Source organism: Miscanthus floridulus, chromosome 15 (genome assembly GCF_019320115.1).
Source record: "Miscanthus floridulus cultivar M001 chromosome 15, ASM1932011v1, whole genome shotgun sequence".
In the NCBI taxonomy this organism is placed as follows: Eukaryota; Viridiplantae; Streptophyta; class Magnoliopsida; order Poales; family Poaceae; genus Miscanthus; species Miscanthus floridulus.
In genome coordinates this window covers 51759837-51831925 of record NC_089594.1, presented here as the reverse complement: position 1 = coordinate 51831925, position 72089 = coordinate 51759837, and the positions used below count along the sequence as shown (strand labels likewise).

At 43.9% G+C, this 72089-nt stretch overlaps 1 protein-coding gene across 2 annotated transcripts; it reads left to right on the top strand.

Moving 5' to 3' along the window:
• Positions 1–29415: 29415 nt before the first annotated feature.
• LOC136507936 (quinolinate synthase, chloroplastic-like) lies at positions 29416–53358 on the top strand. 2 transcript variants are annotated; one of them, XR_010771793.1, is made up of 8 exons: positions 29416–30187; positions 31622–31906; positions 33923–34141; positions 34247–34426; positions 48361–48870; positions 49372–49533; positions 51340–51514; positions 53124–53358. XR_010771793.1 is itself a non-coding variant. In XM_066502528.1 (7 exons), the coding sequence occupies exons 1-7, from the start codon at positions 29471–29473 to the stop codon at positions 51406–51408; spliced, it is 2142 nt and encodes a 713-aa protein (XP_066358625.1). In that variant the 5' UTR covers positions 29416–29470; the 3' UTR covers positions 51409–51629. The 2 variants fall into 2 exon arrangements, 1 of the variants encoding a protein (XP_066358625.1); XM_066502528.1 differs by lacking the exon at positions 53124–53358 and having other exon boundaries at positions 51340–51629.
• The last annotated feature ends 18731 nt before the right edge of the window (positions 53359–72089 follow it).

Genomic DNA, 72089 nt, shown 5'->3' with positions numbered 1-72089 from the left:
TAAGTTTGAACACAACTAGTTTGTAACTATGTTATCTTAAGACTTCCGCTATCTTTTACTCTGGTATATATTTGAATAAACTATTGTAATCTATAATGTCTGTGATTGGGATCCTATTTGAAAAGAGAATCGTGGATGATTCGGGTCTCTCGAGGACACCCGATAGACCTGTTGAGTTGTTGGGAACTCGTGTATGCTATCCGAGGTCTATTAAGACAATAATAGATGCACGTGGGCCTGATTCCTTAGGAGGTTCTGCCATAGCTGGTATCAGAGTAGTTCCCATCTAAGATCATTGTAGGTTACTTTGGAAAACCTTTAAAATGATTTGGATCAAAGAAAGTAAACTTGATATTTTAAAGTTCAAATTTCTTTCTTCTTACCTTTGATCTAGCCTCAATCCTGTCTTATTTGAAAGTTTGTGGCGGATAATATGATTAGGTTTGTCCTATGTATTAAAAATATAGTACTTATGATTATATAAATCTTTTGTACTTAGATTCAGTAAGATCGATTCATGCATCATGCTTGAGCACTTTGCATAAATAATTCCCCTTAATAGTGGTTGTGTAAGTAATATCAATCCCATTCTTGCTAACCTCCGTTATCCTCAAGCTATTCTTATAGTCCTACCCTAAATTCTACAGGCTATGGCAAAGACCAAGAAAACCGCACGCAAGTCCATCGGACCTCATGGAGTTCCTCATCACCAGTTGGCACCTCGTAATCATGAGCTTGGTGAAGGAAGTGCCAAGACCCTTAGAGATGAAGGATCTTCAAGCAACCCTGCCAACATCGAGAACCTTAACAAGGAGCTCAACACTCTTTGTCGAGCTCATGCCAAAGATCAAGAAGAGCTGGCAGAAATGCAAAGGGGTATCACCATGACCATGGAGCTGCAGAATGAAGCCTAGACACGAGAGGATGCGGCCAATGAACATGTCCATGAGTTGGAGTTCTACATAGAAGACCTGGAGATGGACAATGCCATTCTTCATGAGAATGTCCACCTATTGTACGCTCAACTTCATCCTCCTCATGGGGATAGTGAAGTTACAGATGAAGAAATGATTGTAGCTCCAGGAGAAGTTGAGAATGAAGAAGAGGAGGAGGATCCTGAGGAGTTAGTGTACTTCTTAGATGAAGATGAGGTTTTGTTCGATATGGGCACGGATGTCGAAGAATGAAAGCTCGGAGTAGAAATAGTTCCTTTACTGCTTTCCTAGAAAACCAGGGTTGTCTTATGGGATACAAGACATGTAATATAAATAAGGACCCTTTGTAGCATGAAACCTTTTTAAATGCTTTTAATAAAGAATAATGTAAGTAAACGTGTTTCTCTAATAGATGCCTCAGTCCTATCACCCAAACTGGTGCTAGTGGCTCTCATGACGATGATGAGTGCCCAAATCCTCCACCAATGCCTTCGACTATGGCAGATGCCATAGCCGCACTCATCAACGCAATGGCAGAGAATGCTAGGCTATTAAGGGAATTAGCGCAGAACTAGCAGGCACCATACCCTAATCATGGCCGTCGTAATAATGGAAATGATGAGTCAACCTATGTGGATTTTACTGACACCCGTCCACCTATGTTCTCTAAGGCAGAAGAACCTTTAGAAGATGATGATTGGCTTAGGACAATAGAGCAAAAGTTTGAGCTGATTCACTGTACCGAGATTCAGAAACCAAGGTTTGCGGCACAGCAACTCCAAGGAGCTGCTGGTGCTTGGTGGGCAAATTTGGTAGCAGTACAGCCTGCTGGTCACCAAATTAACTAGAGGGAGTTCAAGGATGCCTTTAGGGCACACTATATTCTAGACGATGTGATGACCATGAAGTTAGAAGAGTTTTTGGCTCTTAAGCAAGGAGAGCACCCGGTGATGCATTATGTTGGGTGTTTCAATCACCTGTCGTAGTATGCTATTGAGTATGTGAATACTGACAGGAAGAAAAAGAATCATTTTCTTAGAGGCCTAAACACTAAACTTCAGACCATGATGGCAACCTATGGTAACTGCAACTTACCATGAGACAATCAACATTGCTATCGCTTTGGAGGAGAATTACCGCCAACACAAGAAGGCAAAGAAAAAGAAAATATTTGCTTCCGGATCATCAAGTGGCAAGCGTCAAAAGATAGTATACCATCCTCAGAATCATGGTCGTGCACCATTCCACCCACAACAAGGCCAAAGCAGGCAGCAGATCTTCATTCGCCCTGCAACTAATATGCCTTATACTCATCAAGCACCGCAGCAGCAAAATAATACAAATAATGCAAACCGCAATGCTACTTCCCTAGAATCACAATTTTCCATGCTATAATTGTGGTAAACCCGGACACTTTTCCCAAGAATGTCTGTATCCTAGGAAGAACAATCCTGATGCACCCAAAGCCCCTATTACTCAAGCTCAGAATCAGTACAAGGGCAATGCTCAGAACAATCAGAAGGGTCAAGCTGAGAAGAAAACTGGAAGGGTCTTCTATACTCAAGTGGAATCTATTCTAGAAGGAGAACCAGTAATGATGGGTATGTTTCCCATTACTAAGCATCCTTCTATTACCTTATTTGATTCTGGTGCATCCCATACATTCATCAATCGTACATTTGTTGTGAAGCATGGGATAGCTATTGGGGAAACAAAAGAACCATATCATATACAGTCGCCCGGGGGATGAATCTGTATAAGGGAGGTAGTTCAACATGTACCTATTGATTTGGGAGGATATGAGTTCCCTACCAATATGCTGATATTAAAGGATCAAGATATAGATGTGATCCTTGGTATGAACTATTAACCCAACATGGGGCTATCATAGATGTCCTATGTAGAACCATAAGGGTAAATGCACCTAGCAGCAAAACCCAACTTCTCATCCAACTTCCCTTTCCTAAGAGTACAGTGGAAATAGTCTATGCAACTATTGTTGAAGGAGCCGAGAAAATTTCAGTGGTATGTGAGTTTACGGATGTCTTTCTCGATGATCTGCCTGGTCTACCACCAGACCGAGACGTAGAGTTCAGAATTGATCTGAAACCAGGGACTAGCACTAGTGTCCAGAAGAGCATATAGGATGCCACCCAAAGAACTAGCAGAATTAAAAATGCAACTACAAGAGTTGTTAGACAAGGGTTTCATTCAACCCAGTTCATCACCTTGGGGATGCCCTGCTATCTTCGTGAAGAAGGACCAAACCTTAAGGTTATGTATTCACTATCGGCCATTAAATGAAGTCACCATAAAGAACAAATACCCCTTATCCTGAATTGATTTGCTTTTTGATCAACTTGCGAGAGCTAAGGTATTCTTAAAGATAGACTTAAGATCAGGCTATCACCAGATTAAGATCAGACGTGAAGATGTGCCAAAGACTAGCGTTTACTACCCGATATGGTCTATATGAGTATCTAGTCATGTCTTTTGGGCTGACCAATGCCCCATCTCATTTCATGTACCTAATGAACTCAGTTTTCATGCCTGAGTTGGATAAGTTTGTTGTGGTGTTTATTGATGACATTCTTATCTACTCTAAGAGCAAAGAGGAACATGCGGAACATCTCTGTATTGTTCTACAAAGATTAAGAGATCACCTATTATATGCCAAATTCAGCAAATGTGCATTTTGGTTGGAGGAAGTACAATTTTTAGGTCATGTACTATCTGCTGAAGGTATAGCTATTGATCTGAGCAAGGTAGAAGAAGTCCTTAATTGGAAAGCACCTACAACTATTCATCAAGTTCGTAGTTTCCTGGGGTTGGCAGGGTATTACCAGTCGGTTTATCCCTAACTTCTCTAGAATTGCAAAACCAATTACTGGGTTGCTGAAAAATTAAACTAGGTTTGTATGGTCAACAGAATGTGAAGAGGCCTTTTAGACATTGAAGAAGTTGTTGACAACCGCACCAGTATTAGCACAACCTGATATCGAGAGGCCATTTGATATCTATTGTGATGCATTTGGAATTGGTATTGGCTGTGTTCTGATGCAAGAAGGCAGAGTCATAGCATACGCTTCCAGACAACTCAAGAAGCATGAAGAATATTATCCCACCCATGATCTTGAATTAGCTGCTATTGTTCATTCACTCAAGATTTGGCGACATTATTTATTGGGCAATATATGTCATATCTATTCGGATCACAAAAGTTTGAAATACATCTTCACCTAGTCAGAATTGAATATGAGGCAAAGAAGATGGTTGGAACTTATTAAAGATTATGATTTAGAAGTGCACTAACATCCAGGCAAGGCTAATGTGGTTGCCGATGCCCTGAGTCGCAAGAGTCATTGTCATGGCCTAATTGTAGAACCTATGCAGCGAACATTATGTCAAGAGATGGAGCATCTGGATTTACAAATCATAGAACAAGGTTCCCTGTCCAATATTATAGTTGAGTCCACTATCAAAGATCAAATCATTGTTGCTCAATAGAAAAGTAAGGGCATAGCCCATATTAAGGATAAAGTCAGATCTAGGAGACCAACATGTTTCAAGATTGATGAATCAGATGTCGTATGGTTCAAGGATAGATTGGTAGTACCCAAAAATCCAAAGCTGCGAAAGTAGATTCTTGATGAAGCTCATTCTATAAGATACTCCATTCATCCGGATAGCAACAAAATGTATCATGACCTGAGAAAGAGATATTGGTGGACCAAAATGAAAATAGAAATAGCTCAATATGTAGCCTAAGTGTGATATTTGTCAGAGAGTCAAAGCGGTTCATATTAAGACTGTAGGTCCATTACATTTGTTGCCAGTTCCATCTTGGAAGTGGGAAGGTATTTGTATGGACTTCATCGTGGGATTGCCTAGGACATCTGCAGGCTACAATTCAATATGGGTTATTATGGATCGTCTAACCAAGATAGCTCATTTCCTACTAGTTAGAGATAAATATCGAGCGGAATAGTATGCTAAGCTGTATCTTGATAGAATCTTCAGTCCGCATGGAGCACCCAAGACCATTATCTCTGACAGAGGGTCATTGTTCATATCCAAGTTCTAGAAAAGTCTACATGAGTCTTTGGGAACTAAACTTATCCGTAGTTCTGCTTATCATCCGCAAACCGATGGACAGACTAAGAGGGTAAATCAAATTCTTGAAGATATGTTAAGAGCATGTGTCCTTTCCTTTGGTGCTAAATGGGATGAATGTCTTCCCTTAGCTGAATTCTCGTATAACAATAGCCATCAAGAGAGCATTAAAATGTCACCATTCGAAGCACTGTATGGTCGTAGGTGCCAAACACCTTTAAATTGGTTAGAAGCTGGAGAACATTGGTTCTATGGACCGGATGTGGTCAAGGAAGCTGAAGAGAAAGTCAAACTCATACAAGCCAATATGAAGGTAGCTCAATCCCGATAGAAAAGCTATGCTGATAAGAGGAGACGACCGCTAGAATTCAAAGTGGGAGATTATGTCTACCTCAAGGTCTCACCAATGAAAGGAGTTCATCGTTTTGGGGTTTGGGGAAAGTTGGCACCCCGTTATGTAGGTCCTTTTCAAATCCAACAATGATGTGGACCAGTTGCCTATCGCATCAAGCTACCAGATCGCATGTCAGCTGTGCATGATATCTTTCATGTATCTCAGTTAAAGAAGTGTCTTCAAGTACCTGACCAAGAGATCGACTTTGGTGATGTAGAACTAGAACCTGATTTGACTTATGTCGAGTACCCCATTAGAGTCTTAGATCAGAAAGATCGAGTTACTCAAAGACGTGCAATCAAGTTCTACAAAGTACAATGGAATCAACACACTGAAGATGAAGCTACTTGGGAGTCCGAGGATTACTTAGAAGAGAACTTTCCTGACTTCTTTGCTTCTATCTAGTTGCAATATCTTATCTATATTGTAACTTGTCTCGTTTGTCAACCGAATGGAAAACCCCCTCACTAGCCTTTTGAATAAAGTTATGATGTGTTAGCTTGACACATTTCCTTTTCCATTACTTAGCCTTGAGTTTTAAATCTCAGGATGAGATTTCTTTAAGGGGGAAGGGTTGTAACACCTCTAGGTGTTTTGACCTAGCACTAAAAATTGACATGTCATTATATGCATTGCAAAGCATTCATAAAGTAGAAAATTTTGAATGCATTCATTAAATAAGGTTTATTTCATAATGTTGTTATTTCATGTGGTGTGATTCAAATCCCTAAATAAAGATCATGGCTACAATGGTCAAAATTCATGTGATTATGTGAGGTCATGTGTCTTTTGACTCAAATAACCCTAATGGGCCATGTTACTGGTCAAAAATCAAAATTTAAGTAAAAGGAAGACAAATCAAATTTGAATTCAAATTCAAACCACAAAAGTTTTTTTTGCCCCTTTTGACTAATTCAAAATCCATGTGGAATTTGGGGTTGAGGCAAAAAGCAAAGTTGGAGATTATTTTATGTAGACCAACTTTGGTATTCAAAGTTTTTCAAGTTTACATATAAAATTTGGAGTAATTTTGAAATGATTCAAATGCTCAAATGCACCCCAAATTCAAATTTCAAAATGGAGGCAGAATTTGAAAATGTTCCTAGAAGCAAAGTTATAGAGTTTGAAAAATTGAACAACTTTCATTTTTGGAGATTTTCAACTTCTTTAGAAAATTTGAGAGTAATTTGAAAAATGGACTAGTGGTAGTTCTGTAAATATTTCAAAAATCACAATCCACCTCTCTGCTTGCCGCCGGCGCCACGCGGATGTCGTCGCTGATCGGATTTCGCCACTTTCACGCGTGGTGACACGCCGATGCCCCTGTGGTGAGCTCGCCCGTGTGCTGTCGACACCGCACGCCTTCCTTCTTTCTATAAATAGGAGCACGCCGTCGTCATTTCACAGTTTCCCATCGACTGCTCGCCGCCGGTGTCCTACCCGCACTCGTGTAATTCATCCTCACCGTAGTACCTAGGGCCAATTGCGTTGGCCAGAAGTGCCATCTCGCCCTGCCGCTCATTCCCGACCTGCTCAGCCTCACCTCTAGCCGGTCAGTGCACCACCGCGTGACTTTGTCTTCTTCAGAGCCGGCCGGAGCTCCACCATCATCGGTCTCACCATGGTCCCGTCGATCCAGTACATCTCCGTCTTCACTGAGTCTACCTACGTGATCACGGTGAGCTCCTGAGCGTGAAGATTGTTTTGCTTTAGTCCCTACTGCAACGTCGCCATGGCTACGCCGTACACCATCATGCCCAGGCCACCACGCCCGGCGTGGAGGTGTCTCCGGTGCACCTTTTTCCTTTCTGATAGCTGAGATCGGTTTAGGGGAAAGAGCAGGTCATGTAGATGCGGTCTGCTTCGCCGGAGCTTCACCACCGGTGCGTTTTTCCGATTAGAGCAGACAGGGTCGCCGTGCATCCTCTTTGGGTCACTAACAAGCGGGGCCTGGCTGTCAGTGCGAGAGAGGAAGAAGAACAGTGCAATTTTTTTGTATTTTCTAAAATTGTGAATAGTGTTGAATCTTTGGAAATTTGTAGAAAAATAATCATAGCTCCAAAAATTCTAAAAATTTTTGTGTAGCTTCTGTACACGCTATAGTATGGTTTAAAAATTTGAAACTTGAAATTTGAATAAATTTTTAATGTTCAAATATTTAGTTCATTAATTAATAAATGCAATTTCCATGATTTTTGTAGGTCACTGTATAGTTCCAAAAATTATGAAATTTGTTTTGGTACACTAATTTGTCTTGAGGAAGCTTACATAAAATTTTCAGGTCATTTGGAACAAGTTCATTTTTGGGCTTATTTCCAAATTAATTCAAAAATAAATAAAGGCAAACCCTAAGTGTTTGATTAGTGTTGGATCTTGTTTTGGTCATGTTTTGTGACTAGTAGGGTTTCAAGATCCATTTGGTCAAGTTACATGTGTGTCTCTTGATGGTAGGATTACAAGTTGGTTTTGTTGGCTTGCAATTGTACCGTGAAGGAAAATCATTTGCGGGGTGTTTTTACATTTCATGTACCATGAAAGCATCATGTTTATATTATCATCATGTTAAAACATATATTATCATTTTGTGTAGAATCTGAAGAGTGAAACGATTCTAGTTGAGCAAGTTCTGGAAGAGTCCCCGGTTATCACGGGATTCGATAATTGTGGTACTGATCCGGAACCCGAGATCGTCAATGAAGGCAAGCCCCGGTTTATGCATTAAACCCTTACCTTGTTTACTTTGAAAAGTTTATCACCTATGTTACTTATTGCATTAAGTTGATATGTCAAATGTTACCTACTTGATGCATTGCCTACCTTGTTAATTGTTTACCATCCTTAAAGATGTTTTCATTTTATAAAGGCGTAGAATGCTTAGTATGCTTATGATAGGTTTTCAAAGTAAAAGTTTCAATACAATCAAAGATGGCATACTAGCCAAAGAAAGAAAGAAGGTAGAATGAACTAGAGACTAGTCGGGTGACTTATCTTGAATATTGGGTAATGTTGCCGACTATGTCGCTTAAAGGTCACTCATTATGGATCTTCTAAACGAGACACTTTGTAGTACTGGTCACATACTCCGGTAAGCCTACTTCAGCTAATCCGATACTAAGATAAATGCCCACACACTGGGAGTGGAGAGATGGCGGGAGTAGCATGTACCCTCATGGCTGGAATGTGACCAGATTTGAGGTGTGCTATGCTCTCGGGTGGCGTGGAGATGGCTTAGTATAGGAGGATCCGGTAGCGAGGTTGATATATGTAAGATTAAGTTCTACATATATGTGTGATAAGGAATCCCTAGCTGGGACTTGAATCAATTTGAATTGTCGGTGCTCCGCGGATATGGAAACTTGATTTATTACAGAAGCAATGCAGGACTGGTGAATTACTAAAATATGAGAAAAGAATGGAATGAGAAGGAATGGAATATGGGAAATGTACATTAGTTGAGATAATGAACTAAAAGGACTTAGGGGTAAAATTTGAGAATAGGATAAATATAGTAAGCTTTTGGCAAAGGACTTTGAATTTTGCTACATCCTTACCTTATCCTAAACCCCTGCATCTCTAAAGTCTTACACCCGTTACGTCGGGTTAGTCTTGTTGAGTACCTTTGTACTCAGGGTTTGTTAACCCTTGTTGTAGGTGAGTTGTATGCGTAGGCTTGTTTTGGTCCCTACTACATGACTATGTTTGAAGTCAATAACAATGAGGAGTGATGAATGGTCTTTGGACAAGGCACTAGTTTGTATGATAAATAAAGTTAATGTAATATTATCCCGCTACTATGATTGTATGACACTTATGGTATTGTAAGTTTGAAAACAACTGGTTTGTAACTATGTTATCTTAAGACTTCTGCTATCTTTTACTCTGGTATATATTTGAATAAACTATTGTAATCTGCAATGTCTATGATTGGGATCCTGTTTAAAAAGAGAATCGTGGATGATTTGGGTCTCCCGAGGACACCCGACAGACCTGTTGAGTTGTTGGGAACTCGTGTACGCTATCCGAGGTTTGTTAAGACAATGATAGATGCACGTGGGCCCGATTCCTTAGGAGGTTCTGCCACACTCTACATAGTCAACACTTGTCTTATGATGCTGGGTGACAAAATCTGTTATTACTTGCCCTTTGACTGCTTTAGCATATTCATATCTCAAGTCAAATTCCAACAACGCAAGAATCCACTTCCCCATTCTTCCATTCAATATTGGCATTGATAGCATGTGCTTGATCACATCAATCTTGGAGACAACCATACACTCAACCGATAACAAGTAATGTTGTAACTTAGTGCAAGAGAAATATAAGCACAAGTATAACTTTTCGACGGGAGAATATCTTGTCTCTAGATCCAAAAGCCTTCTACTGAGATAGAAAACAACTTGTTCTTCCCTTTGAACTCTTGCTTGCATCAAGGCCGATCCAATTGTTTGGTCATCGGACAATATGTACAACTTAAAAGGCTTACCTTGCTGAGGAGGAACCAGCACAGGTGGACATTTCATGTATTCTTTTATCTCCTCAAACTGCTTTTGTTGTGCGTCACCCTACTTAAATTCTTGATCATTTTTTAACTTCAATATGGGAGAAAATGATAGAACTCTTTCATGCAAATTTGAAATAAACCTTCTAAAAAAATTAATCTTACCAAGCAAAGATTGTAATTCTATTTTAGTAGTCGAGGGCACTGCTTCATCAATTGTTTTCATACTTTTTTTACCAATTTTGATTCCTCTCTTGTGGACCATGAAACCCAAAAATTGTTCAGCTGGTACTCCAAAGGCACACTTATTAGGATTCATCTTTAGACCATGTTTTCTTGTGCATTCCAGAGTCTCCCGCAAATAAGCTAGATGTTCCTTGTATCCCTTAGATTTCACCATCACATCGTCTATGTAGATTTCAACAATCCTGCCTATCAATTTATGAAAAATATAATTCATTGTCCTTTGATAAGTTGCACCAGTATTTTTTAAACCAAAGGTCATCACAACCCATTCAAATAAACTGATTGTGCCACGGCATCTAAAAGCTATTTTTGCTATATCTTCCTCAGCCATAAAATTTTGATTATATCCTGCATTGTTGTCCATAAAACTAATAACCTTGTGCCCGGCTGCTGCATCTACCAACATATCAACTATCGGCATCGAATAACCATCCATGGGTGTAGCCTTGTTCAGATCTCTGAAATCAATGTAAACTCTTAACTTCCCATTCTTCTTATACATGGGAATAACATTCGATATCCACTCTACATATCGGCACGGTCAGATAAATTTCGCTTCTAGTAATCTTTTAGTCTCCTTTTTTATATCATCAAGTATGTTTGGATTGAACCTCCTCAGAGCTTATTTAAATGGTCGATATCCAGGTTTGATTGGCAATCGATGTTCAACAATCGATCGGTCTAGACCAGGCATCTCATAGTATTCCTAAGCAAAATAATCTTTAAATTCCTTTAATAGATTTACTAACTCTTGCTTATACTCAGGATCCAACTTGGTACTTATATACGTCGGCCTAGGCCTATCTCTAGAACCAATATCTATCTCTTCTAATTCATCGGCCGATGTAAAGCCATGTCCTAATTTACCATCCGTACCATCTATTAGATTATCCATTAAAACATATTTTCAAAGTCGACTGCTTGGATCGGCTATTGGCTCTCATCATTGAATCTAATGAAACCTCCTTCCCATAGCTTGCCAAAAAACACTCGAAGTCTTCTAGCTCCCAATACACTAGATCGGCTATTGCGATACTCATAGATTCATCAGCACGAACCAGCTCAACATCATCTCCATGCCATTGAATCAAACATTGATGCACGGTTGATGGCACACAATAGTTTGCATGAATCTAATCATGACCAAGGAGTAAACTATATGACCCTTTTCCATTAATGACAAAGAATGTGGTGAGCAAAGTTTTACTTCTGATTATCAATTCAACATTCATTGCCCCCTTGGTCTTGGATGCATTACTCCTAGTCTCTTGCCAAGTTTTTGAAAAGTAGTGTAAGGCATAAGATTGACAGAAGCACCTCCATCCACCAACATCTTGCTCATCAGCTTCTCATCAATAAAACCTTTTACATATAAAGCCTTTAAGTGTCGATGCTTGACTGGCTTATCGAATATAGCCTATTGTATCACTGCAACTTAGCAACTATTTCTTCATACTCCAATTCATTGAAATCTGAAAAACTTCTTGATATGCTGGAGCTCTAAATTCTGATGGCAACAGAAAGCCATCTGAATATTAGCCGATGGCTGACTCCTATTGGTTGTCTGTTTAGCATGCCACACCTGAGGTCTACTAGATGCTTGAACCTGTTCTAACTCTCTATTTCTTAGGCATTGCACCCTTCTTTTCTGGCTTCTTGTCAAGCCTCCGGGACACCATTGGCCTTCCTGCCAAACATATTCTTCCTCATTACTTTCTTCTTTATAATCAACCCAATTTTGATCAACAACTCGCTTCCCCAGCCTGATCATGAACACTTCTATTTTTTAAGCGCCGATCCATGTTATTATGATGATACTCATCTCGAGCATGGATAGACCGGTGGTTGGCTTGAGATTGCCTAAACTCCCAATATTACTCACTGCACTCTAGGCAGTTATTTCTGGTAGGCAATTTCAAACCTTTGTTCCATTAATGTCTAAAGAAAGGACAATTCCAATATGATTTAGCTTTCTTTCTTTCATACCTCTCTTTTTCCTGTTGACGTAGGTATTCTTGCTCTTCTAACCAACACTGATAGTCCTTTTCCTTTTGTCGCTGCCAATTATTCAACAAAATTCGAGTTGTAACATGTGGCCTTGTCGCCCCATCCCTTGATGTCTCTCCTTGCTCATATCGGCTCTTATGTTAGGTCACGACGCCTTCTAATCTATCTGTATTCATCAACCGATATTTGCATCTCAAGATCGACTGTTCTAGTTTCTCTTAATCTTAATGAGGACATTCCTAGCATTCACTCATCTCCAAATGAAACTACATTTGATATAGCTGGTCCAATTACAAGGAGTAGATCAAAATAATTGGAGAAGGAAATTCATTCTCAGATGAACGCTAACCTTATGCTTAATAATCAGATTATGTTGAATGGGCCTATGCTTTTGAGTACTTGTTTCAATGTTCTTAGGAATGATGGAGTGCATGAACAAGCATGGGATGGTGATGGATTCTGCCCGCCAAATATAAGCAAGGAACCTAGACGTACAAGAGAGAGAGAAAAGAACATTCAGCTGGAGTGCAAGCAAATATTTCAGAAATTAGGAATGCATGCAGCCAGCAACTAGGTTGCTATTCCACACATGTTCCAGCATGCATGCAGAAGAATGCCAACCATCCATGCGTCCCACTAGGCCTGGCTATTAATAAAAGTAGTGTTACAACTTTCCACTACATGTTCTCATTTATTTCTTCCAAACTAAAACTCAACTAGTATTATATATCCCTATAATGGGTGACGTGAACTAGTAACTTGGAGATTGCAAATTCAAAAATACAAACTCTTTGAGTTCTTGTTCCAGCGTGAGTCTTGAGAGGCTTGCAAACTTGTTCTTTCGATTCCTGAGGGAGTTGTAGAACACCGAACTATGGTTCACCTAGTTTGTGCCTTCACATCTATACGGTGTGATTGCAGTGGGCTGTTTCGTCGGTATGTGGAAGGGTGATTGTCTCGATAGTTCGTCACATGGGCAGCCTTCGCGGTGCATTGCCTCATCACCAGGTCATGCAGCGAAAAGTTATCAAGTTCGTAGATCCTTCGAGAAGATCGGGACACAACTACTCGTCACACATGATCCATAGATGTGTGCCCATCATCTAGTACTAGAGCCTCCATTTACTCATTAGGATCATTCTTATTTTGGCAGGATAGTTTTTTATATACCTACAGTCCACACATAGATAAATAGAAAACCTACAGCCTCTCATTTGTGCCTGATTTGTAGTTTGCATTATCGAGTTTTCAATCCTTTGAGACTTGTCTAGTTGCTGAAAATTTTCTTTTCCACGTCATTCTAACTTTCATCCTTGATAAGCTGAATATATATATTAAAAAACCCCACCTGTCCCACCCTTGATTGCTTTTTAACCGCCACAAATTCCCACCCTTTCCACCTGAGTTTTCTTGTTCTTTGGGATGCGCCACCCCTCTATGTTGTCTTTGTTGTGCCCCCTTAGTTGAAAGTTGTGCTGCATTTGTCTCAAAAGATATAAAAAAAAATTGAGTGAGGCCCCCAACACTAGTAAGGGAGAGACTCCTAACCCATCCAGCCACATAAAGCCTCATTCCACTTCAAAACAGCTACGCCAAAATGAGTGCTTATATGTGAGCAGGAGTGATTTGAGAGAAGTGAAGAACACCACAGCCCCATTCTTTGTGCTCTTGCACAAGGAGGTCCTACTTTCAACTACCGATTTACCTTCATCGCTGCCTAGTGTTGTTCTTGATCTCTTACAGGACTTCGAAGATGTTTTTCCCGATGAGATGCCAGCTGGACTTCCTCCACTCCGCGGAATTGAGCATCAAATTGAGTTGGTACCAGGTGCTTCTCTTCCAAATCATCTAGCCTACCGCACCAATCCTGAAGAGACAAAGGAAATTTAGTGACAGGTAAAAGAGCTTTTGGACAAAGGGTATGTTCGTGAATCCTTATCACCATGTGATTGTTCCCTGTTCTTTTAGTCCTGAAGAAAGATGGCTCTTGGCGCATGTGTGTTGATTGTCAGTGCTATCAATGCTATAACTGTTAGATATTGCCATCCCTATTCCACTGGCTTGATGACATGTTAGATGAATTGAGTGGCTCAACTATTTTCACCAAGATTGATTTACGCAGCGGCTATCACCAAATTCGCATAAAAATTGGTGATGAATGGAAGATAGCATTTAAGACCAAATTTGGCTTATATGAATGGCTTGTGATGCCCTTTGGTTTGACGAATGCTCCTTCAACTTTTATGCGTTTAATGAATCATGTTTTAAGAGCTTTCATTGGCAAATTCGTGGTTGTATATTTTGATGATATCTAGATCTATAGTAAATCATTTGATGAGCATCTTGATCATATTCCGTGCAGTCCTTGCATGTTTTGAGAGTAGAGAAATTGTATGAAAATATTTCTAAGTGCACCTTTTGCACAGATCATGTTGTTTTCCATGGTTTTGTTGTGACTGCAGATGGCATCTAGGTTGATGAAGAGAAGATTAAAGCGATAAAGGATTGGCCTACTCCTAAAAATGTGAGCCAAGTTCAAAGTTTCCACTGGTCTTGCAGGTTTCTACCAGCACTTTGTTAAAGATTTTAGTGCAATCACTGCACCCCTTAACAATTTGACAAAGAAGGATGTTCCATTCAAGTGGGGAGATGAACAGGACCAAGCCTTCAAAGAGTTGAAAAGAAAGCTTTGTGAAGCACCGCTGCTACAACTACCAGACTTTGGTAAGACCTTTGAGATCGAATGTGATGCAAGTGGTATTGGCATTGGAGGTGTGCTACTTCAGGAATGTAAACCTGTTGCCTACTTTTTTGAAAAGTTAAATGGTCCACATCTGAATTACTCTGTCTATGACAAAGAGCTTTATGCCTTAGTTCGAGTTTTGGCAGTTTGGCAACATTATTTGTTATCTAAAGAATTTGTCATACACTCTGATCATGAAGCTTTAAAATATCTCAAAAGCCAAGGCAAGCTAAACTGTCAACATGCTAAATGGATTGAGTTCATTGAAACATTTTCCTATGTTGTAAAACATAAGTGCAGGGAAAGATAACATTGTTGCTGATGCTTTATCACTGGAGATGTGGCTTGGTAACACAATTAGATACAAAAGTGCTTAGTTTGGAATCCATTAAAACACTTTACGCTGATGACTTTGATTTTAAAGAACCTTTCTCTCATTGCATTGCTGGAAAAGGCTAGGGACAAGTATTATGTGCATGATGGTTTCTTATTTCGGACTAACAAACTATGTATTCCAGCCTGTTTGATTCATCAAGTTCTTTTGTAGGAAGCACATGTTGGTGGCTTAGCTAGTCATTTTGGCATCAAAAATACATTGGACATGCTCTCTGATCATTTCTTTTGGCCACATATGCGACATGATGTCCAGCGACATGTTGAGCGCTGCATAATCTACTTGAAAGCTAAGTCCTGCCTTAATCCCCATGATCTTTATACTCCATTACCAATCCCAACTGTACCTTGGGAAGATATATCCATGGATTTTATTCTGGGGTTACCTAGGTCTCAGAGGGGGGGGGGATTCTATCTTTGTTGTTGTTGATCGCTTCTCGAAAATGGCATATTTATTCCATGTCATAAGAGCGATGATGCTTCACACGTTGCTGATTTGTTTTTTAGGGAGATCGTTCGTCTACATGGAGTGCCAAAGACTATTGTTTCAGACCGAGATACAAAATTTCTAAGCTATTTTTGGAAGATCTTATGGGCTAAACTTGGCACAAAGTTGTTATTTTCCACCACTTGTCATCCACAAACGGATGGGCAAACTGATGTTGTCAACCGTACCCTATCCACCATGCTGCGTGCTGTGCTGAAAAGAATTTGAAGCTTTGGGAAGACTGCCTTCCACATGTTGAATTTGCTTATAACTGGGCAGTCCATTCCACAATAAATTTTTGTCCATTTGAAATTGTTTATGGTTTTAAGCCGCATACTCCCATGGATCTTTTGCCTTTACCATTATAGGAACAAGTTAAATTGGATGCAACAAAGAGATCAGACTTTCTCAAGAAGCTACGTGATGATACAAGAAGGAATATCAAGAAGAAATCAGCACAATATGCAAAGCAAGCGAACAAAGGTAAGAAGAAGGTTACATTCTAGCCCGGAGACCTCATGTGGTTGCATCTACACAAGGATCGATTTCCCCAACAGCGCAAGAGTAAGTTATCTCCATGGTCCATTCAAGGTTTTACACAAGATAAATGATAATGCTTACAAAATTGAGCTACCACCTGAATATTCCAATATGAGTACAACATTCAATGTCAAAGACTTGCTTCCATTTGTTAGTGAGCCTGAGTCGAGGATGACCCCTTCTCAAGAGGGGGAGGCTAATGAGGATATTCCTAGCATTCACTTATCTCCAAATGAAACTACATTTGATATAGCTGGTCCTGATTACAAGGAGTAGAGCAAAACAATTGGAGAAGGAAATTCATTCTTAGGTGAACGCTAACCTTATGCTTAATAATCAGATTATATTGAATGGGCCTATGCTTTTGAGTACTTGTTTCAATGTTCTTAGGAATGATGGAGTGCACGAACAAGCATGGGATGATGATGGATTCTGCCCACCAAATATAAGCAAGGAACTTGGACGTGCAAGAGAGAGAGAAAAGAACATTCAGCTACCATGAATAACAGTCGTTGGAGTGCAAGCAAATATTTTGGAAGTTAGGAATGCATGCAGCCAGCAACCGGGTTGCTATCCACACACGTTCCAGCATGCATGCAGAAGAATGCCAACCATCCATGCGTCCCACTAGGCCTGGCTATTAATAAAAGTAGTGTTACAACTTTCCACTACATGTTCTCATTTATTTCTTCCAAACTAAAACTCAACTAGTATTATATATCCCTGTAATGGGTGACATGAATAGTAACTTGGAGATTGCAAATTCAAAAATACAGACTTTTTGAGTTCTTGTTCCAGCGTGAGTCTTGAGAGGCTTGCAAACTTGTTCTTTCGATTCCTGAGGAAGTTGTAGAACGCTGAACTACGGTTCACCTAGTTTGTGCCTTCACATCTATACGGCATGATTGCGTGGGCTGTTTCATCAGTACGTGGAAGGGTGATTGTCTCGGTAGTTCGTCGTGTGGGCAGCCTTCGTGGTGCATTGCCTCTTCACCAGGTCACGCAGTGAAAAGTTATCAAGTTCACGGATCCTTTGAGAAGATTGGGACACAACTACTCGTCACACGTGATCCATAGACGTGTGCCCATCAAATCTAGTTGATGTTAGGACTTTAGTCTTTCCTTTGAGCAACCTAGCATTAACCATGTATTGATCTCTTGGGAAAGGATTATCATCGACTTTTATTTTTCAAGGTGTATCAAATTTGACCCTTCCTTACTAAATAGCCCTCTATATATGTTGCCGGAAAACTCTACACTCATTAGTGGAATGAGAAGTGACATTATGAAATTTGCAGAACTTCTTGTTCTTCAATTGATTAGGAGACAACATAACATGATTGTCGGGCAACTTGATCTGTCTCTTCTCAAGCAAGAAATCGAAGAGTTTATCTGATTTTGTGATATTGAAATCATAGCTCTCTTTGACTCCTCTTCCCCAAAGATTTGGCACCATTACTGTCTTTGTACCCCAATTCTATTCAGCCACAGCAACCTCTTCTTCTTCATTGTCCTTATAGTCATTATCGACTGAATATGGATTATAGGCTTCAACCATTGTGGTACTTTTCTGGAATCAGGGTATCACTGTGCATATTCTGGAATTGGCTATTGAGCGCTGCCACTCATTGAGCCAACTGACCCAAGTTGTCAAATTCTTGTCCTAGAAGCTTCTCTCTCCATGTTGGCAACATTCCTTGAACGACCAAAGTAGCTAGCTGATCATCAGTCAAGTTTAATGAGAAACACAAATTTCTAGTCTCTCGGAACCTCTAAAGAAATCTGGTGCCTGATTCATTAGTTCTCTAACTTATAGTTGTCAAATCGATAATATTCGTTTCTTCTGTCCTAGTGTAAAAATATGTATAAAACTTCTTCTCTAGGTAAGCCCAATTAGCAATATAGTTAACTAGCAGCGATGAAAACCAACTAAAGGCTGGTCCTGACAAGGACATGGAGAAGAAACAAACTCTATGGGCCTCTTCAATGGATGTTTCGCCCAACTGTGTAAGATATAGACTGGCATATTCTATTGTGTTTGTGCTATCTTGGTCAGTGAAATTAGCAAACTCTAGAAGCCTATAATTTATAGAAAGAGCGACCAAATCATACCATTCTGGATATGGGCATGTATGAGAAGGTCTACCCTTTTGGCTTCAAACCAAACTAATTCTTCATCATCTCGGTCACTCTCAGCAACAACTCATCAGCATTTGAATTTGGATTTCTCTGCAACTGCTGACCCATCTATGGATTAAAATCTCGTGTACCTTGATACCCTGGATTTAGAATCATGTGAAGGGTGTTGTCATCTGTGTCATAATGATATCCTTAGTGGAATCTCTATTTGTTGGGTCCTTTGCTTGTTTGCTGCTTGAAGTCTCTCGTTATAGATATTAGAATCTATATCTCTATGAATCTTGTGAACTGATGGCACTATTTTTTGAGCCGACGACGGTATTTGGCCTGATGTGCCAAAATTGATCATCTAGTTCTGACATTGCCCCATTGGCTGTTGCACATGTTGCACCGATGATCCAGGATTATACTATATCTGATTAGCAGTAATACCTTGAACTTGCTTAGATGAACTTTGAACTACATGGACATCATGATTACCAGCTGGTGCAGCTTCTTAATGGCTAATACCAGGCTTGATTAGTCCCCTGAGTTGATGAATATGGAATGTTGTAATAAGCCGGCCCAACCTAATCAATTGGAAACCCATGAAACACCTCTTGAATGGTGTTGTGGAACATGTTCAAGAAAACTTTATTATAGTTCAATATGGCATCATGAACAGACTTGTTTACAGCCTCTACGAAGAAACGCCTGTCTTTAGCTTCATCTGCATCTGTCTGCCCCATATAACAGAACTCTTGGTAGTGGATATTTCTTAATAACTTTATTGTCATGTGTTTTGGTGTAGGACAACAAATATTTGTTCTAAAATTCTTCTATTGCTTTGCTAATGACATCTTTATCTACATCAGGTAGGTCTTCAAAAGTCACCATAAGGATGTCATTGTTGTTGTATGTCGCCATGATGATTGTGGTGTCCCATTGGTCATGCCACAATGTGTGTCAGCACGAAAATGTGACAGCACACAGTAAGCCAGAAGGATCTGCTTAGGATGAGCCCAGAGATCCGCTTGGCTTCAATGCAGGGTTAGTCGATTCTATGTATTCCTCCCGAGGCGTGCTAGTCAATTTGACCTGCTTTATAAGGAGAGAAAGTTTATCAGTAATTTAAGGTGGAACATGCCGATCTTACCCAAACAATTCCAAATGTGCTGCTTCAGGAACAGCCAGACGGGAAAATCGACTAAAACAGCCGATACGCGAAGAAATTGGCTATTACAGACTATGAAGCTTGCGGGTCGTGATTGATTTTATGTTGACTAGGTATAATGCATGCAGATATAAGTAAAATCATCAGCTAGATAAATATAATCAGTGTAAAGCATTGAGCCGATAGATTTAATGATAAAGGATATAACATGCGAACAAATAGACTGTTTAGTACAAATAAATCTATAAACGCTCTGAATCTAATATGTTACCATCAACAGTGATGTTCGACCGGATCAATGGTAGCTATGATGATAATAACAAACTAAAACCAAAGAATCCATAAAACCATCTATACATTGATAGGCTTTCTAAAAGGCATGCTATATGTATGAAGGCTCAGGCGGATCGGCTGAAATATCCGATTCAGGTGAAAAGGGACTACAACACTGTGAACAATCGACTATTTAACATAAATAAATCTATGAACTCATCAGACTTAACCTGCTATGTCTAACAGTGGGGTTTGACCGGATCGATGGCAGCCTGATAAAGATAACAAATCAAATCTTTAAAGTAAACAGATCTATCCACGTTTAACAGAATTATAGAGACATATTGTAGGTGTTATAGCATAGGTGATCGGCTATTTAGCCAATGCAGACATAGCAAACTAGTTAAAGTCATGCCTAACCGAGAATAAATCCACCAACTAGCATCCTCCAATCTAAAGTGCTATCAGTGGGGATCGATTGGATTGTTACAACCATAACAATGAACTATAGACTAGATTTAACTAGTCAACAAACCTCTTTAAGATTATACGTGCATTAACTGTGTACTATGCTCAATCAAGATCGAAGTAGAACAGCCAATGAAACATAACCCGTCGCTCAGAGTAAGAAACATCGTATTATAACAAAGTAAACGATGAACTAAAAGGATATGAGGCCGATCTAAATTGATCTTGATCGGACAGATTGATATTGCTAACAAATTAATGACAATAAGAACATCAGCAAGATCGGTAACTTAATAAATCTACCCAAAGGATGCCACCCTTAGGTAGAGACGATAACTTGACCTTAATCTAATTTGAGCAGTGGAGGTCGACCGGATCGATACATCCGTACTTGAAATAGATAAGAGTTGATAACTAGCTTACACTAGAGTTCGCAGTGATGGTTGAACTTAACCGATGCAGCCATACAAACAGAAGTATAAGCCATGACAGTACTTACAGACAAGACGGAGGTTGGTCAGACCGATACAGCCCTGCTTATTGAAGAACTCACTAAGATCTACTCTACTCCTACTCCTAAGGGTTGGCACGGAGCCAAAAAAAAAGTAACATGTATTGATTGATTGGATGCCTTTTACAATAGCTAGGGTCCAATATTTATACTCGAAACCTAAGCATGAATTCTACTTAAGCACAACTCATTATAATCTTTGGCATAAGAGAAAACATTCCTAATTTAAGATAACTTGGACCCTAATCTTTCCCTTTTTTGTGGAGTCCGATATATTTTTTTCGATGCCATTCATAGCTTTTTGTCGTTATCTGCTTGCGTCATCTGAAGAGAGCTGATTCTAGTGCTGCATTTGAATCAGCTAATATCAACCCTTATGCAATCGATTCCTTGATGATGTGATCTTGGAAGCTTCGAGTTCCCGCGCTCTTCTTCCCAATTTTTGGTGTAAACAGTGCTAACACATCATGAAATTTGTTATTTGTGATTTGTGTCAACACAGACCCCACAAACTCATCTCCTTCTACCTTTAAATATTCTCTTGTGTGTTGGTTAGGCCACTACTATCCTGGTCCTAGATCGCTGGCATGTTTTATATTCTGTAAGTCTGTATGGTGGAGTAGGTAAGTGGAAGGAAACTGGTAGTATTAGCTATCTATAGAAGTTGAAATTGCCAGGTTATAGGCCGGCTAAGTATTTTGTCACCTGTCAGTGTGGGTTTCCCCATTTCTATTTGTGTAGTAGTACCTATTTTATTCTGATATAATTAAATAAAACTATCATTACATCAGTTTCCAAGGGATCGAGAGCAAAAGGCTTTTGCAAGCATGTTATCTTTGACTGGCAATGAAAATATATCTACTGGAACTGGTTATCTGCCTCCCCCATCATCATACATGTGAGTTTCACCCCTCATTTCTTTGTGTATGTTGTTATCAACTTTACCTTTGCATGATAACTTAGTTGCTTAGCTTATAATCTCTAGAGTGGTTCACCTGTTTTCTGGATTGGACTTATAAGATACATTTTCATACAAATTATCTAATGAAGTTAAGCATTCAAAACTATATAAGACGGTAGAAATACTTTCCTACTAGTTTGTGATGACTCCTTACTATCTGTGTGTATCTATGTGAGTCTGTAAGATATATAATTTTCTAGATACATGGATCGCCACATTTGTCTACAGACCACATGGATCCTTACTAGTCTGTGTAACTAGTTTATGAGTATATAAGTGGTGATTCATCTGTGGTGAGGACATAATCAATGCATAGTCTATGTGTATATAACTATTGTTGGTGAACATTGCTCGTGAGAGGATAATTTTGTCTCATTAGTTTCAGTCAGACTGTCACATACTTATGGCCTAGTCAATTTGTAGCACATTCTTATATGTGGAGTGTCTTCATTTTAATGTTTGGCTGATAGATGCCAGTAGGCAGTAGCACACATGTCCTCTCCCTATCCAGTAGTAGATGGATCTTTTCCAAGAGTTCATTGTACTTTGAGAAACAGTTTGAGTTCATTTGAGCAATAAAACTGCTAGAGTTTTTTGGAGATTAGAGCAAACAATGAAATAATTTAATTTCGACCATGATCATAGTAGTTTCCTCCCTCTCAACTTAGTTGAATGTAGACTGTGTTTAGTTTAGATTGGTAACTAGTTTTTGATTTTCATATCTAACATATCCAATTATCAGAGATCAAGAACCAATCTAAATATTTCTTGTAGAGATTTTAGCTCATCATTCAAGCACTACATCCAAAATTACTGTGATTTGTGTTAACAAATCTTTGAACCTTGTGATTTGTGTTAGTATGCTACTGCTGTCAGTGACTATCAGAGAGAAGCAATTTGTTATATATGTGAGTATGCTGCTGCTCTTTTTTACTGTATATTATTTGTAGTGAAGTATGTATATAGGTCATCTAAAGAATTATAATGTGTCAGTGTAGTAACCTTTGATAGCGAAGACAAGGACAAGCTTGAGGGTTGTGGAGGTCCCTCTTGTTCTTATAACGATGATGGTCTGATCCGATTAGTGATCTTACATGCATTACAATTTTTTAGTTTGAGCATGATATACTTTACAGAATGTGTTGTATGTTGTATTGACACATGTTTTCTCCCATTACTTGTTGTAAATATTTGGTTGTTTTCAGTTACCAATGGAGGAAGTTCTCCCTCAGACGTGGAACTCTTATTAGGAGCAGCAACCTGTTTGAGGAAGTTGATTTTTCCTGAAGTTTTATAGTTTGGTATGTGTTCTTCCATTTACTTGTTCTGTTGACTGTGTATTTAGTAGCTGATTTTTGGGTTTTTAGTAGATCTGCATTTTTGACCTGCTGCTGCCTATTTTTCTGCTTTTTGGAGCTGCTGCTCCCTTTTTCTGTTTTTTGGTGCTGCTTGCTGCTTTTGCCTGCTGCTACTGATGCTTGCTGCTACTGATGTTTGTTGATGCCTCTGTGTGTGTGTGTGTGGTTGTGTATTTGACTACTGCTGCTTGATGCTACTACTGATTAAGCCTGATAATACTTATTGCTGTTGTAGCTGCATGCTGCTTGCTGCTGAATAAGCTTCTTATTTTTTGGACTTTTGAGTGCCTTTGTGTGTGTTGCTTTTATTATAAAGAGAGAGTGTGTGTGTTTCTCTCTCTTTCTCTGTGATGCCAGGCTAGTTTAAGTTGTTGGTTCATGTGGTGATTGGTTTTTGAGTGATTTTTTATTATCCTTTTATAGAAAAAAATTGTCTCTTGTAATCTGTGCTAACAGATATTGAAGTTTGTTTATTGTGATTTGTGCCAGCATATACCAATTTTTTGTCCTCTGAGATAAATAAAATATTCGGTTACACAATTGCAATCACCAATAATATAATTTACAGGCACTGCATTTTAGTTCTCAGCATATGCAATTTTAGTTCTATGCATAATTTAATTTAAGAATGTAACATCATGTTCATTAAACAAATTACATAAATTAATTGGCCATTGAATTTGACTGCATCCCTCCTTCTGATTGATAAATTTTGCTTTCCTTCTATTGATCATCTATGATTATCATGTCCTCAGTGTTCTGTTGCTTGGTGATCAATGCTACCATTTAATGTTTCCTTCCTCTTCTTTCTTTTTGGCTTCACTAAGGAGCCTACAAAACATTATTAGTTCACATAAATAAGAATTTTTGCATTTGGATTCAAATTCTATTTGTATATATTGAAATTCTATTTGTATGTCCTAAAATTTTTTACCTGCACTGTCTATGTCATTTGTTTTCTTTTTCTTCTTTTCTGCTGCCACCAGTTTCTTCTTTATTTCTTCTATATGTGTCTTTATTCTGACAAGTTTAGGTGGCCTTCCCTTTCTCTAAATTATTTCTAGATCATCTATTTCAGTCTGTGGATCTCTAGCTTGTGCTGCTATAGTTTCTCCTTACTGGTCATTTTGTGCTTCACCTATTTGCTGAACAGATAACATTCTATCTAAATTGATTTCTATCTTATCGAATTCTGTCATAAGGTATTGTATGGCTTCCTTATTTTTTGCTGCTTTTGAATTCAATATTGTTGACTTCCTAGATAATATGTTGAATCTCAACAATGAGCTTGTTGCAAGTGTTTTTTCTTCTTATCTTTCAACATGTATTTTCATATCCCTTTTTCTCTACCTATCTAAGAAGTATTTGTCTGAAATTGTGTTAATTTCCTTTTCAATGACTATTTTCAAGATATGAGAGCAGAGTATCCCATCTTTGCTGAATTTTGCACATATGTAGGTAAATTCTTCTTCTCCTTCTGTTAGGTCAGTGTTTACTGTATATCTCCTGAACCTATGAACCTATGAACCTCCTGAATCTGGTTACTTTTTTGCCACACCTCAAATGTTTTCTCATCTTTGGTTTCCCTATAGTTTTGCCTTGATGTTGCCTTCAGTTGTAGCTAGAAATTTTTTAATATGTTTCTATTGTATAGCTGTTATGCCTACTGCTCTATTCTATAGCCTAATATAAATTCCTTTGGCCTTTTCTACTTGCTATAGTTGTCCTCTAGCCTTTCTACTCGATTTATGGTATCAACAATCCGATTGTACTCTTTTAGAAAGCTAATGATACTATAGGTTGGCCCTATATTGTCTTTGAACCTCGCATTTATTGCCTCACTTCTAGATGTGGTCTGTATGAAAGGGAAGAAGTTATTTTTGTAGTAGACCGGGATAAACCTTTTCCTTATTTTCCACATTTTGGAAAAGTAGTGATTCCCTTGAAAGTTTCTTTCCTCAATCATTCTCTTCCAAAGTCACTCAAATTCTTCCACTGTTAGACTATTGTTCACTATATCTTCGAAGTCTTCATATAGTCCTTCGTTTGCTGCAAAGACCTTTATATTCTTATTGTAGCATTTGGTCTTTATGTGGAACAAGCAATTTCTGTGCTTTGTGTTTATGAAGACTTGCTCTATTGCTGATTTCATCGTCATGTCTTGGTCTGTGATGATTGTTTGAGGGTGTTTTTCCTCCCATTGCTTCAAGGAAAGCTTGAAATACCCACTTAAAAGTGTCCACTGTCTCATCATGTAGGAAAGCACATCCAAAAATGCAACTTTGCCCATGTTCTGTGGTTCCAACAAATAGTGCAAAAGGTAAGTTATATCGGTTGGTCATATATGTTGTGTCAAAACTTATATATTTTCCATAATCTGCATAATATTTTATAGAAGAGCAGTCTGTCCAGAACAAGTTTCTCACTCTCTTGTCCTCATCTAAATCAAACTTGTAAAAGAAAGACGGATCTTCAGTTTGTTTCTTTCTAAAAATAATCGAGTACTTGTGTCATATCTGATCCTTTAACTTCTTTGTTCAGCTTCGTCCTGTAGTTGTCGATATTTTTCTTTTTCATCAGTAGAGCTGTAAGCCCCCCTCTCAGATATGATAGAATATAAACCATCTTTCTAGTCGGGATATTGTTATCATTCAGAGTCTTGATAAGTTCTTTTTCCATTTCTGTCATATACTTGTGACCAGAAAATAGCTAATCCCTGTCTTCAGGGCATAGCTCATGATTATGCTCCAAATCAAGAGTTTTAATCTTCCATACACCTTCTTCTTTCACCATCATAACACAAGGACAATCTGACTTCTAGCTGAATATTTGTTTTTCTTCTCCTTACCGGTTTCTTTCCAACATCCTTGTCTACTTCAGCTTCTTCTTGCTCTAAAGACTTTGGTTCCTTTTCTTTTCCTTGATGAGTGCATCTCATTGTTACTTTGACTATCTTATTATTTCTCTTCTTACTTTGAGTTCTTGTCATATGTGTTATGGCAACTTGAAATCCGGCTAGGAATGCATAGAAGTTGAAGAAATGGTGAGCATCATCCCTAGTCTTAAATTCCATCGATAGCTATGGGGTGTACTTATTGTTGATTAGTGCATTATTGCCTTCAGATGCTGCAACCTGCTCATTTTTTATGAAATTTTCAATCTCTTCCTCCATTAGTTCCTGGCTGCCATTTACATGCTCATTATCATCTATTATAGCTGATGTAATATCTGAACTTGTTAGTTCTGTTGCTATGATCCTCAAGTCATTTTCTCCCATTGTTGGTTGATCATCTTGATTTTTATGTTGCACCTGTAAATATATTAGCAACGGTCTTAGTTTCTGAGTAATGTCATTTATAATACAAATAATTTTTTCAGTGTGGACTGAAATAGTTGAAGATATCATTTTTATGTACCTCATCAATGTCTATGTTATTGAATATATCAGTTTACCAATGGTATTGTTGAATTTTAGATCTATCATCATCAGCTATGCTTGTCGTTGCTCCATCATCATCAACGACGATTGTCATTTCTCTATCCTGTTTTTACAAAGATAAGTTTTACTTTGATGCCAGTACATATTTGTATTGCTTATAAATATAATTAAATTGGCTCAGTTGTCTATATCTACCTCATATGACAACCTTGACTCTGATATTAATCAGTCAATTTGTGGTCTAAAGATTCCATCCAGATCTTCAAGTCTTATATTTTGTTTTATTTGTTTGATAATGAGAATGGTTACCATTTATAATATAACACAACTAGTTTGACAAACATACATAATATAGTTTTATCTTATTCCTATCATTTTCAAGTATCATCTTTGTTAATGATCATTGCATCTCTTTATGTTGCTGCACAATTTATAATGAAGCATTAAAATTAAAGTACTGTTATGCTGAAATTACATTGCATATATGTGTGTAATTTGCATATGTTTGAATTGTAATTTTTGTATACTGGTATTATAAATTTTACCTACGTATTCCAGTCAGTTTGATTAACTTCATAAGAGTTCTTGATCTGTTCCATCATAAGTTCAGTATAGCCTCATTGCATTGAAAAATATTTTAGTTGAAAAACAACTTTCTTATGTTGATATTTTTTTATTTTAAGCAATGATTTTGCTCATCTTTTTGTATCTATAGGTATTTGAAAGGTCACTAGAACAATTTGTGCTTGCAAATATTTGGTAAGGAGCTGACTATACTTCCTTAATTACTTCTTGTGAGTTCATTGATGTTGGATAATCATCACATCTACTTGTTGTGAACATACATATTATTCTGCTTCATAAAAAAGCAAGCAACTGAGTACTTATACAACTTTTTATTAGATTCTTCTTTTTTTCATTGCATCATTGAATTGTGTTTCTTACCTCAAGTAGTTGATCAAACTCTACTAGTGGTTGTATTAGTTGCATAAGGGAAGCAATTAAAACCTGCAAGAAAATGAAGAAGCCATTAGTTCTTATTTATTTATTGTTTGTGTCAACTGTTTTGAATTAAGAGTAATTTTACATCATTATTATTTTCTTCTCGGTGAATCATTTTCTCATAATTCTGAATCTGATATTGTGCCACTGACATTTGTTGCTGCTTTGTTCTTCTTTCTAGATTCATGTTCTGTTATAATATCCATATTTATGTTTTGACAGTTAGAAAGTTTCTCATCATTACATATTCCATACATCTAACACATACAAGAAGATTGGATTCAAATGATGGGTATACTAACCTTGGCTGTTGAGGTTTGTGGTTCCTCTTTGATCTGATTTCTGTCCTCTTTGCTCTGCTTTGCGTGTACAAGTTGCATGAGCCAGATCTTTAAATTGTATACATGTATAGTATAATTACATTAGGAGCAAGTACAAGTTATACTATGTCAAATGTGCAATTTCTTTATTTTTGTTCTATAATATATTTACAATAGGAATATAGCAAATGCATAACAGATATATTTGTAATTTTAGTTGAGGTTTACTGGGTGGTGTGACTGTAGAATTACTTTTAGAAAATTGGTACAGAAAATTTGATTTGTGTGTGTATGTGTGATTTATGCTAGCTACATGTGTGTGATCTCATGCTCTCTGTTTTTTTCACTATGCTCTCTGTGTTTCTAGCCTTTACCACATCACAACCCTCAAGTGCTGGATCTACTCCTTATGCACAATGAGCAACCAGGGCCACGCCCTGCTAATGTAGCAAGCACAAGTAGAAGGCCATCTTTATCGTTCTGAATGTCTTTTCTATGGATCTACATTCTCCTAGTCTTTAATCTGAGTTGCTATTATTTTTTATTGTTTTTTCAGAAAGTAGATTCAAAAGATTGGGATACTAACCTTTGTTGATAAGGTATGGATCAGTTTTGTAGTGTTTTTTCTTGAAATTTCCTGTTTTTCTTTGCAATTTGTTGTCCGCCCTTTTTTCTTGCTCTACGTGAGCAGAGCAGAGGCTTTCTCCACGCAACAGATCTGTTTTTTGCTTTGCTTCTCTCCCAAGTCTATCTGTTATATTCCTATGCATTCATAGTTTTGTGCTTCTCTATGGGCTGCTGCTGTTTAATGGGCCATTTTATTATTTTAGTTAATGTGCTCTTCAGTTGCACAGAAATTATAACAGATTTTCCTCTACGTGTGTCTTCTTTTAAAAATCATTATTTTAGAGGCAGGCAACAAACATGTGCTAGCTTATTTTAAAACACATAGTTTTTTCTCTGTTGGAAATTATGTGTTATGCAGGCAACCAACAATCATGTGCTAGCTTGTGCTAAAACATATGGTTTTTCCTCTGTTACAAATCGTGTATTTTACAGCCAACAAACAATCATGTGCTATCTTTTGCTGAAACACATGATTGTTGAGTATACAGACTCTTTTTTTTTGTCCTCCACTATTTAAATAGGAGATACGTAGCGTGTTTAAGCAGTCTCTATTGCCCTATTTGCTTGGATGATAAAGTATGACTGAAAGTACTATTGACTGATTTATTATGAGAAAAAAAATACTGTTCAGTTGACTTAAAAAAATATAGCTTATAAGCCAAGCGAACAGGACGTAGATATCTAGAGATGCTTTGAAGGATAAAAGTGAAAAAAGGGTCTCATGCTTTTTTTATTTTTTTATTGATTGATTGAAGGAGCCACCGTAATAAGGAGGAAAATGTTAAATATCTCGGCCGAATTGGTCCCAGCAAAACGCCCCCCGTCTCCGCACATTACAGCACGGCCCACACCAACGCAACGACATGGACACCGCCGCCGCCTCACTCTTCCCCCCCGCCGCCGCGAAGCCCCGAGGCGTCCTCTCTCCTCTCCACGTTTCCCGAAGCGGCCTGGTACCCCGTCAGCGCTCCCTCCTCGCTGTTCGCTGTGCCCACTTCCGTGCCCCTCCTCCACCTCCGCCTCTCCCGCGCGCCGATTCCGATGATGCTGCCGCCAAGGCGCACCCGCGCCTCCGTCTCCGCCTGCTTGCCGAGGAGTTCCGCGCACTCCCATCCGACGCAGACCGCGCGCGCCGGCTCCTTTCCCTCGCGGCTGCGCTCCCGAGGCTCGCGGAGCCCGACCGCGCCCAGGGCAACCGCGTCATGGGCTGCGTCGCGCGGGTGTGGCTCGTCGCCCGCTGCAACGCGGCAACGGGCTGGCGGATGCGGTTCGCGGCGGACTCCGACTCTGACCTCTCGCGTGGGTACTGCGCCTGCCTCGTTGCCGCACTGGACGGGGCCAAGCCTGAGGACGTCCTCGCCGTCGACCCCGCCGATCCCGACCTCGCCCCGCTCGGGGCGGGGATAACGGCGGCCCGGTCGCGGGCCAGCACGTGGCACAACGTGCTTGTCGGCATGCAGAAGCGGGCGCGCACGGCCATCGCGGCGCGCGAGGGTAGGCACCCCGGGAAGCCGTTTCCGTCGCTCGTCATCGCCCGCGACGGCGCCGTCCGCGCGCAGGGAAGCTACGCCGAGGCGCAGGTGAGCTCCTTTACCCGATCCTCATGCTCCGTTGATTTATCCGGTTGGTTGGCTACATGAATGTTCGTGGCACTTTTTTTTTGGATACATGTTCGTGGCACTGTTGGTCTCGAGCGACTTGCTACATGAATGTTCGTGGCACTATTGGTCTAATGAATGAAAAGACGTGTCTTGTCTCAACAAGTGGGGAATTACTAGTATAATAATAATAGCTCGATGTTTACACAATAATGTCTGAAGAAGTTGTGCTTTTCCTTCGGTAGATTCGACGTGAAGAATCTGCCAAGGATGGGGCTCCATTTCCCTTTTTCCACTAAAGTTAGCAACACCGAATAAAAGATATCTTTTCTATTAGCTCATGCATTTTTTCGTTTTTTTGATCGATCAGAAAGGAGCTGACTCTGGTCAGCCTGTGCGTAGGGAATGGACCAGCTAGTGTCAACATCAGCCTTATTTTGCCACTTTGTGTGGTCATATTAGCATCTTACTTACATGGGAATAACATTTACTAAAAAGATTGCACTCAGCCTTTTCCACAAAGGTTTTCCCATTTTATATTTTTTTTTTGCCATGGAACTTAAGGGAACTTTGTGTGGTGTCTCTACAACTGTAAATGTCGAAAATGAAGATTAGTTGCTTCTGAGGAGGCTCTATGAATTTACCACGATTGAATGATTACTCTAGCATTGTAAAAGACTAATAACCATATAGTTGTGAAAAAAATCAGATGAGCCGTAACAATCATTATATCATTGATCCACAACAATCTTTTCAAAATACCACTAACCTATCTAGTTCAATTGTCCTGTTACTGTTGCTGTTTTTAACACCATCGTACCCTCATCTATTGCAGCTCTCCTCATACTTGTCCCAATTCCCAACCGAATAAAAAATAGACTTTGTGATATGAGTCATGTCCCCTCTAACCTATTATAGTTGGTATTGCCCATTATTGGAGCTGCCTGTAGGATGAATACAGGAATGACGATAACTAAGCAGCTGGGCGATAGTTAGTCATCATAATCCACACAAGAAGTAAATATTCTAGTGTCTCAAGGGGATCAGTTGCAGCATTGTAATGTTGGATGCTTAAGAGCTGTGAAGCTTATTAGATGACTCCATCCTTCCCCAATATTGTTGATGGTGTATTCAAATTAGTGGAACTTAGAGATTAGTGGTAGCGTTGATGCTCAGTGGAACTGCAAAGATATGATTTCTTGCTTGACAACATCATGTGGCTTGAGACATCACATTCACTAGTCACCTATGTACCAACGTTTCCACTAAAGGACGTTACTTATAAAAAATGGAAATTTGGTTGTCAATCTGACAAAAAATGACAGCTTAAATTAGCTTGAACGTATCATTTTACTGTAAGTCTTCATATTGATTTCTGCATGAAGCAACTCACTACAATTTAATGTTTAATTGCAGGCGATGTTTTTATCTCCTGACGAGTCCAAGATTTCAGGCCTTGTGAATACCCTTAAAGAGAAAAAAATTGGGGTTGTTGCACACTTTTATATGGATCCTGAGGTGCAAGGCATACTTACTGCTGCAAAGAAGCAGTGGCCCCACATCCAAATATCTGATTCCTTGATTATGGCAGATAGTGCTGTTAAAATGGCTGAAGCAGGATGTGACTATATTACAGTTCTAGGTGTTGACTTCATGTCAGAAAATGTTCGGGCAATACTTGATCAAGAAGGATTTAATAAGGTATTTTTTTAATTAGTGTTTCCAGAAGTCTAATTGTCATGTCATTTGTCACTAAGAGCATACTGTGAGAATCAAGCTAAAATAAAATGAGTAGGTTTATATATACACTTGTATAATTTTTTTTTCTTGAAAACTATACACTTGTATCATGTTACTACGTTAGTGAAATAGTGAAGTAACATCATTTGGGAGCGTTGTTATGGGCTTATTCTCTTTCTAGTTCAGGCACCACTTTTATACACTAGCCTGGAGCGGCAGTTCGTATGAATACCAGAACGATCCTAGTCAGATCCAGTTTATCTGTTGTGTTAGCATGTATATCATTTGCGGACTAGCACTTTCTGAACTTTGAGCTTACTGTGGATGTGATTATGCAAAATACAGAGAAAGTTGTAGTAAAAGAAGATTTTTAACCATAATCAGACTATCGAAGCAAATGACCGGCTGTTGCCTTACTTGCATTGGTTAAGTGATATCTTGGTTATATGATGTTTAAATAAGTCTGACCAAAATAGTTGTCAACTTCAGCATATCATGTCATTCTTTGTTGTTTTCACATGGATATATATCACCCACAACCTAAGGGTATGTTTGGATACCGTGGGCTAATTGTTAGCTAGCTAATTTTAGCTCAAATTAGCTGTAGTGCATCCAAACAAGAGGGCTAATAGGTGGAATTTTTTAGCCAAGTCTCCAACTAGTTGTTAGCCAACTAGCTCCTAGTCAACCATAGCTAATTTGGGCTAATTTTTAGCCCAACTAGTAACTAGCCATGTGTATGCAAACATGCCCTAATGGTGTGTTTGTTTGGGGGCAAAGTTGGATGGGGTTTGGCCATCCATGGATTTTAGGATGGGCTTATCCATACTGCCTGTTTGGTTTGATGTATGGCGAGCTATTTTTCTGTTTGACTAATCATATCTATTATTTAATAATAATAACAACTAATTATACACTAATAAATATGCACTAACACTAACTTTGTCATGATAATCACTAATTATAGATAAAATATGTTAATTAGCACTTCTGCTACCTTAATTGGCACACAAAACATGCACTAATCAACATATTAGCACTTATCAAAACTAATCTTGTCATCAGAATTATTACTCCTTCCATCCGAGTATATACGGCATAACCACCTCTAGTTCAAAGACCAAGGAGTGTATTTAATTCTCTCTCTCTCAATACTAGTACTACTGTCATGTGGGGCGGCAGTACAGCCAGGGGAGCTCCCAAGGGCGTGCAAGAGCCCAAGGAGGCACAGGCGGCTGTAATCAATAGCAATTAGTAGATGGTTGGGGATTAGTAGTTATGGCTGCAACAATAGAGGCGCATGCAGCTGCCAGGAGCGCATCAATAGAGGTGCATGCGACTGTAGTCAATGAGAATTAGTAGCATGATTGAGCGATTAGAGTTAATGATGGGGAGAGAAACGAGGAGCTAGAGGCTGGGCTCCTCTATTTATATTTATACCCTGTAACCAGTTGAGATTGAATCAAGCAATGAACAACAAACAATCTAGTTACCCCCAAATATTATAGTCTCCCTCCACACCGACTTTGCCCGGCCTTCCTCTTGGCAATGGTTATCCTCCCTACACCCGATATGAACTAAGGTTCATATCAACTACTGCATCCATGTATGCATGTCTAGAGAGAGCACCGCTTGTATTATGGGACTTGAATAAAAAGTGGTTGCACTTATATATTTTAGGATAGAGGGAGTAAGTAATAATATAATATACTAATAATCCTTAATTTATTTACAGATGACAAAGATTAGAAAATATGGATGAGCTCATCCGCCAGTTTTTTGGTGGCCATTGTATCCGGCATCTAGTAGGGATATTTGTTGTAGTGGATATCCATGTCTAACCAATCTATCAAACCAAATACCACCTATCCATGGATGACCATCTCCCATCCATGGATATCCATCCAACCAAACACAGCCCTAATGGCTCCGTAACTCCGCAACATGCAGGCACTAATTCTTGGTGGATTTATGCAGGTTGTCGTTTATAGAATGTCTAGTGAACCGATTGGCTGTTCATTAGCAGATGCTGCTTCAAGTTGTGAATATACTCATTTTTTGAGGGAAGCTTCGAGATGTTATCCGTCTTTGCATGTTATTTACATTAATACTTCGCTGGAAACAAAAGCTCATGCTCATGAACTTGTTCCTACAATAACTTGCACCTCTTCTAATGTTGTTCCAACTATATTACAGGTACATGTTTTGCTTCTGAGAATTATATGAGTGGACATTTTATTTGTATTTCATTTTTATTTTACTTATCCTGTAATCAAGCTTTCTTAACTTTGTATGTTTTAGGCATTTGCCCAAATACCAGATCTTAATGTCTGGTATGGTCCTGATTCATATATGGGTGCAAACATAGCAGATTTATTTCAAAGAATGACTACAATGTCAGATGAAGAAATTGCAAAAATTCATCCAGACCACAACAGAAAATCTATAAGTTCATTACTGCCACGTCTACACTATTACCAGGTTGCGTGATTTTGTTCCTCACCTATACTTTAGGAAGTTTACTCCCAGTCATTTTTATTCAAGTATGAATACTGCGATCTCAATTCGAATGAATTTTGAAGAGCTAAGCTTTCCGTCTCATTTTCTTTATTTTCTATAAAGCATATTTTGTTTCTCAATTTGTCTTCCATTTTTATTTCTATAATTGTTCAAATTTGCAAAGATCAGATTTCTTCACAAAACACCAGTTTTTAGATTGATCTGTATATTTCTGAAAGAAGTGTTTCGGATATTCTCTTGTTTATCTTTAATTTATAACCAAACATTGATTGTTGTGTTTAATATCTATATCCCTACACAATACACCAATTGCATTCTTTGCTATATCCATCCAATAATGTGTCCCAAACCAAACCTTATGTAAACTTTCCTATATTTTGTCAAGGGCGTCGGGGCTAAGGCAGCAGGACCTCAGCTACGGAGCTCGTAGTCTCGGTCGGTAGTGGGGTGAGGTCTTTCCCCTCGGCTGATGTTGAAGAAGGGAGATTAGGAGTGGAGATAATTTTTATTGCTTAACCTGATGGAGTCTCAAGGCATGGCTGATAGCCTGCCTAACCAAACGCCGTGGTCCCGTTCCCTGGGCGCGGTGATCGCGCACGCCTACGTTGCGCACTCCTTGCTGCATCCCTAGCGTTGGCCCTACACGTGTACTGCTTGGCCCACATGGCATATTTGCTATGCTCACCCAATTTTTGGTGTTAAGTATATGAACACCCATCTAATATAGGCCTATATGGCCCACGAGGCTCTCTATATATAATCATCTCCACTACTGGAGTTATTACCTTCTTAATGTTGGCTAGGTAAGACACTTAGAGCGGGGAATTTGGTTCTACCAGAGGGCAGCTTGGCCATAGGCCGCTTATTCTCATTATATAGAGAAAGCAAACTTGGTTTACAAGGAATAGTTCAACTGCTACAGCATATTCTACCGCATAAAGTAGATGCTTACTTAGATGCCAAGACAACTAGCTGATAACAGCATTACTAGGAATAGTAAATAGCTAAAGTAGATAACTAGATACATTAGAGAGTAGCACTAGGCTTAACTCTCATTTCTCCCCCTAAACCTTGTGCTCAGCCTTGGCTTCAGCCCAATCCTCTCTCTCATCTCTTGGAACTTGGTCTTGCCCAGTGACTTGGTGAGGATATCAGCCAGCTGATCAGTAGTGGCAATGTGGTTGGCCTTGATGCTTCCATCTTCCAGGCAGCTTCTGATGAAGTGATACTTGATCCTGATGTGCTTGCTCCTCTCATGGAAAACTGGATTATTGGCTAGAGTTAGAGTAGACTTGCTGGCCTCCTTTAGCTCAACCACCTCGACATGCCTGCCGAGAAGCTCTCCCAGTAGCCTTGACAGCCACAATGCTTGGGTTGCTGCAGTGGTGGTGGCGATGTACTTGGCTTCACAGCTTGATAGAGCCACCACCTTCTGCTTGAGGGATTGCTAGCTGACCAAGCAATTGCCGAGGAAGAACATGGTTCCGTTCGTGCTCTTGCTTGTGTCGATGTCGTTGACGAGGTCACTGTCGTAGTAGCCGACAAAGCGTGCCATGCCGGGAGCCTTGGTGTAGTATAGACCATAGTCGAGGGTGCCCACCACGTACCGAAGGATGCGCTTGACCGCCTGCTGATGCTCCACCGTGGGCCACTCCATGAATTGGCTCACGAACCCGACAACGAACGCCATGTCCGGCCGGGTGTGCACCAGGTAGCGCAGACTGCCAATGAGCCGCCGGTAGTGTAGGATCGACCTCCTCCGCTGTGCTGTACCGACTAAGCATCAACCGCTCCTCCATTGGAGTGTAGGCTGGGTTGCAGCCAGTCATGCCGCTGAGCTCGAGGATGTGCTTGGCGTAGTGAGTCTGGCGGAGTGTGATGCCATTGGCATCTTGGCGCACCTCGACGCCGATGTAGAAGCAGAGGAGGCCGAGGTCGCTCATGTCGAAGACCTTATTCATCTGTGCCTTGAATGCCTCCACTTCTCGTTCCTCCGTGCCGGTGATGATTAGGTCGTTGACGTAGACGCCGACGAGCAGGACAGCGTGCCTGCTGCCCCGCCTGTACATCGCCGCCTCCTGTGTGCTCTGCTGGAAGCCCATCTTCTTGAGTGTGGCGTCTAGCTTCACATTCCAGGCGTGCGGGGCTTGCCGCAGGCCATAGAGTGCCGTGCGGAGGCAGTAGACCTTGCCTTCTTCTCCGGTGACAGCGAAGCCGGGTGGCTGCTGTACGTACACCTCCTTGAGGCCGCCGTTGAGAATGGCGGACTTCACATCCATGTGGTGGACATGGCAGCCTTCTTGAGCCGTCACCACGAGGACTCGAACCGATTCCATGCGCGCCATCGGGGTGAACGCCTTGTCGTAGTCGATCCCCTCTTGCTGGAAAAAGCCGCGCGCCACCAATCGCGCCTTGTGCTTGATCACTGTGCCCAACTCGTCCTTCTTGAGCTTGAACACCCATTTCAGGGTGATGGGGCAGTGGCCATTGGGCAGGGGACCATCTCCCAAGTGTGGTTCTGCTCGACGGACTTGATCTCCTGCTCCATTGTTGCCTGCCATGCTGGATCACCTTGTGCCTCAACGTAGTTAGCAGGCTCGCCGGCGTGTGTTAGGTGCGGAGGCTGTTCGCCAATGATGTTGGTCATCGTGCGGTAGCGTAGAGGCTCGTCGTCATAGTAGGCATCCAGACAGTCCTCGTCGTCCTCCAGTGGCGTGGCGTACTCGACTTGAGGTTGATCGCCATGTGCCAATGCTGCTGGTGAAGCAGCTGCCGGGGATGCCGGTGGTCGCTGGTTGGCTGTGGCGCTGGAGGAGTGTCCCTTGCTGCCGATGTGCCTCCGGGCTCCCCCGGATTTGGTGACGGCGAGCGCGGCGTTGGTGGTGGTGTAGGCGACGCTGGTGATGAAGGTCCAACCGCCACCGGAGATGCACTCTGTGCTCCCCCCGCTCCTTCAGGCCACCAGTACTCGACAGTGAAATCACTTGCCGCCGATGCCAAGCCACCAGGATCTGGCTTGGACCAGTCCTAGCCACGGCCTTCGTCGAAGACGACGTCGCACGCAACCTTCATGCGCTGAGTCACCGGGTTGAGAATGCGGTAGGCCTTCGCTCCCTCTACATACCCGATGAAGACGCCGAGCTTGCTGCGATCGTCGAGCTTACCCAACTGGTTCAGCTCCTTGGCGTAGGCGAGGCAGCCTAACGTCTTCAAGTGCCTGACCGTTGGCGTGCTTCCTTTCCAGGCCTCGTAGGGGGTCTTGCCTTGCAAGCTTCTGGTCGATGAGCGATTGAGCAGTTGAACTGCCGTCATCACCGCCTTCCCCCGATACAAGGCCGACATCCCTCTCTGCTTCAGCAGCGACCGGGCCATGGTGACCACGGTCTGATTCTGGTGCTCGACAGTGCCGTTCTGCTGTGGCGAGTAGGGGGGCCGAGAAGTGGCGTTGAATGCCCTCGTCTGCGTAGTTGGCAGCGAACTCGGCAATGGTGAACTTCCCGCCGTTGTCGGTGCGCAGCACCCGGAGCTTGGGGCCGCTCTCCTCCGCCACAGCCTGTACTTGCTTGATTGCGCCCATGGCAGCTCCCTTGGACAGCAGCAGGACAGCCCACGTGAAGAGGAACGCGTCGTCCACCAGTAGAAGGAAGTAGTGCCGCCCGCCTGGAGTCACCGGCGTCATGGGTCCGCACAGGTCGCTGAGAACGAGCTCGAGCTGCTCGTGCGTGTGGTACATGGCTTGCCGAGGGAAAGGGCGCCTCCTCTGCTTCGTGGTGATGTAGGTGTCGCAGAGCTGCTCGACGTGGTTGATCACCAGCATCCCGCGTACCATGGCCTCCTTGCCGAGCTTGTGCAGGGCCTCGAAGTGATGGTGACCAAACCGCTCATGCCAGCGCCAGGCTTCATCGTCTCGCGGTGAGGCAGAGTGGTTGGGCCGCCTCAAGATGAAGGACGTAGAGGCGGCTTGGGCCGCGGTGGACCTTGACGAGAAGCCGCTCGCGTCGATCCCAAATCCGGAGTACCCCCTTGTCGATCTCCACCTTGGACCCGTCTTCATCCAGCTGGCCGAGACTTATGATGGAGTTGCGCAGCGCGGGGATGTAGATGTCGTGCAGTATGCGGTGCTCGCCGGTCTTGCCTTCGAAGACGATCGAGCCGACGCCTTGGATCTCCACCCTTGATGCGTCACTGAACCTCACTGATCCACGAGCGCTAGTGTCGAGGTTGAAGAAGATCTCGCGACGGCTGGTCATGTGGTGGGTGGGACCACTGTCGAGGTACCACTCGTCGAGCTTGTCCTCACCGGAGCCGGTGTTGAGGAAGGCATGGGCTCGCGGTTCCTCGATGTCAAAGTTGGTGGTGGACTCGGTGCAGAAGGTTGAAGCACGCGCCTTGCCGCTGCTCTCCTCTGCATCCAGCTCCAGGAAGCCTTGGGTGACCTGCTTCCGTGACGTGCGCCGCGCCACCACGCTCGCGTTGAGGATGGGGCAGTCCTTTGCCCAGTGGCCGGCGGTTGCAGCTGAGGTAGGTGTCGTTGCGGTTCGCCTTGCGCTCGCCACCGGCGGCTCCTGCCTTCTCTGCTTGACCGCCACTGTAGCAATCTCCTTTCAGCTTCCCTTTCTTGCCACTGCGTGGACGCCGGCGGCGCTCCTTGGACGTGCTGGAGCTGTTCCCTCCCTTCTTCTCGTTCTGTCGAGCGAGCCACTGCTCCTCGGTGTACATTAGCTTGCCGCCGATGGCGATGGGCTCGGTGGGAGGTGCCTCATCGCGATCGTCCACCGTCTTCAATCTCCCCGTGACCTCCTCGATAGTGAGATCCTCGAAGTCGAGGAGTCTCTATCGCGATCACGAGCTCGGAGTACTTCTTCGGCATGACGAGTCGGAACTTCTCCACGGCGCGCGCCTCCGTTAGGTCCTCATCACTGTGGAGAGCCATCTGTTGCTTCAGAGTGGAGAGATGGACTGCAAAATCCTCAATTTGCTCATCGAGGCGAAAGGAGAGGTTCTCCCAGTCCTTGCGTAGCCACTACAACGTTGCTCAGCGGACACGATCGATGCCGATGTGCGCTACAGCGATGGAGTTCCCACGCTTCCTTGGTGGAGAGATTGTCGGCGAGGGGGGCTCCCATCTCCGGAGGAACGGCGGTGAGGATAGCCTTGAGCGCCCGCCGGTCGTCGTGGTACTCGCCGCCGCCGCCATCAACGGCCTCGCAGAGCTGGTGAGCTTGCATCTTGACCTTCATAAGCAGACTCCACTCATGGTAGTTTGTCTTGGTGAGCATCGGCCACGGTGTGCCCACTCCGGGGTCCTTGTACACCATCTGGACAGTAGGAGACCCGCGATGGCCTCCACGTCCACGACGGCACTCCGGCGAAGGTGATGGAGCGCGGCGCCGGCCAGGGCTCCGCGATCCTCTGGGCTGCCTCTCCATCTCCGCTCGCAGCGCGGCAGCGGTGGCCGCTGCGGCCTGAGCTGCTGCTGCCCGCCTGGCCGCCTTGACTGCCTGCGCAGCCACTGCCTCTGCAGCAGCAAGGCGCGTGGCGCAATCGGCGTCCGGATCGATCACGGAGCCGGCGGGCGGCGGCGGGGCGGCGCGCTCGCTCGCTGGAGGTGGACATGGCACTGCTCTCTCAAAACCTAGGCTCTAGATACTAATTGTTGGCCAGGTAAGACACTTAGAGTGGGGAATTTGGTTCTGCCAGAGGGCAGCTTGGCCATAGGCTGCTTATTCTCATTATATAGAGAAAGCAAACTTGGTTTACAAGGAATAGTTTTTAACTACCACAGCATATTCTACTGCATAAAGTAGATGCTTACTTACGTGCCAAGACAACTGGCTGATAACAGCATTACTGTAAATAGCTAAAGTAGATAACTAGATACATTAGAGAGTACCACTAGGCTTGACTCTCACTCAATTCCCCAAGGTTAGTGACATGGTATCAAGCCATGGATTAGGGATTTAGGGTCAGGATTATACTAATCTAATTCATCCATGAACCATTTTTTTACCTTGAGATCCTTGTTATCCTTTGCTCCTCTGTTTGTTCACGCTCGTCGCCGCGCCTGTCTGCCCATGCAGCTCATCACTGCGCCATTCGCTCGGTGGCCCTTCTGTGCCTGGTCGCGCATCTCCTGTCGTGGAATCTTTCGTGGCCTGCGACTCCGTCTGGCCGTCTGTGGACACGTCTGCCCACCTGTCCGCCATCTTCAAGCACTGTGAGGACGCTCGGTCGTGTGGCTTCTCCTCGGTGTGTTGTCCGCACGTCCACCTGCTCGCCGGACATCTTCAAGCACGAGGAGGACGACCATTCGTGCAGCTTCTTGTTCGCAGTCTTGACTCCATCCACTGCGACTTCGTCTATGTTTGCGGACACGTCAGCACCTGTCTCATCGTCACCTGTCCGCACGTCTCAACTCCGTCCACCATATCTGGGCACGGCCGCGCGTGGCTCGCCGTCACCTGTCAGTGAGCATGTTTGTTCGTGCTTTGGTGCTTTGTTCTGTCTTCGTATGTTCTGTTCGGCCCTGCCCCATTTGCCTGTGCCTCGGTGCTCTGTTTTGTGCATTGCTCAGCATATCACAATGGCACAACCCAATATCATTGTTTTTCCTATGAAGCTTGATGGTCCGTTTAACTATCGAAGAGTGGGTATTTTTGTTAGTCGCTGAATTCTCACTTTGATAGTAGGAGAATTCTTACTCTCATCGAGAATGGATGACACTAGGAGTTGGGGCAATTTTCTTGTCTATTTCTCATACAAACTCACACAAATGCCATACCAACTTGAGGGGTTGGGGTTACATATTTATAGGTTGCTAGCCAGCCAAGCATATGCTAAGATGCTAGTCTAAGATGCTAATATGCTGTCCTAGCTAAGATGCTGTCCTCTTAGATGCTGTCCTCTAGTCTAAGATGCTGTCCTAAAAACAGAAAAACAGCCACAAGGACCATGTGAGCAGCACAGCCCCACAAAGACCAGCCACACATGAGACTTATCCATCATTCTCTCCCTAAGTCTTGTGCGTCGTCTTGTGGGAGAGTTGAACCATCCCGGTCCTGGAGCAGAGCTCAAGGAACTTGATCCTCCCAAGGGGCTTGGTGAGCAGGTCCGCAAGCTGGTCCTTGGTGTTGATGTAGCTCGCCTTGATGCTCCCTTCCTCCAAACAGCCTCGGATGAAGTGGTACCTCACCCGGATGTGCTTGCTGCGTTCGTGGAACACGGGGTTCTTTGCTAGGGCCAGAGTGTACTTGCTGTCCACCCTGAGCTCCACCGTTCTAGTGTCTCTGCCGAGGAGATCACCAAGCAGTCGAGCGAGCCAGAGCGCCTGAGTCGAAGTGGTGGAGGCCGCTATGTACTCGGCCTCGCAGCTGGACAGGGCCACCACCTGCTGCTTGACTGACTGCCAGCTAACGAGGCACTTGCCAAGGAAGAAGAGGATTCTGCTCGTGCTCTTGCTGGTGTCGATGTCCCCGGCGTGGTCGCTGTCGCTGTACCCGACGAAGTGTGCCGCTCCAGGGCACCTCGGGTAGTAGAGGCCGTGGTCGAGAGTCCCCACAACGTAGCGGATGATCCTCTTCACAGCCTGCTGGTGCTCCGTCGTCGGTCGCTGCATGAACCGACTAACGTAGCCGACGGAGAATGCCAAGTCCGGCCGTAGTGTGGGCGAGGTAGCAAAGGCTCCCCTCAAGACGCCAGTACTGCGTAGCGTTCACCTTCTCCATCGTGCTGTCGCGGCTCAGCTTCAGCCTCTCCTCCATCGGAGTGAGAGCTGGGTTGCAGTCGGTGAGCCCAGCTAGCTCAACGACGCGCTTGGCGTAGGCGGTCTGTCGAAGCGTGATCCCAGAGTCATCCTGGTGCACCTCGATTCCCAAGTAGAAGGAGAGAGGCTCCCAGGTCACTCATCTGGAAGGTGGCCTTCATCTCTTCCTTGAATGCCGCCACCTCCGCATCCTTGGTGCCGGTGATCACCAAGTCGTCGACGTAGACACCCACCAGCAGGGCATTTCCTCCATTGCCCCGTCGGTAGATGGCCGCCTCGTGCGGGCTTTGCTCGAAGCCCATCCCCTTTAGCGTGGAATCCAACTTGGCATTCCACGCCCTCGGTGCCTACCGCAAGCCATAGAGGGCCTTGCGCAGGCGGAGCACCTTGCCCTCCTTGCCGGGGATCGCAAATCCCGGCGGCTGGTGCACGTAGACCTCCTCCTTCGAGTCGCCGTTAAGGAACGCCGACTTGACGTCCATGTGATGAACACGCCAGCCCTCCTGGGCAGCTAGCGCAAGGAGTCGCACGGACTCCATCCGTGCCACGGGAGCAAAGGCGTCGTCGAAGTCGACCCCCTCTTGCTGCACGAAACCTCGTGCCACCAAGCGGGTCTTGTGCTTGACGATGGCACCGGCTTCATCCCTCTTCAGCTTGTACACCCACTTAAGGGTGATCGCGCGGTGACCACGAGGAAGGTCAGCAAGCTCCTAGGTGCGGTTCTTCTCAACAGCATCCATCTCCAACTGCATCGCGGCGCGCCATGCCGCGTGTCTCTCGGCCTCTGCAAACGACCGAGGCTCGCCGTCGTCACACGCTAAGTGCAACTGCGCCTCTAGGTTGTGAGGCACCGGTCCCGGCACCGGCTGGTCGCCGAGAAGGTTCTCCATCGTACGGTACCGCAACGGCTCGTCGTCGTGGTACGCGTCGACGTGCTCCTCGTCGTGAGAGCGGAGTAGCGAGCTCAACCGGGCCGTGCTCGACACGAGCTGGTGGTGGAGTAGACGTGCCCGGAGTGGTGCCTGTCGGTGCTGGAGTGCGTGGCGTTGCCGGCTGTGGTGGAGCCGGCGAAGAACTCATCGCAGCTGAGGTCCTGGCTGGAGAGCGTGATGCTGTCGGAGTAGCAGGCGCTGGGGTCGGTGGAGGCTCGGGGACTGGTGTAGACGCGCTCGTCGAAGAAGAGCCGCCTACTCCCCCAGCTCCCTCGAAGTGGACGTACTCGACAGTGAAGTCGTCGTACGTCGAAGCCGAGCCGTCGTCCACCGCCTTGTCCCACGCCCATCCTCGCCTTTCGTCGAACACAACGTCGCGCGCCGTGCGCACACGCTGTGTCTTCGGGTCGAGGATGCGGTAGGCCTTCGAGCTCTCCGCGTAGCCGATGAACACTCCCGGAGTGCTCCTGTCGTCGAGCTTGCTGATGTGGCCAAGCTCCTTGGCGAACGCGAGGCAGCCGAAGACCCGCAAGTGGGAGATCGCCGGCTTGCGCCCATGCCAAGCCTCGTACGGCGTCTTGCTGTCGAGCGCCTTGGTAGGCTGAGCGGTTGAGGATGTAGACGGCCGTCACCACCACCTCTCCCCAGAAGACAGCCGGCATCCCCCTCTGCTTGAGGAGGGCCTGAGCCATCCCCACAACCGTCTGGTTGCGCCGCTCGACGACGCCGTTCTGCTGTGGGTTGTACGGCGCGGAGTAGTGGCGCTGAATGCCCTCGTCAGCGCAGTACAACGCGAATTCAGCCGCCGTGAATTCGCCGCCGTTGTCGGTGCGCAGCACGCGCAGCTTGCGGCCGCACTGCGCCTCCGCAGCAGCATGCGCGCGCCTGATGGCGTCCGCAGCCTCTCCCTTGCTGCCGAGGACCATCACCCACATGTAGCGGGAGAGGTCGTCGACGAGCAGCAGGAAGTAGCGTCGTCCTTCCCGGTGTGGCCGGTGTCACCGGGCCACACAAGTCCCCGTGCACAAGCTCGAACCTCTCCTTGGCTCGAAAGCTGGCCCGCTGTGGAAAGGGGAGTCGCATCTGCTTCGTCAACACGCAGACGTCGCAGAGCTGCTCCACATGGTCGAGGCACGGCAGGCCTCGCACCATCTCCGTGGCACTGAGCCGCTTCAGAAGGTGCCCGAAACGCTCGTGCCACTGCCACGCCTCGTCGTCCCGACGAGCAGTGAGACAGAGGGGTTGTGCCACCTGCATGTTAAGGACGTAGAGTTGATTTGCGCTTCTGGATACCTTGGCAAGAAGGCGACGACGACGATCTCAAATCCTCATGACTCCGTCCTCAACCACCACGCGCGAACCGTTCTCATCCAGCTGTCCCAAGCTGATGATGGAGTTCTTCAACGCGGGGATGTAGTAGACTCCGGTGAGCAGCCTGTGCTCACCAGACACGGTGGTGAAGATGACGGAGCTGACGCCCTTGATCTCCACGCCGGAGGCATCCCCAAACTTGATGGAGCCTCGGACGCTAGAGTCAAGCTCGGTGAAGAACTCCTGTCGACCGGTCATGTGATGGGTGGCGCCGGTGTCAAGGCACCACCCATCAGTCTTGTTGTTGCCGGAGCTGTAGCCGAGGAGGGCGTGTGCTTTTGGCTCGTCGAGGTGGAGAGCCGCTGCGGCCGGTGCCGCTGGAGGTAGCTCAATGCTTGCATGTGCCATGAACAGAGCCGGCTCCTCCTCCTCCGCCTGTGCGACGTGGGCCTGGCCGCGTCGTGGCTGTCGGCAGTCCTTGGCCCAATGGCCGAGCTGGCCGCAGTTGCGGCAGGCGTCGTCTCGTGCCAGCTTGTGCCTGCCGGCGGCGCCGCCCTGGGCGCCTCCGCGGGCATCACCCTCGGCACGTCCTCGCGCCTCGGCCTGGGCGTCTCTGCGCGCCTTGCGTGGCTTGCCACGCTTGCGGCCGCCTGTCGCGGAAGAAGGCTCCTCCTTCCGGTCACCTTGGCTGGCAAGCCACTGCTCCCGAGTGAGAAGGAGCTTCCCGCCAGTGGTGATGGGCCCCGAGAGGGACTGTGGCTCATCGCTGTCGACGACCTTGAGACGACCTATTGCCTCCTCGATCGACATCGTGGAGAGATCAAACAGAGACTCGATCGAGCGAGCCATCTGCTTGTACTTCTCGGGGACGCAGCGGAAGAGCTTTTCGACAGCTCTCTCGCCGTAGGTGTCGTCGCCGAACTGCACCATCTTCTGCAACAGAGTGTTGAGACGGAGAGCAAAGTCATCAACGTCCTCACCTGGCTTGAAGGCCAGGTTCTCCCACTCCTTGCGAAGTGCCTGCAGTGTGGACTTGCGGGCGCTGGTCGCTGCCGATGCGTGCCGCAGCGATGGCGTCCCAAGCCTCCTTGGCAGTCCGCTTGCTGGTAAGCGAGAACTGCATCTCGGGCGGGACTGCAGCGATGAGAGCATCCAGCGCCCGTCGATCTAGGTCGTAGTCGACGTCGCCGTACCGGACTGCCTCCCACATGTGCCGCACCTGGAGCTTTACCCTCATCACCGCAGCCCACTCGACGTAGTTGGTCTTGATGAGGGTAGGCCACCCACCGCTAGGACCGACGTCCCTAACAACAGCTTGGAGCCCGTGGTAACCACGGTACCGATCCGGGGAGAGAGAGCCACGCTGCCTGTGAAGGCCGCGCTCTCCATCGACCCGTACCGATCCGGGGAGAGAGAGCCACGCTGCCTGTGAAGGCCGCGCTCTCCATCGACCCGTCCGCCACCGTTGCTGTGCGCGCCTCCTCCAGGAGCGCCGCCGCCGTGCGCGCCTCCTCCAGGAGCGCCGTCAGCACGTCCGCGCCTGTCTGGGCTGCCGCCGCGCTCGTGGGCGTGCGCGGCTGCCCCAGGAGTGCCACCGCCGTGCGCGCCTCCTCCAGGAGCGCCGCCAGCGCGTCCGCGCCTGTCTGGGCTGCCGCCACGCTCGTGGGCGTGCGTGGCTGCCCACTGCGCCGCCCGCGCTCGCGCTGCCTCCCTCTCTAGCAGCTCGAGGTCCGCGTCGGCGGTGTCGTCAGCGGAAATGGAGCTGCCGATGCTGCCGCGCAGAGCCTTGACCTCCGCTGCCGCCGCACGCGCTGCATTCGCCGCCGCCGCTGCTTCCGCCTCCGCTCTGGCTGCTGCCAGCTCCGCCGCTGCCAGCCTCGACGCCCTTGCTGTCGCCGCAGCAGTCTCTGCCGCCGCTCGCTCGCGTTCCTCTGCCGCGGCAAGTTCGGCCTCCTGCCGACGCCGCGTGCTCGAGGCGACCGAGCGCTGAGACTGCCCTGCGGACATGACGCGCTATCGGGGGGCTGCTGCGTGGGGAGAGGGCTGCTTCAGACGAGCTGCTCGTCTGCGCGGGGGAGGAGTGAGCAGGAGCGGCCGGAGCTACTACTCGTAGCTGGGGCTGTTGTGTGGCTGGGAGGGGAGATGAGCAAGAGATGCTCAGGCTACAGGATAATACGGCTCCGATACCAGTTGTTAGTCGCTGAATTCTCACTTTTGGTAGTAGGAGAATTCTTACTCTCATCGAGAGAGGATGACACTAGGAGTTGGGGCAATTTTCTTGTCTATTTCTCACACAAACTCACACAAATACTATACCAACCTGAGGGGTTAGGGTTACATATTTATAGGCTGCTAGCCAGCCAAGCATATGCCAAGATGCTAGTCTAAGATGTTAATATGCTGTCCTAGCTAAGATGTTGTCCTCTAGTCTAAGATGCTGTCCTCTAAGATGCTGTTCCTAAAAACAGAAAAACAGCCACAAGGACCATGTGAGCAACACAGCCCCACAAAGACCAGCCACACATGAGACTTATCCATCAATTTTCCCTCAAAACTATTTGAGGGGTCATGGTCTTGCATCTCATTAGACACTCTCCTCCAGTGACAAGTGGAGGAATGGTTCTGGTCCTGTTGTAGTCACGGCTTGGACTAATGATGATGGCCATGTCATGAGTGCCAATGTCACTAGCATGAAGCCCTCATTGATCATGGGTTTTGAGCATCATGAGTTTGCTAAGGAGATGTGGGACCACCTGCAGGGAGATATATTCAGAACAGTGGTGCTCTTTTGCTTACCCTAACGAAGGCCTTCATGAGCTTCAGCAAAATGAGATGTCCATAGAGGACTGAAGCGCGCTGGCGAGTAAAGGCTCGGTAGGGCCTTGATGGGGATCGGGATCGCGACCTAGCAATTAGCGTGGGATGGGTGCAAGTTTTGGGTTTGTTTGAACCCGGTAGGTAGTTTGGGTGGGTTGGTGTAGAATAATATTGGGTGTAGAATATGATGTGGTGTAGAATAACATGTAACTCAATGATTCAATCAATCTAATAAGCATGAAGGGTTCCACGCTATCAGTGAGGTCATTGAACTTGGCAGCTGGCGAGCATTGTGCCCATAGACATTGAACTTGACAGTGGCGTTGAGGTTGCTAGTGGTTTGTGTGTTGTCACCCATGGACATTGTACCATATGAATCTGATGTCACAAGCAAGGCGATTGTAAGTTGGAACATGGCATGGACTGTATTTGAAGATGGTTACAGCACGTGGCCATGGGCCGCGACAGCGCGGCGGAGCAATGACATACTTGAAGAACTAGAGATAAAAAACAATGTAATACCTGCCCAAACCTAGACGAGTCTCAGCTTATGATTACCCTGATGACAAATCTCCTAACTAATCGGCTAATTTTAAGCTAAAGCAAACTAACTAAAACTAATCTCTAAGCTAATGCTGATTCCTCTGATGCTGCTTCTTCTTTTGCACCTGTTGTACTGTAATCCCCACACGACATGCACACTATTGTCTACCTGTTGGTACACTTCCTGTCCTAAATATCTGTCCGTTTGGCATTTTGGGCACCACTAAATAGACATGGTTTATAAAGTAGTAAACATGTGTCAGTTTTACTATGAACTGGCATATACAAGTATAAGATTTTTCTTAGTTCCTCAACTGTACAAAAATGTTTTGACTTTGTTAACTCTTGGGGCAATGGAATATATGAATGGATTGCCTGATGGGTTGTATTATTCTTTGGAATGGACTGGAATCTGTGTCTCATCAATCTTTTAATATCATGCTTTTTCTTCTTTTTATGATTTGCTCCAGTCTTAGTTTATCTACATTCTCTGCTTATCCCTTCTGTAACAATTGTTTGCTGGTACGCAGGGTGGTAACTGTATGGTTCATGACATGTTTGGCCATGAGGTTGTGGGGAAAATAAAGGAACAATATTGTGATGCATTTCTAACAGCTCACTTTGAGGTCCCTGGAGAAATGTTCTCTTTGGCAATGGAAGCAAAGCGGAGAGCAATGGGAGTTGTTGGATCCACTCAGAACATCTTGGATTTCATTAAGGATCATCTCATGGGAGCTCTGGACAGAAATGTAGATGAACATCTTCAGTTTGTGTTAGGAACAGAATCAGGGATGATCACTTCAATTGTTGCTGCTGTTCAGGAATTATTTGATTTGTATTCTTCTCAAGAGAGAGCAAACATTGAAGTAGAAATTGTGTTTCCGGTTTCCTCGGATGCGATTTCTAAGACATCGAATGGTTCTCATAATGTTGGTTCTTCAATGGCTACTGATTTAGATAATCTTACTATTGTTCCTGGTGTGAGTTCTGGCGAAGGCTGCTCCATTCATGGTGGTTGTGCCTCGTGTCCCTACATGAAGGTTGGTGCCACCTTTCTGTTGCCATAAATATTTTGCTACAATAGAATACCAGTACCTCACCTATTATTGCCTCGATAACAGGTCTCTACCAGAGTGTCATCTACCGTATCTTATTTCGCATGCAGTTTTTATTGCTAAGATGAAAAATCATATGTAGTATGTGTTCAAATGTAGAAGTACAATATATCTATCTGTCCATAGAAAAGAGTCTCTGACACTGAAAGCCAAGAAAAATCAATATTCACAAAGTTTTTTCTCAGTATTTAATATTAAATACTTTTGGGCACATATTGAATAATTCATGTTTCACCCTTCCTTTTTTCCTACTTTTGTTAGTTCATTTGGAATCCCCAAATATTCATATTCATACAAGTGTTGATACCATTTCCTTTCAAAAAAAAATCCATAATTATTGTTATGATCTTAGAATGCTCTATTATCAACAATATGTGCAGTAAATTATGATATGGTTCCTGATTAATGCTACTGAATTGTATGCAGATGAATACCCTGGGGTCGCTACTTAAAATTTGCCATCAGCTTCCTGATAAAAACAACAAATTATCTGTATATCAAGCTAACAGATTTAATGTTAAGACTCCTCTTGGAAAATCAGTTGCAGAGGTTGGGTGTGAGCCTATTCTGCATATGCGGCATTTCCAGGTCTCCCGTCGTATTGCTCTATATATTTACCCTTGATGTTCAATTGCCATAATTTCTCTCTTCACTGCACTAAAGTACTGCTGATTTCTTTTTTTTTCCTCGAACACATGAGATTGCCGCTGGTTTCTATTTAGTGGACATTTAATTTACAAGAGTTCCAAATCTTCCATATGCTAATGAATCTATCAAACTTTAATGTTTCATATTAACTCAGTTGTAATCAATTGCAAGAGATGCATGGATTCTCATGTAGGAAAAAATGTTAGTGGTTGTGGTGCTAATCATACTTAATTAACTCTATAACATGAAAATTAGGTTGTCCAAAAAATTCGCACAGCTCAAATGGTAAACTATTCATGAGCCAAGCTTTAGTAGATTGATTAGGTACAAGTTAAATTGAGCTAAGCTTCCATTATTGTGCTTACTCAGTCCTTTATGTTGGTGAGTCTATTCTATCCTTGTTCCATGTGATGTCTTACTCTAGAAAAATGGAAAACTAATACTTCATATTATAAAAAAATCGACCATGGGGGAGACTCCCTCAGGCATTGTTCTAATTCTAAGGTGCCGTGCTTCGAACAAGACCAGGGTCAGACAGGAGTTTCGATGACTCTTGGAGTTCAATGTTCTAACTGGTCCACCGTGGGAAGCTTGGCTTCATTTTTGTAGTGTGCAGCTTAATTTGATAAAGTCTTCATAAGCATATTTGACCTTTTTTTGAGTTAGTACAAAATCATATCATATTAACACAATTAAGTAATAATCTAATGATATAACTCTGTGTACTAAGCTTTTATTCAATTCAAATAGTTGGTAGTCAAAATTTAATAAAAGTGAATGTAGTGAATACAATTTTATTTTAAATAATCTTGGTATTTGAAAATTAGATTCTTGTTTCTTAAAATTCAAGGCTCGTGTCAAACTGACTCATTTTTGAGATGTGAAATCTTAAACGTGTACTTATATATAAAAATACACATTCATACCTCAATGAAAAAACAATCTCTGCTGCTCCCTCTATCCACAAATGTATGCATTTATAGCATAATCCACCCCTCCTCATCTCCCCTCATTAAATTAATCTAATTATGGCCTGCCATTGTAATATTGTTGTTTAAAAATTTGATAGGGCCTGCCCTTTATGGCATTAATTTCATACTATCTATATAGTCTTAGTGATTGATTGCAGGTCACAATCATTTCCTTTCTCCCTCTACTTAATATCCTAAAAATCAAACAAATACTTGCATTTGTGGATGATTGGAATAGTTTCTGTAAATGATTGTAATCATGTTCCTAAGTGATCAATAAACCACTCTCTTTCTCATAAAGAAAAAAGCGCTTAGCCAATGGTTTCCCTTGAGTTTGTAGCTATCCCAACACCACACGTTTTTTAAACCATAAAACTAAGAAAACGTTGTATCAGAAGACCACATGTTTTTCACTGTAGGAGCGAGAAATAAATATAATTTGGTCGATGGAAAAAGTGAATTAATGTCCTCTAACTTTGCTCTCGACCTCATTTTTAATAGCAGTACTAGACACTAAATAATTTTTTAGCCCTTTTTATGCTCTCCTTTTGTATTTTCCGGTGCCAATTATTTTTTCCCCACCATGGACGAACCAAATTTCATTAACAGCAAAATAAAACCGTACTGAACCTAAGTTGAGGCCAAGCTGGAACACAGAGGGTTCACCCAACTGTCGCTAAACAAATCACGAAACCGTTAAGCGTTTTCTAGTGCCAATTATACTGTGAATTTTACATTTCCTTCTTTCTGTTGTGACTTTGTGCTAATCTTTCAGGAAACAAAGAGGTTACCCCACAAGCTTGTTCACCAGGTTGTCCATGGTAATGGTGACGAACCCTCTTAATAGCTGTTCAACAATACTTATCAAGGTGGTGTAGAGGATGAATATACATTGAATGCCATGTTTAGCTGGCATACCGAAGACATCTTCCGGACAGATTATTTGCCATGTATGTTAAACATCTCGACATCTGGCGAGCAAATTAATGTTGGATAAATGGGCTTGGTCTAATTGAGAAATTTTAATTATTCTAAATAAATCTTAAATGACTATTCATGTATGTATATGATGACCGGTGGAATTTTAGGGCATGTTCGGTAGGTCTCTTTGATTTTAGGAGAAAGGGAAATGTTTCATATCCGAATTCTTTGGAGAAATGCCTCTCAGAACTGTTTGAAAAGAGGAGAATGTGGTGAAATAGTTCAAGAGCCCTTGAGGAGAATGTGGTACCTGGATTTCGACGGCGTCCTATATTAGATGGGCCTTCATATACTTAACAGGTGGCTCCATCTGCTTGGAGTTGGAGGTCATGGGACCGTTAGGGCTTGCAGGGGCAGCCCTCTCGGCGCCGGCGCCGGTGATGTTGAGGGCCGCCATCAATGGTCCTGTTGAGTTGGAGTCAGAGGTCGTGGGGTTGACGGGGCTTGCAGGGGTGGCCCTCTCAATGGCGTCGGGCGGTCACTGTTGAGGTTGGGGCACACCACTGATTGGGGGGGGGGGGGGGTGTTGGCTGGCGAGGATGTAGGCAGGAAAGAAGATGTTGCTTGCGTGGACGGGGGCGGGGGAGAAGACATCGTGGTTCGGCGTCGAGTGGTGTTTGTGGCTTTGGCTCTTGGCGACGGTTTGGTCAGTCGTGGGTTGGTCGTCCACCAGCTTAGGCTGCGAGTAGATAATGAGGCGGTGGCGTGTATTATAATTTCTACCAAAGCACATGAATGTTTTGTCTTCTCTTAGTTGCTACGCTACTATCAATAGTTTCTCTATCTTGAGGGTTTGCATGCACCGGTGATTGAGAGAGTAAAGCTCTCGAACAGTTCGCCGTTGCAATCTGACACCACAGAGGGGGAATAGTGTTTTGGGAAACAACTGAGTGTGTCTACTCGCGATCTACGTGACAATGTTGTGTATCTTTGTCTCTGTCGTCTGCTATTTCGACCTATCTGTGCTAGCGTCATCAATAACATTGTCCGATAAGAGCTCCCCTTTTGCCATCTGTCCTGAATTCGATAATGCACTCTATTGTGTCTTGACCGGCAAAATAAAATTCCTATTTATACTTTTGCCTTATCTCTATAGGGTTTTGTTTTTCTCTTTCTTCTTTTCTATGTTGGAGCACTTGATCACCATCTTTTGGCCATCTCTATCACATGAGTGCCACCTAACTCCATCACTTGGACTTGGACTAACCTATCTCATAATCACACTAAGACATAGGGTTAGTCCAATAGATTTCATCAATTAGTCAAAGCCAAACTAGGGCTCACGCCCTTAGCGCAAAAACATAGCTGATGGGTGCTTGCAACCATCGTGCTATGAGGAGAGCCTTCCATGAATTTTACTTTGATGGCTTTAGGACCTAGGGGGCAAGATTTATGTATTTTGGATTTACTTCATGGATGTGACAATATGGTTAATCAGCTTGCAAAGAAGGCCAAGGTGTTGGTACAATCAATGTTTCTCATAATGGTGCTATTTGAGATGTCAAGCCGATTAAACTACATTAGCATAACATTCAAGCCGAATGTGTTGTTTTCTAATTTGGCTTGGGAATATTGCAGTCCATGGAGGTGAAACGTGTTGAAGCCTTTGGTGATTCCTTACTGGTGGTACAAGTTGCTGGTTTGTTTCAATGTTCTAGGAAGATCAACTTTTGCATATATTGGCAAGTGCCTTGATATCATCGCATATTTTGCTGAATTCTGGATTCGGCATATTCCAAGGCATGAAATAGCGAGGCTAACATGTTGGCTCAACAAGCATCATGCTATGACGTCGGTGGGCATGATTTTCAAATCAAGGAAAAAGTCGGTGCAAAAAGACTAAGTGAAAGCATCTAGGCCCCTAGTTGGGTTTCGGTGATTAATGATAATATGAGATTACTATGACTAATATGTGTTTTGTAGAGACAATTAAGTTAAGGTCATGATAATGACAATTGATTGGGCAATCATGGTTGTCATGCCCCTATGATGAAAATCGTTTCGGTTTTCAAATGACGGACGACAAGGTTAAGGATGGACTAATTCTAAGTGTCGTTAGGTGTTGAAGAGAACTTAGAGTAGTTTAGGACTTTGTTTTTCCTTTGACCGTACTATTAAGGGGGGTATGAAGTAGTAGCTTGACCTATGTGAGTCTAGTGGATTAGGTGTGGTGCACACTTGTCTAATCTAGCACTAGGTAGCTCCAAAGTAACCCTAAGATCAATTGGAGCAAACTTCATTCACATATAATTGCGAGTTGGAAGTGAATGGAGGGTCAAATGTTGATCGAACGTTGGTTCCGGTGTGACCGGACGCTGGCAGTAGAGTCCGGTCAGTTCATTTGATCAAGCAGAAGTTGTCTGGTGGGACCGGACGTTGAGTGAAGTGTGACCGGACATTGGGTGCCAGAGTTCGGTCAACTCCAGTAAGGTTCCAGAGAGGGAGAATCCTGATCGGACGCGTTCGGTCAGTGCAGACCGGACGCTGGTCAGGTTTCGGTTATTGATCGGACGCTGAGCAGCAAAGTGACCAGATGCTTGGTCCTAGAGTCCGGTCAACATCAGTAAGGTTCTAGAGAGTAGTTTTTATGACCGAACACGTCCGGTCATAACTTAACGGTTCAGTGGCGGGGAGAACTGACCGGAGCGTCCGGTCACCCCGCAGAGGCACATAACTGGTTCGTTTTGAATAGGGGATGTATAAATACTTCCTCTATTCATTTGAGGGAGTACTCTTGCCCATTTCAATAGCTGAGAAACACCCTTGAAAGTGCTAAGGAGAGCAAGAGCCTAGTGAGATGATTGAGATTTGAGAATCTAAGATTAAGGCCTCATTAGCAAAAAAAAAAGAGTAGCAAGTGTGCATCCATCCTTCTCATTAGGCTTGTTGTGGTCAAGTGGGAGTTCTTGCTTGTTACTCTTGGTGATCACCATCACCTAGACGACTTGGTGATTGAGAGGTTGGTGATCATCCGACGGAGCTTGTGGATGACCCAATTCAAGTTGTGAGCGGTTGTGGGTGATTCACCGCGACGGGGTGTCAAAGAATCAACCCGTAGAGAGCACTTTATCCTTGCGCGGATCAAGGGGGAGCTACACACTTGCGCGGGTGCTCCAACGAGGACTAGTGGGGAGTGGCGACTCTCCGATACCTCGGCAAAATATCACCGCGTTCCTTCCTTCTCTCTTTACTTTGAGCAATTCAATTCTTGTCTTTACATTCATAGAATTGCCATGCTAGAGTAGGATTAGAACTTAGGGTCCAAAACTTTGTGCGGTAGAATATTAGAAACACTTTCTAGGCACAAGGGGTGAAGTGGGCTAAGTATAGGGTTTAATTATTACAAAGAATTTTAGAATTAGCCCAATTCACCCATGCTCTTGGGTATCTTAATCCTTTCAATTGGTATCAGAGCCTCATGCTCATGTATTTAGGCTTAACCGCCTAGAGAAAGATGTCTCACAGGGATGGACCTCCTCCTATCTTTGAGGGAGATGATTTTCTGTATTGGAAAATCCGTATGGAGGCGTATTTAGAGGCTCTAGATGTTGGAATTCTTAGAGCCGCTTCTCAAGGTTTCCTAAAACCTTGGGATCCCACGCACCTTCAAGGCGATGAAGTGAACTACAAAAAATAGAATGCAAAGGCTAGAAACATCATCTTTAGAGGCCTTTGCAAAGATGTGTTTAACCGGGTAAGGAACCACAAGGACACCCATGAACTATGATCGGACATTTATGCGCTCCATGAGGGAACTAAGAGCGAGCGTGAGGAACGATATCATCTCATAATGAAAAAGCTTAATTCTTTTGAGATGCTTCCTAAAGAGAGTGCTAATGAAATGTACTCACGCTTGAATGTTCTTGTAGAGGAAGTCAATGGGCTCAGACTTACACAAATGCAACCATCCGATATTGTAAGAAAGATCTTGAGTGTCCTCCCTATTGACAAATATGGGCACATTGTGACTGTGCTTTTATCAAGGTGATCTTTCCATCGCTACACCAACTCAAATATTAGGAAAGATCAATGCTCATGAGATGTACATGCACATCACACCATAAGATTTAGCATTCAAGGCTAGCCAAAGAGAAGGGCAAAGTAAGAATTGAGTATGAGAGCTCAAGTGATGATGAAGTTGATGATGCAAGTCTTGCTCTCATGGTGTGAAGAACCGCCAAGATGCTAAAGAAGCTCAACAAGAATGGCGTCAAGTTTGATGGCAAGGAAAAGAAGTTCTTCACTAGCACTAGAAGGAAGCTAATCTCTGAGATGGATTGCTATAATTGTAGAGAACTTGGTCATCTAGCACATCAATGCACCAAGCTCAAGAAAGACAAGTTCAAGAAGAAGTACAAGGGAAAGAAAGATGACTCAAGTGATGAAGATGAAGATGAGAAGAAGAAAAACAAGCCATACAAGAAGAAAGATGGCAAGAAGGACTTCCACAAGAAGAAGAAAAATGGCAAGGCATACATCGTCGGTGATTGGTCCATGGACATTGATTCATCAAGTTGCTCATCCAATGATGATAGTGAGAATGAGAAGGTGGCCGCAATTGTGATTGACTCTTCATCATCTTCACCGACACTACCGCTACCATCCTCTACACACCTATGCCTTATGGCCAAGGGTGAATGAAAGGTATCAAATGATGATGATAGTAGTGGTGATGAACATGCTAGCAATGATGATAGTGATAGTGATGATGATGAATTTGAATCACCTTCATATGATGATCTTGTTAAATTGCTAAATCAATACACTAAGATCATTAGAAAGACTAGAGCTAAGAATAAAAAGCTTAAAATTAAGAATGACTCTCTTTTAGCTAAATGTGACATAACAGAAAAGGCTAGTGTTGAGCTTAGAGAAACAAATGATGCTATGTCATCCAAATTCAAGGAGCTCAAATCTTCTAAGAAAGAGCTTAAAGAAAAACATGATAAACTTGAGGGGATACATAATGAGATCATCACTAGCTACAATATTCTAAAAGAAGAATACACCAATCTCAAGATCAATCATGATAATCTTGTTATCTCCAATGAGTTTTTATCCAATGAGCCACATGATGCTACTAACGATGTTGTTAAGATTGATATAGCTACATCATGTGATGATTTGATCATTGAGAGCATTGAGCAAGGTTCTAGTAGCAAAGGCAAGCAAGTGGTTGAGTTCGAAAATTATGATGAATATGTCAAGATCAAGAATGAGAATGAGAAGCTTAAGAAAGATCTTGAAGAGCTATCAACCACCAACGCTATTGTGATAGAGAACCTTGATCATGACTATGATATACAACTCAAAGAAGAGAATAAGAAAATCAAAGAGGAGAACAAGAGACTCAAGCAAGAGAAAAATCATGATGAGCTAAAAAGAAGAGAACAAGAAGCCCAAGTTGGAGAAAGAATATCTCAAGATTGGCTTGAGCAAGTTCACAAGAGACAAGCATCTTCAAAGTGAGCTACTCATGAACACCATCATGAAGATGGATAGAAGTGGAATTGGATATTTGGCAAATCAAGAGAAGAAGGCTCAAGCTCAACAACAGCACAAGTCTAAGCCAAAGCCAAAGAGGTGTTTTGAGTGTGGACAAGAAGGTCACTTTGCCCATGAGTGTCAAACTCCACCACCACAACCCTTGTCCCAAGCATGCTAGACCTTTTGCTTTCAATGCTTATTACATGCTTAGAAAGGATTCTAGTGGTAAAATGAAAGTCATATTCTTAGGACCTCCAAACAAGAATAGGCCTAAGAAAATTTAGGTTGCAAAGTCACTTATAGAGAAAGTCAAGGGCCCTCAATAAGTTTAGGTCCCTAAACAAGCTTGATCTCTTGTGTATAGATGAACTACAAGACCGGTGAAAGTCACTAGGTCATTGATAGTGGTTGCACACAACATATGACCGGTGATCCTCGTATGTTCACCTCACTAGATGAAGAAGTAGATGGACAAGAAAGAATTACATTTTGAGATAATTCAAAGGGTAAAGTCAAAGGATTAGGCAAAGTGGCAATATCAAATGATCACTCTATTTCAAATGTGTTATATATTGCTTCCTTGAGTTTCAACTTCTATCCATTGAACAATTGTGTGATATTGGCTTCCAATGCTTATTTACCGAGAATGAAGTTGTTGTATCTAAGAAGGATGATGATCAAGTGATATTCAAGGGATTTAGATACAACAACCTATATCTAGTGGATTTCACCTCCGAAGATGCTAACTTAAAGACATGTCCTATTCACCAAAACATTACTTGGGTGGCTGTGGCATAGAAGACTTGCTCATGTTGGAAATGAGCTCACTCAAGAAGCTTATGAAGAATAAATTGGTGAGAGGGTTGAAGGATGTGAAATTTGAAAAGGACAAGCTTTGTAGTGCATGTCAAGCCGGCAAACAAGTTGCAAACACTCATCCTACAAAAGCTTTTATGTCAACAACAAGAGTGCTAGAGCTCCTTCACATGGATTTATTTGGACCAACAACTTATAAGAGTTTGGGAGGAAAATCTTTATTGTCTTGTGATTGTTGAGATATACATGGGTGTTCTTCCTTCATAACAAGACCGAGGTTGCTTCATGTTTCAAGAAGTTTGCCAAGAGAGCACAAAATGAGTTTGAAGTGAAGCTCAAAAAGATTAGAAGTGATAATGGCAAAGAGTTTGAAAACACAAACATTGAAGCTTATTGTGATGAAGTTGGGAATCAAGCATGAGGTCTTCGCAACATATACTCCTCAACAAAATGGTATAGTTGAGAGAAAGAACCAGACACTTATCACTCTTGCTAGAACAATGCTAGATGAGTACAACACATCCGAAGCTCTATGGGCGAAAGCTATCAGCACCGCATGTTATGCATCCAACCGTCCTATTCCTTCAAATGTTTCTTGGTAAGACACATTATGAGTTGCTCAATGGGAAGAAGCTGAACGTCTCCTTCTTTAGGGTGTTTGATTGCAAATGTTATATCTACAAGAAGCGGCAACACCTAGGAAAGTTTCAAAGACATTGTGATATTGGTTTTGTTGTTGGTTACTCATCAAAATCCAAAGCATATCGAGTATTTAATCATACCACTGGCTTGGTTAAAGAAACATATGATGTAGAATTTGATGAATCTAACGGCTCTCAAGAAGTACATGAGAATCTTGATGATGTTGGTGATGAACCATTGAGGGAGGCCATGAAGAATATTCCGGTTGGAGACATCAAGCCTAAAGATGATGAAGATGATGTACAAGTGATTGATCCACCTTCTTCATCAAATGTACCACAAGATGGTAATAAAGATGAGAGACTAGAAAATAAAGATACTCATGTCTCCCACGATCAAATGGTGGTACAAGCACAAGATGTTGATGCTCCACACCCCCCTCAAGTGGTTGATAGAAGAAATACACCTCTACTATAAACACATCCACAAGATCTCATCATAGGGAGTCCATCAAAGGGTGTAATAACTCAATCTTAAAAACTTGCTTCTTTTATTAAACATCACTCTTTTGTCTCTTGTGTTGAACCTAAGAATGTAGAAGCTCTTCAATATTTCGATTGGATAAATGTCATGCATGAAGAGTTGAACAACTTCGTCCGCAATGAAGTTTGGACTCTTGAAGAGCGACCACAAGGTCCAAGAGTCATTGGAACAAAGTGGGTGTTCCGCAACAAGCAAGATAATCAAGGTGTTGTTGTGAGGAACAAGGCAAGACTAGTTGCAAAGGGTTTCCCTCAAGTTGAAGGGTTGGATTTTAGAGAGACCTTTGCATCGGTTGTAAGACTTGAAGCCATTCGTATCCTCCCTGCATATGCATCACATCATGAAATGAAATTATATCAAATGGATGTTAAAAGTGTATTTTTAAACAGCTTTATTAATGAACTAGTCTATGTTGATCAACCTCCCGGGTTTGAAGACCCTAGATATCCTAATCATATTTATAGGTTGTCCAAGGCGCTATATGGGCTTAAGCAAGCCCTAAGAGCTTGGTATGAGCGCCTTCGGAATTTCCTCATTGAGAAGGGCTTCACCATTGGGAAGGTCGACACCACACTATTCATCAAGAAGCTTGATGGAGAGATCTTTATTTGTCAAGTATATGTTGATGATATCATCTTTGGATCATCAAATAAAGATTCTTTCAAAGAGTTTGGTGAATTGATGTCGAAGGAGTTCGAGATGTCTATGATTGGAGAGCTTACATTCTTTCTTGGTTTTTAAGTCAAGCAAATGAGAATGGATTTTTATCTCAAGAAAAATATACCAAGGATCTTCTCAAGAGGTTCAATACGGATGAATGTAAGCCAATCAAGACACCAATGCCATCTAATAGACATCTCGACTTAGATGAGGGAGGTAAAACTATTGATCAAACTCTCTACCGCTCTATGATTGGTAGCTTATTATATTTAACCGCATCTAGGCCCGACATCATGTTTAGTGTGTGTATATGTGCTAGATTTTAAGCTAATCCTAAGAAAGCTCATTTGATTGCCGTTAAAAGAATCCTTAGGTATCTTAAGCACACCAAGCATTGGCCTTTGGTATCCCAAAGGAGCTAGATTTGAATTAGTTGGCTATTCTGATTTGAATTATGCTGGTTGCAAAGTTGATAGGAAAAGCACATCCGGAGGGTGTTATTTGCTTGGTAGATCACTTATATCTTGGTCCTCCAAGAAGCAAAATAGTGTGGCTTTGTCCACCGCCAAAGCGGAATACATTGCCATGGGTGCTTGTTATGCACAAATACTTTACATGAAGTAAACTTTGCTAGACTATGATATAGTTCTAGAAAATGTACCTCTTTTATGTGACAATGAGAGTACGGTAAAGCTTGCAAATAGTCTAGTTCAACACTCTCGCACCAAGCACATAGATATCCGTCATCACTTTCTTAGAGATCATGTTGCTAAGAATGATATTTTATTAGAAGGTGTAAGGACCGAGGATCAATTGGCAGATATCTTCACTAAACCGCTAGATGAGGCTACATTTTGTCAGTTGAGGAATGAGCTCAATGAGCTTGATTTTTGCAACTTCACTAGAAAATGAGCTTTGTGTTGTCCCTTGCATTGCATTGTAATATACAACATGTTTAATTTTTGGTAATGCATTTAGGGCATATCTAACATGGTTAAGATAACTGCCGGAAAGCGTGTGAAGCTTAACCTTGGATCAAACTTGACAAGCAACTAGAATTACTTTCAAGTATTACAATGCATATGCATAAGTGGTGTTTTGTTGTTTCTCTTAAATCACCCTTTTATTGCCTATTTTCTTAAAAAGAATTATAGCCTAAGGCAAAATACTTTAAAAAAATTAAGGGTTTGAGAGAGGTCACTCATATCAGTCTTAATTGGTGTTTATTTGGGTCTTATTGATGTTGGGACTTGATTGGGAACAGGCAGCATGAAGGAACATTGAAGATCTGCTGAAAAAGAGTGACCGAACATTGGATCGGACTCTGCTCCGAGCGTCCAGTCAGTTCACAGGAGGTGAACTGTTGCTACAAAGGAGTGATTGGACAGCTGAAACAGTACCTTTCCTACGTCCGGTCAGATGATGTCCCTGCGTCTGATCAAGCGAAGATCTAAGGATCAATTGGACTCTGGCTGCGTCCGGCCAGTGGTGGTCGGACGTGTCCGGTCATGATTTGGGAGGTTTTGGACCTCTCTGTTATCGACCGGACTTCGGGTGGCAGCGTCCGGTCGTTGCCACCATTGTGTCCGGTCAGTAGAAATCGTGCAGGTTCCGAACTCTTATTCCTTTCCTTACCCGTCACGTTGGGGGACACCATAAAATCGCGTCGCGCTTTGACCTAATCCAACCACCCACACCGACTTCGCCGTTCCCGAGCCACCACGCCACCCTAATCAGCGCCGCATTGCATTGCCGCTAAGATCCCGTGCCCTCACCGCCGCATCCTAATGTCGCCGTGGCCGCGCCACCCCTGTACAGCCGCGCCCTCACGCCGCCTCCAGTCCCGTATGCCGCTAGTGCCTTCTCCACGCCGTCTGTCGCGTCACCTCCCGCGCTGTCTACCCATGCCCTAGCGCCGCCGTGCCCCAATTCAGCCGCGTGCCTGCACTGCATCCTTGCTAGAGCCCCTGCTGCCATCACCGGTGCCTCCATCGCCGTACCCTCATTGCGTCGATCAGCCGCCGCATTGCAATCCTAACCCTAGGCGATTCTCGGTGGTTCCCAGCGATTCATTCCTCTTCTCTTCGGACACCGATTCATCAGGTAGCGAGCCCTTCATTCTAATTTTGTATCTAATGCTTGCTTCTTAGGGTTTTGTATCTCTAAATGTATATTGAAATTATTCATATATCCGATCTATTCTATTGTGCAGCAAGTCGGTGTTTCTGAGGTCACTTTGATAGTTGTCAGTTAACTCGGGGCCAAGCTCGCGAGTACGGATCGAGGCCAAACCTCAGAAGTGACAGTTGACAGTTGATTCTTGTTAGTGGCAGTTGGTCTTTTGAGGTCCAGCAATGCCACATGTCAAGAACGCTAGAGGTGGTCCAGGTGATGAGGATCCGAGGCCTCCGCCTTGCTTGCTTGCTTGAGGTGAAAGGCAAGGGGACAAAGAAGACTACATCAAAGAAGCAGAAGTTTGCAGATGCTAATACAGCGAGAGAAGCAGTAGTAGTAGCCACCGTAGAGTGTGCAGAGAGAGGAGGTGCTTGGAGTGGTTGAAAGCTCTAGTTTGATTTTGGTGAATTGATGAAACCCTAAGTGCTAACCTAGTTTATCAAGTGATCATGACATAGGTAGCACACTTCAAGTAGAAGAAGCTAATGAAGATCATAGCATGACAATGGTGATGGCATGACGATGATCAAGGGCTTAAACTTGAAATGAAGAAAGAGAAAAACAAAAAGCTCAAGGCAAAGGTATAAACCATAGGAGCTATTTTGTTTTGGTGATCAAGACACTTAGAGAGTGTGATCACATTTAGGTTTGATAGCCATACTATTAAGAGGGATGAAACTCGTATCGGAATGCGGTTATCAAAGTGCCACTAGATGCTCTAACTCATTGCATATGCATTTAGGATCTAGTGGAGTGCTAACACCCTTGATAATATTTGTGAAAATATGCTAACACATGTGCACAAGGTGTGTGCAAGCTCGGCGGGATTTGACGCTTTCGGGAAAATGAAATGCCTATTTTCTATTGCGCCGGATGCAAATTCTTGGTGGTTGGCATATTGGAGCAAGGGTGGAGAAGATAGAAGTAAGAACAGAGCTGATGCCAGCGTCGGTCCAGTGACCGGACGCTGAATCTAGAAGCACCGACGCTGACTGCCTGCGTCCGGTCACGTTGACTGTCAGTACAGTGGCTAGGGTTTAGCACCGGACGCTGGCTGTGTTCGGTCGAGGTGGACCGGACGCGTCCGGTCGAGGAAAACTAGGTTTCGACCCTTACTGTACTCGACCAGACGCTAAGGTTCCAGCGTCCGGTCAGTTTTAACCGGACGCGTCCGGTCGAGGTCGGTACCTTACTAGAAACGACCGGACGCTGGGGGTTCAACTGTCCGATCAGTTGAAGCTGCTGCGTTCGGTCAGCGTCATATCCGTTGGAATCTGACGAACAACGTTTGAAGGTGATGACACGTGGCGTCCATCGAGCGACCGAACGCTGAGGGCCAGCGTCCGGTCAGTATGACCGGAGCGTCCGGTCAGAGCGCGTTTTGCCCAGTGAAGGGGTATAACGGCTCTATTTGATTGGGGCTCTATTTATAGCCCCATGGCCGGCTGTGGCTCACATCTTTGGCCATTTTCATTGACATAGCAACCTTGTGAGCTAAGTCAAAGCCCTCCCACTCATCTACATCATTGATTCATCATCATAGTGAGATTGGGAGTGAACCAAGTGCATTGCTTGAGTGATTGCATCTAGAGGCACTTAGTGATCGTGTTTCGCTATGGATTTCACTTGTTACTCTTGGTGGTTGCTGCCACCTAGACGGCTTGGAGCAGCGAGGATCGTCGAGCGGAGGTGGTGATTGTCTTCGGCTCCGATCGTGGTGATTGTGAGGGGTTCTTGACCTTTCCCCGGTGGAGCGCCAAAAGGTACTCTAGTGGATTGCTTGTGGCTTGTGTGATCCTCATCTTGTGTTGGTTGTGCGGCACCCTATTGAGGGTTTAGCGTGTGGAGCCAATTAGCGCGTGAACCTCCAAGTGAGTGAATCACCACAACGAGGACTAGCTTGCCGGCAAGCAAGTGAACCTCGGTAAAAAATCATTGTGTTTATCATTGATTCCGAGGTGATTGGTCATCATTGTTATTCATCTTCGTGATTGATTGGTTCATTCATCTACACGGCGGTATAACCCTCTTGATCACTCTCTTTACTTTACCGCAAACTAGTTGACAAGCTCTTTAGTGTAGCTAGTTGTGAGAGCTTGCATGCTTGGTTGGTGTGGCTCTTTAGTTAGCCTTTGAGAGCACACTAACATAGGATAGTGTCATTGCTCTTGTGTGAATTGACACTATCTAAACTAGAATTGAGGTAGGTGGCTTGTATTTTGAGTAGGCTAGCACAACACTCGCTTCGCCTCATAATTGTCTAACCATTTGGTTAAGTGTTGTTGTAGAAATTTTTATTAGGCTATTCACCCCCCCTCTAGCCATTAGGACCTTTCAGTGGTGTTGTCATTGTAGATTAGCTTTCACCAGCACAAAGGGCAGCCATAGAGCAGGTTGAGCATCGTCAGGGTTGTCTAGGTGGGACTATCATGCTTGTAGGATGGTGTGTTGTTTTGGAGGAGACTTAGCCTTAGGGGGAGCCACAACAGCAGACATAGCCACTAGTGCAGTCAGAGGGTGCTGAGTAGACTCATGAGGGAGAGCAGACAGAGGAGACAGAGCAGGCACCTCAGCCATAGTTACGCCGCTCTAGTCGTACTTGTACCCAGGTGACACCGAGACCAGAGACACAGAGGAGGGGTTCTTGTCTGCCTCCTAGACCACAGGGTCCACCTCCAGTGACTCATCTGGATTTGAGGGCCGCTATGGCCAAGCAGGTGTAGCAGCTTAGGTTTGTTCAGTTCGAGGACTGGTTCCCGCCGAGGAGGGATGAGCGTGCTTCAGAGGGTTTCTATACACCACTGTAGGAGGACTTCTATAATGCATATCTTAACAGTGGGGTTGCATTTAGATCATAGAGGGTTTGTTCCATTGAGGCCATTGTCGCAATAGTTGGAGAGCAGATCCACCCTCATCTCTCTTACTTGCCAGGGCCGACAGACTTACTTGGACGGACAGGCAGATATGTTCCATCTTGAGTTCATGAGTTCTATGCTACACTTTGGATTGACCCGAGGCACAGCTTCATTCACTTTGTTTTCAAAGGCCATGACTATAGGCTGATGAGCTTCAGGGTTAGAGAGATTCTCAGGTTTTAGGAGTCACTCATCTGGCTACATGAGGTTTGCTATGGACACATAGAGCCTCCTAGATGCCCTCATGGTGGTCTTGTGCCTCCCACAGATCTCATCCGACCTTGTTTCACAGAGCCATTCGGTGAGGGGTCGAGCAAGACACCCAGGGATCTTACTCCTATAGCTAGACTACTTGATGCTATCATGAGGGACCCTGCTACTGAATATGGGATATCACGAGGGATTGACTTGCATTTAGTTGTGGCTACTGAACTCCCTGATCTAGCAGACAATATTTGATATATGGGATCTCATTCTTTCTGAGATGGAGGATACACTTGCAGAGGGATTTCGAGGTCACAGGCAGCTGCCATATGCTCACTGGATCACTTTTCTGATTCACCGGGTAGTCACAGTGAGGCCTCCTGAGATGTTGGCAGAGTATTTAGGAGCTACTACAGGGTTTCCAGCTTATAACAGACTCAGATGCTCCGCCATAGTGCAGCGAGGACACCTAGCTAGCCGCGCCATCGCCTAGAGGTGTCAGAGACTATAGCCTAGCAGGATGATATCATTAGGGGCGTAGTAGCTACGGAGGAGGAGCAGCTAGATGCTCAACAGGAGGGTATGGTCGAGAGCAACCAAAGTGATAGCTCATATGATGATTATTAGGATATCCCTCAGATGTCTCCTCGATGACATGACGGTGTGGCTAGTGGCTCTAGCTCAGCTCCACAGACACCGCATACAGACCCCACTCTTCTTGCTATACTTGAGCGGAAGAGGCGGGATTAGGCTCGCCAGGCCCAGGAGACCACAACTACCCTTGCATAGGTTCAGGCCAGACAGGACGAGTTCTAGCGACAGCAACAAGCTATCCAGCAGCAGCAGGCCATGCAGCAGCAACAACTCCTCATGCAGCAGCAGTTACTTAGATTCATGCAACATGTTATCTCTGCTATTGGGGCTCCACCAACACAGCTTACACGTCAGCTCGACCAGCCTACCACCACTTCACAGACTCTAGTTGTATAGTCTAGTGGGCTTTAGAGTCAGGGACAGCCGGCTGAAAGGTCCTTGTTTGGTTTTGGTAATTGAATGACAACTTAGGTGGACTAATTGTGTTTATGTGAGATACACAGGTGATTAGTCCATAGGTACATGTGTGTGAGCAACATATGCCATGAAGGTGAAAATGGCTTGGAGATGTTACAAAGCTCACACATGTGATGATGAAGGAGCTTAAATGCACATGAGACATGACATTGAGTCATGTGATCAAGGTGGAGAAGATCAAGACAAGACTTGGCTTGATGGACCGGTTGCAAGCGTGAAGGGCAAGTCGAAGGCTTTGGAGTGATGGACCGCGTGGCGGTGAAGCTTGAGCAAGACTTGGCGCCGATGGACGATGGCAATGGTGAAGAGCAAGTAGAGTCAAGATCGATGAACCAATATGATCATGTGATGATATGAAGTGGATCATATCATTGTTGATCGTGTTGGTGCATGTGTTGCATCGACATTGAAGGAGATGGAATGGAATGCGCAAGGCAAAGGTATAACCTAGGGCATTTCATTTCACCGGTCATAGGTGTGTAGAGAAGTTTATGACCGGGTTTAGGATAGATGGCCGTTCTATCAAGAGGGGCAAACTTGTTTGCATATCGGTCATCTAGTGCCACTCGAGTGATCTAACTTTGCATTGTCGCTAGGATCGAGTGGCGTGGCAAGTTGAGTGGCTAACATCCTTTGGGAAATGATTGTGAAAATGCTAACACACATACACATGGTGGTGTTGGCACATTTACAAAGGAGGTGGCGCTTTTGGGAAAAGGAAATGTCTATTTTCTATTGCGCCGGATGCAAATTCTTGTGGTTAGCACACTTGAGCAAGGGTGAAGAGAATGGAGAAGATGCTGGCGTCGGTCAACTGACCGGACGCTGGATCTGAATGCACCGGACGCTGGTAGGCTACGTCCGGTTGCGCTGACATGGAGTGTAGCAGTAGCTGGAGAGTGACCGGACGCTGGCTGCGTCCGATCGCGTTCGACCGGACGCGTCCGGTCATGCTCGGGAGCTTACTGGAAACGACCGGACGCTGAGGGTCCAGCGTCTGGTCAGTTGAAGCTGGAGCGTCCGGTCAGGTCAAGTGACCGTTGGAACCGGGACACGTGGTCGTCTGTGGGCGACCGGACGCTGAGGTCCAGCGTCCGGTGAACACGACCGGAGCGTCCGATCGGCCCGACCGTTGCCCAGTGAAGGGGTAACGGCTAGTTTAGCCCTTGGGGCTATAAATAGAAGTGGCCCTCGGCCATGGCTGGTGTAGAGCACCTCAAGGGACTTAGTGTCCATGCTTGTGAGTGCTTGGGAGCCATCCATCACACATATACTTGATAGTGATCATTCGATTGTGTGAGTGAGCGATTCTAGTGCGATTGCATCGTGAGGTTGCATCGAGTGGCACTAGGTGATCGAGTTGCAAGCCGGTGGTGCTTGTTACTCTTGGAGGTTGCCACCTCCTAGACGGCTTGGTGGTGGTCTCCGTCGAAGCCCGCAAGAAGCTTGTGCGGCGCTCCGGAGAAGTGCTTGTGAGGGGCATTGTGCTCGCCCCGCGGGAGCCGCGAAGAGCAACTTTAGTAAAGCGTGTCATTGAGCTACCCTCACTCAAGGGGTAGGTTCTTGCGGCGCCCGACGTGCGGGCTTAGCGGGTGATGCTAATTAGCCGCCGAACCACCAAGTGAGCGGTCGACACAACGGGGACTAGCGTGTTGGCAAACACGTGAACCTCGGGAGAAAAATCATCGTGTCAACCTTGTTCTTCCCGTTGGTTTGCATCCCCGTTACATAAGCTTGCGTTTACTTTCATATACATTAAGCTTGTGTTGTTGCTTTTGTAATTAGTTAGCTTGTGTAGCTTGCTAGTTATCTTCATGCTTGTGTAGCATAGAAGTAGCTCCCTTGCGTGGCTAATTTGGTTTGTGTAACCTTGTTAGTCACATTACTTAGTTTGTGTAGCTAAGTATTTGTGCTCTCTAATTAGGCATTGGTTGCCTTGTTATTGAGCATTGCTAGTGAGCTTAGTTAGCTTTGTGCTTTTACTTACTAGCATGTGTAGGAGCTCCCTTGTCACTTAAAGTACTAGTGGCCTAGGTTTGTGTAACCTTGCTCCTAGAATTGTTTAGGAGAGCTCTAGCTAGCCTGGCACCTTTGTTGCATAATTGTTATCTTTGCAAGGTGCTAGTGAACATATATAGTGGGGTATAGTCTTGGCTAGACCGATAGTTTTAATTCCGCATTTGCATCGGTTAGCCAACGCAATTAAGTTTTAGAAAAGACTATTCACCCCCCCTCTAGTCGCCATCTTGACCCTTCACCGGCGCCATAGTTTCCTTCACCGACAGAGTAGGTGTCCCAGTGGTTTGCCTCGCCTTTGATAGCCTAGGGTCTTTCCTTCACACCTCTTCATATGGGCTTCACTCTGCCTCAGAGCTCCTTAATGCTCACCCCAGTTTCCAGGAGCCTTGGTGCTACATTCAGTGAGTTGACAGGGCAGCCTACACCGCTAGAGCTACATGTCCCCTGGTCCTTCCATAGTTGCTCCTATTACTAGGACTATAGAGACGCTCCCATCATCAGTTGCATCATCAGAGCCACCTTCTATAGTCATACCTGTAGAGTCACAGGTCGCACCAGTTCTAGATCTGACCCAGACCGTTTCAGCATCACTTCCAGCGATAGATGGTCAGACTGCTCAAAGCTTAGGATCAGATGATGATGCTACCCAGTTTCCGATCGCTCACCGTGCCTCAGCGCCTGACTCGTCTGCACCAGCCCCACCGACCGATCCTTAGGTTTTGGTGTTTGACGTCAAAGGGGGAGAGGGATCGAGTATGATAGACATAGGGGGAGCGATTTATCTAGGGGGAGCTTATTTAGTATATTTGGTTTTTTTATGTGTGAGATACATTATTATGCATTCATGTTTACTTTCATGCTTACTTTCATGCATTTGAACTATATATGTGTGATCGTGATATTTATGTGATCGTGATATTAATGTGATATGTGACATGTGTGCTCTCTACTTTGATCCTTATATATGTCATGTCACTTGGTTATGCTCATTTACTTTGCTTTCGCATTTTACTCCGATGCAAATGAACTTTATTTCTTGTACTCATGCTTATTTCATATCTATTGAGTACAATATATTGGCTTGGGTCATATAAGCTTGCCTAACTCTTTTGTTCTTATTGTTAAAAGGTTATATGAACCAAGCATGTTGAAAACCTCATCTCTTTTACATACTCGAGGTTGTATTGTCATCAATCACCAAAAAGGGGAAGATTGAAAGCATCTAGGCCTCTAGTTGGGTTTCGGTGATTAATGACAATACGAGATTACTATGACTAACGTGTGTTTTGCAGATGCAATTAAGTTAGGTCATGGTAATAGCAATTGATTGGGCAATCATGGTTGTCATGCCTCTACGATGAAAATCATTTTGGTTTTCAAAGGATGGATGACAAGGTTAAGAATGGACTAGTTCTAAGTGTCGTTTTGATATAAACCTGCTAGGGCGAATCCTGATCTTTCAATGAGAGAAGGTGGATAACTCAATTTGGGGATGGAGATGGCGTTCACGGCCCGACTACAACCATCCAAGGATGATGCGCCTTAGCAACCGATACACCACCTCCAATGGCCATCGCTGATCTTGTAGAGCACGATCAACCAAACCACTAGGGTAATTCCTGCAAGCAATCGAGGAACAAGCAAGAACAAGTAAAACAAGCAACTCAATTGCAAATATGGAGATGAAAACCAATCTGAACTCACAAAGTTGGGGTTCTAAATCAAGTAGAATAGATGGTCTAGTCAACACACGCGTCTACAAGGAAGTAGCAATGGCTAAACTTTCAACAAAACAAAACCCAATCTGTTTGTGGTAGCTCTAATCCTTATTAATACCTAGGAGGACGACCAGGGGGTCCTGGTGTCATGCTCCAACCCTAGGACACGTCCTTATTGGACCCGACTTGATAGAGGGCCCATCGGGACAAAATAAGGCGACACAACACCTTTGATAGAAAAACCTCTTGGTAGTAATTTAATCATTGCGGATGCCTCAGGCAAGATATAGACATGAGTCTGAATCCATATGAAAATAGACTTCATAAGGATTCCATGGAGTACTTAAACGCCCAAAACAGAGTCCGGATGAGGTCATGGCGGCCGTCGTAAGTTGGTGTAGTGTTGCAGTCCAAATTCGGCCCAAAAACGTGTTGGATTAACTAATATGAACCCGCTAGGGCGAATCCTGATCTTTTGATGAGAGAAGGTGGATAACTCAATTTGGGGATGGAGATGACATTCACGGCCTGACTACAACCATCCAAGGATGCTGCGCCTTAGCAACCGATACACCACCTCCAATAGCCGTCGCGATCTTATAGAGCACGATCAACCAAACTACTAGGGTAATTTCTGGAAGCAATCGAGGAACAAGCAAGAACAAGTAGAATAAGCAACTCAATTGCAAATATGGAGATGAAAACCAATATGAACTCATAAAGTTGGGGTTCGGAATCAAGTAGAACGGATGGTCTAGTCAACACACGTGTCTACAAGGAAGTAGCAATGGCTAAACTTTCATCAAAACAAAACCCAATCTGTTTGTGGCGGCTCTAATCCTTATTAATACCTAGGAGGACGACCAGGGGGTCCTGGTGTCGTGCTCCAACCCTAGGACACGTTCTTATTGGACCCGACTTGATAGAAGGCCCATCGGGACAAAATAAGGCGACACAGCACCTTTGATAGAAAAACCTCTCGGTAGTAATTTAATCATTGCGGACGCCTCAGGCAAGATATAGACATGAGTCCAAATCCATATGAAAATAGACTTTATAAGGATTCTATGGAGTACTTGAACGCCCAAAACAGAGTTCGGATGAGGTCGTGGCGGCCGTCGTAAGTTGGTGCAGTGTTGCAGTCCGAATCCAGCCCCAAAACGTGTTGGATTTGATCTCTTTCTTTCCTTGGGCCAAAAGCGATGTGGTGTCCTGGTGTAGGACGTTGGGAATACTTGTACTTGAGCCCCAATCAACTTCTTTGGTCCTCCATGCCTTCCATGTGTCTTTAACACTCTTTTTGATCCATGTATGTATTTCTGAAAATGACAATGAACACACATCATGGTGCAGCATCAATTCATCAAATGTATCAAATATAATCATGATAAAGGAGTGTTTCACCTGCGAATCAAAAGTTGCCAATGTGGTTGTATGCAGGCAGGTGATGTCCTCATCATGTTTGGTGTTGAAGAGACACTTAGAGTAGTTTAGAACTTTATTTTTCCTTTGGCCGTACTATTAAGGGGGGTATGAACTAGTAGCTTGACCTAGGTGAGTCTAGTGGGTTAGGTGTAGTGCACACTTGTCTAATCTAGCACTAGGTAGCTCCAAAGTAGCCCTAAGATCAATTGGAGCAAACTTCATTCACATATGATTGTAAGTTGGAAGTGAATGGAGGGTCAAATGTTGATCGAAAGCTAGTTCTAGTGTGACCGAACGCCTGGCAGTAGAGTTCGGTCAGTTCATTTGATTAAGCAGAAGTTGTCTGGTGGCACCGGACACTGAGTGAAGTATGACCGTACGCTGGGTGCCAGAGTCTGGTCAACTCCAGTAAGGTTCCAGAGAGGGAGAATCCTGATCGGACGCATTCAGTCAGTGCTGACCGGGCGCTGGTCAGGTTTCGGTTACTGACCAGACGCTGAGCAGCAAAGTGACCGGACGCTAGGTCCCAGAGTCCGGTCAATATTAGTAAGGTTCCAGAGAGCAGTTTTTGTGACCGAACGCGTCCAGTCAGTGCTGACCGAACGCTGGTCTGTGTCCGGTCACAACTTAACGGTTCAGTGGCGGGGAGAACTAACCGGAGCGTCCGGTCACCTTGACCGGAGCGTCCGGTCTCCCCGCAGAGGCACATAACGGTTCGTTTTGAATGAGGGTGTATAAATACTTCCTCTATTCATTTGAGGGAGTACTCTTGCCCATTTCAATAGCTAAGAAAAACCCTTGAGAGTGCCAAGGAGAGCAAGAGCCTTGTGAGGTGATTGAGATTTGAGAATCCAAGATTAAGGCCTCAT

What these genes read in the sequence shown, in the direction of transcription:
- LOC136507936 (XM_066502528.1), top strand. Translation starts at nt 29,471, where the DNA reads ATGGACACCGCCGCCGCCTCACTCTTCCCCCCCGCCGCCGCGAAGCCC. An exon ending in ATCAAGAAGGATTTAATAAG is followed by an intron (nt 31,907 to 33,922) that starts GTATTTTTTTAA and finishes GGATTTATGCAG; the next exon opens with GTTGTCGTTTATAGAATGTC. An exon ending in TGCATATGCGGCATTTCCAG is followed by an intron (nt 49,534 to 51,339) that starts GTCTCCCGTCGT and finishes CTAATCTTTCAG; the next exon opens with GAAACAAAGAGGTTACCCCA.